This window comes from Rhodamnia argentea, chromosome 10 (assembly GCF_020921035.1).
Source record: "Rhodamnia argentea isolate NSW1041297 chromosome 10, ASM2092103v1, whole genome shotgun sequence".
NCBI classification, from domain to species: Eukaryota; Viridiplantae; Streptophyta; class Magnoliopsida; order Myrtales; family Myrtaceae; genus Rhodamnia; species Rhodamnia argentea.
Window position 1 is genome coordinate 3,717,540 of NC_063159.1, and position 71,062 is coordinate 3,788,601.

General features: G+C 40.4%; 6 protein-coding genes and 2 long non-coding RNA genes across 8 annotated transcripts; 4 read left to right on the forward strand and 4 right to left on the reverse strand.

Annotated features, from left to right (window-relative positions):
* The first annotated feature begins 15,733 nt into the window (after nucleotides 1-15,733).
* LOC115742007 (fructose-1,6-bisphosphatase, chloroplastic-like) lies at nucleotides 15,734-18,852 on the forward strand. The gene is made up of 4 exons (XM_030676070.2): nucleotides 15,734-16,454; nucleotides 17,090-17,320; nucleotides 17,631-18,137; nucleotides 18,371-18,852. The coding sequence occupies exons 1-4, from the start codon at nucleotides 16,011-16,013 to the stop codon at nucleotides 18,440-18,442; spliced, it is 1,254 nt and encodes a 417-aa protein (XP_030531930.1). The 5' UTR covers nucleotides 15,734-16,010; the 3' UTR covers nucleotides 18,443-18,852.
* On the reverse strand, nucleotides 17,448-17,994 carry LOC125312617. The gene is made up of 2 exons (XR_007196672.1): nucleotides 17,862-17,994; nucleotides 17,448-17,772 (listed from the first exon to the last, which is right to left on the reverse strand). It is a non-coding gene; the product is annotated as an uncharacterized LOC125312617 (long non-coding RNA).
* Nucleotides 18,845-21,080, reverse strand: LOC125312615. Its single transcript, XR_007196670.1, has 2 exons — nucleotides 20,498-21,080; nucleotides 18,845-20,022 (listed from the first exon to the last, which is right to left on the reverse strand). It is a non-coding gene; the product is annotated as an uncharacterized LOC125312615 (long non-coding RNA).
* Nucleotides 21,081-21,139: 59 nt separating this feature from the next.
* Nucleotides 21,140-23,933, reverse strand: LOC115742006 (pentatricopeptide repeat-containing protein At5g39680). Its single transcript, XM_030676069.2, has one exon. The coding sequence runs from the start codon at nucleotides 23,334-23,336 to the stop codon at nucleotides 21,159-21,161; it is 2,178 nt and encodes a 725-aa protein (XP_030531929.1). The 5' UTR covers nucleotides 23,337-23,933; the 3' UTR covers nucleotides 21,140-21,158.
* A 10,313-nt stretch (nucleotides 23,934-34,246) lies between these two features.
* LOC115742005 (heme-binding-like protein At3g10130, chloroplastic) lies at nucleotides 34,247-35,153 on the forward strand. The gene is made up of 2 exons (XM_030676068.2): nucleotides 34,247-34,342; nucleotides 34,376-35,153. Exon 2 carries the CDS (start codon nucleotides 34,398-34,400, stop codon nucleotides 34,998-35,000), a length of 603 nt encoding a protein of 200 aa, XP_030531928.2. The 5' UTR covers nucleotides 34,247-34,342; nucleotides 34,376-34,397; the 3' UTR covers nucleotides 35,001-35,153.
* Nucleotides 35,154-44,339: 9,186 nt separating this feature from the next.
* LOC115741989 (disease resistance protein RPV1-like) lies at nucleotides 44,340-49,213 on the forward strand. Its single transcript, XM_048271324.1, has 6 exons — nucleotides 44,340-44,454; nucleotides 45,953-46,421; nucleotides 46,642-46,709; nucleotides 47,352-47,623; nucleotides 47,970-48,458; nucleotides 48,756-49,213. Exons 1-6 carry the CDS (start codon nucleotides 44,340-44,342, stop codon nucleotides 49,200-49,202), a joined length of 1,860 nt encoding a protein of 619 aa, XP_048127281.1. The 3' UTR covers nucleotides 49,203-49,213.
* Nucleotides 49,214-49,392: 179 nt separating this feature from the next.
* On the forward strand, nucleotides 49,393-50,350 carry LOC115741988 (serine/threonine-protein kinase-like protein CCR4). Its single transcript, XM_030676054.1, has 2 exons — nucleotides 49,393-49,743; nucleotides 49,820-50,350. Exons 1-2 carry the CDS (start codon nucleotides 49,393-49,395, stop codon nucleotides 50,348-50,350), a joined length of 882 nt encoding a protein of 293 aa, XP_030531914.1.
* Nucleotides 50,351-56,143: 5,793 nt separating this feature from the next.
* LOC115741978 (O-fucosyltransferase 19) lies at nucleotides 56,144-60,114 on the reverse strand. Its single transcript, XM_030676039.2, has 8 exons — nucleotides 59,229-60,114; nucleotides 58,824-58,896; nucleotides 58,660-58,730; nucleotides 58,479-58,567; nucleotides 58,257-58,389; nucleotides 57,935-58,167; nucleotides 57,084-57,560; nucleotides 56,144-56,892 (listed from the first exon to the last, which is right to left on the reverse strand). Exons 1-8 carry the CDS (start codon nucleotides 59,838-59,840, stop codon nucleotides 56,640-56,642), a joined length of 1,941 nt encoding a protein of 646 aa, XP_030531899.1. The 5' UTR covers nucleotides 59,841-60,114; the 3' UTR covers nucleotides 56,144-56,639.
* Nucleotides 60,115-71,062: the final 10,948 nt, after the last annotated feature.

Genomic DNA, 71,062 nt, shown 5'->3' on the forward strand with positions numbered 1-71,062 from the left:
TATAAGGAGCACAAGGCATTGTAGAGAAAGTGAGATCAAGAGTTTATTAATCCAGATTTCGAGAGAGCTACACATAGGTGTGTGCATGGTTCGAGCCGGTTTGGTCCTGGTATGGAATGAGGACCGAACCGGTAGTCCCGATCCTCAAATTTTTGGGACCGAGGATTGAACCAGGACCGGTGGTCCGGTTCGATCCTAGTGGGACCACTAACACCACGACCAGCGATTCGGTTCGATCCTAGTGGGACCACTAACACCAGCAGTTTATAGAAATCTAACATTTGGATCTAAACTAACAACTTTCAATTTCAACCATCCAACCTAATAATATATACACATGACCATCGTACAACTATCGCATGAGATCGAAGTGACCAAACAAGGATGGAGACGAGGAGAGGAAGCGACGAGTCGACGACACCGATGGCCGCGGTAGGTCTCGCCGGTGGCTGCAAGATGCAAGAAGAACGATGATGCCAACGAGTGAGAGATGGGACTGCGAGAGAAGTGAATGAAGAGACGAAGGCGAGTGGAGCAAGCGCCAAGCGGAAATGCGTTGCGAAGGCAAGACAAAAACGTCGAGCGAAAGGAGATGAGTGAGTGTCGCGTAGAAGATAGAAAAATTAGGTTAACTAGTTCTTCAAAAATTTGTAATTTTTTTTTCTAATTGTGTGTGTGTGTGTATAATGAATTGCTAGTCATACAATATTATTATCATCGGACTTAAACCTAACTTATAATTTTATGTACTTTAGGTTGTCCGGTCCGAGCTGGCCGGTCTAGTCCCATCCACCATAGAACCGGGGACTGGACCGCCCGATCACCAGTCCCATTTATTGGGACCGAGCACCGAGCAGCCCCCTCGGGTTTCGATTTGGTCCGGCCCCGGTTTGTTCACCCATAGTTGCACATATTCTGAATTATCTTCTTTGAGCTTATCATTGAGATCTTTTAAGAGGTGCTGTACAGAGTTCAAATGTGTGTAGATTGAGAAAGCTTTGGGTAGAAGCAACACTCATTTCTATTGAAGTACTTGAGTATTAGCTATCACATTTTTTTTGTAATATCTCATTTGATTAATTAGTAGAATCTAGCCAATAGGCTCGGAGAGTAGACATAGGCTTTAGTAAAAGTTGAACCACTATAAACTGTTGAGCATTGCTCTCTATTATGTTAATCGCATCTACTTATTGTCGAATAGACGCACCGCACTGTTCTTGATATACGCTCCTATCAAACTTGAAGCTTTATTTTCGCATTATTTTATCAAGTTTGATTATAATCATCTATCCATCCCTCTAGGTGATGGTGTTAGCAAACAACAAACATAACCTCTAAAAAATCAATTTATCAAGAAAAAAACGTTGCTTAATCTAGTTTCAAATACCAGTACTCATCATCTCTCATAAATCCTTTCGTAGATTAATTCTCAAGTCATTCACAAACAATAAGCTCAACCTATTTTAAAAGATACTTTGTCATTTTAAATGACCAAAAGGGTAGTAAACGCCAGATCTAGCTTTATGCAACAAATATAATCTAAACAGTACTTTTTTGTTTTAACAAAACATACCATGCAATGCCTTGGATGACCTATAATTTATATAATCCCTATCACTTTCAATAGATGAATTTAGAAATTCATAAAATAAATACACCAATCAACTGGGTTGCAAAACAAAACAACGAAAGCTACTCGAGCCGTTGAACTCCAAATCCTATTAATTAAGCGAGAAACAGATATAAAATACTAGTAGCTACCTTAATTAAGACTTGACTAAACTAAACTTAATCGGCAACCAAACGACTCTTACGCATCAACAAAAACTCGCCTATAAATGAACATTCATTGCTGTCCCTTACGATGGGCAGCTCGCGCACCAAATTTGGTTGCGCCATATTTCTCTCCAGGGGACTTCAATTCAAGCGAGTTTACTGTCAAAATAAAGCTCTTGCAAATATTAAAAGCAGACCAAAAAAAAAATTTAAAAGATCCTAATCTTCACTGACCCAAAGATGGCCGGTGACAAGCGAAAACCATTGCCAAAATCAGAAATTTGTAACCGGTTCCAACAGCAAGCGCAAAAATTCAAAGATTCACTCCAACCATATCATAACTTCAAATTGATTTCTGTAAAATCTCAAGGCTTAATGACACCTAAAAGTTTCTGCACAACATAATTTCACAGCTTACTAAGCGCTAGAATGGAAGGAACCCAGCGAACTAAAAGCTACAATGATCCGAATTTCCAACTCTATTACAAAAATTTCTTCGATTAGATTTTTTTTTTTTTTTTTTGTGGTGCAAATTCTTGCTCAGTGATACAAAACGGAGTCAATCCGCCTGATAGAGCCATTCGAAGCGCACAAGCATATACTGCACACCCCCACTTCTCCCCGCTTCCTCCTCCCGCCGCCCCCACCCCACCCCGGGGGGACTGGTCCCTTTCCTTTTCTTCTTTTGATTCTTCTAGCTGCAGATACACTGAAGATGGGCTTAAAAGAGGTTGGATGGCTTATAAAAAAACATGGGCTTGGGCTCCCTTTTTTAGCCCAAATATTACAAGAACCATCCATTGCTTGTCGACCAAGACAACGTTGCAATCGATCATGTCCAACACAGTTATAGTGGCCATGATGCACCAGCAAAATCGAGCTCTTTGACAGCGAGGGTAACTCTGAAATGGCTAGAGTCCCCGAAAAGGGCATGAATTCCGAAGAAGAAAAATGCTGTTTATGTATTTTCGCTGTATATGTGCACATGATTGGTTTTAGTGTTGGAAAGCAATATGGTGTTGATGTTTAGAATCAAAGAGAAATAACGAAAGTGTTTATGGTGGTTTGACCCAAATTAGGGTTGTATAATATATATTTATATGAGTGACTAATTACAATAACGGTATAAATAAACACAATTACAGAAATACCTCAATATACATATAATTACACATTAATACTCTCATTAATCCGAAGTAGGTGTAACAACTAAGAGATTGGATCTCAATAGCACATGACGCAAACTAGGTAACCCCTTTGTAAATATGCCTGCTACCCGATCCACAGTAGGCACGTAGCAAACACGTAGATCATCAAAAGCAACCCGTTCTCGAACAAAGTGAAAGTCCAACTAAATGTGTTTGGTGCGAGCATGAAATACGGGATTGAGTGCAAGATATGTAGTAGAGATGTTGTCACAATAAACAATAAGAGGAGTAGAAAGTGGCACTTCAAGCTCACGAAGTAAATGTCGAATTTAAATGGTCTCCGCAATACAATGAGTCACAGCACGATACTCGGCCTCTGTGCTAGAACGAGCTATAGTAGGTTGCTTCTTGGCACTCCACGAAATAAGATTAGTGCCTAGAAATACACAAAAATATGATGTAGAACATCGAGTATCGGAGCACCCAGCCCGGTCCGCATCCGCATAAGCTGTCAATGAAGTGAGAGAACACCACTCAATGAGTAATCCATGAGTGGATGTGCCAGCTAAGTATCGGTATATACGCTTGACGGCTTGCGGATGAGCTAATCCGGATTGATGCATGAATTGGCTAATCAAGTTCACAGCAAAACTAATATCAGGTCTAGTCATGGACACATACTGTAAAGCACCAACCATCTATCGATACAACGTTGGAGAAGTGAGAAGCTCGCCATCATCAACAAACAACACAGTCTTTAATGCCAAGGGAGTAGATACGGGCTTTACCTTAACAATTTCAAACTTGCGCAAAAGGCTATCAACATACTTAGCTTGAGATAGAAGCGTACGGTTCAATCGATGATGAGCCTCAATGCCAAGAAAATTGGGAAGTGGTCCAAGATTCTTCATAGCAAATTCTTACGAGAGTCAAGTAATCAAATACTATAATAAATGAGAAGTATCACCAATAACAAGGATATCATCAACATACAACCGAAGATATGGACAACCCGAGAAGAAGCATAGACAAATAACAAGGGACCAGCCTTACTCGTCATGAAACCCAATGATAATAAAAAAAACTGTTGAAGCGAAGAAACCATGAACGTGGAGCTTACTTTAAACCATAAATGTATTTCTGGAGACGGCACACGTGATTCGGATATTCAATATTAGAGAAATTGAGAGGTTAGCGCATATAAACTTCCTCACAAAGGATACCGTTTAAGAAGGCATTCTTAACATCAAGTTGACGTACAACCCATTCTGATGAAATAGCAATATAGAGAACAACCCGAATTGTAGCTGGTTTAACAACTAAGCTAAAAGTCTCGTCATAATCTAATCCCGCCTATTGCTTAAATCCTTGTGCAACTAGACGAACTTTGAAGCATTCGATAGTTCCATCGGATTTTTCCTTAATCTTAAAAACCCATTTACAACCGACTAAGTTCTTAGAAGGGTCGAGTGGCACAAGATCTCACGTGTGATTAGTGACCAAGGCATTAAATTTGTCACGCCTTGATCTCCGGGCCCCAACAACCCTACCAAAATGCCTCGGATCAAAATGACGACGTCTCAAGCACATCATTGACCCATAAATTTTATCTTATTATTAAGCGCATGCGGTACATGCAACTCCTAGACAAATACGGAAATCGATTGGGATAGCAAAGTAGGATATCGCATCGGTCACACCGGACAATTCAGCAAAAGTTTACTATTTTCATTTCTAGATAATTCTTAACCCTAGGGAGACTATAGTATGTACAGGTCTACTCTCTCTAGGGCAGCTCCACATGACCATCAAAAAGATACGGAGTCAACGGGGTTAATGCATATCTATACGAGTCCAACAACTCCAACTAAAGGGCCAACATCACTCTCTCCAAACTCTCACCAAAAGATCTTCAAGAAAAAGTCCACCCTACGGCTCACATCTCGGGAAATAGTCAGGGGTTCCTGGGTTCTCGTCCGGGTCCTACACTTCCCCATCAGGGGTGTCTATATCCATCGGGTCCCACGCCTCAACCCTAGAGGTCGCAGTAGGAGGCCCATCAAACCCTCGGATGGGTATGTATAAGAGATCATTGTAACGGATAAATCAGGCCTTGAAGATATAAGGAACCAAAAGTTTAGTCCCTCCTGGATCGAGATGGTCGTCACATGGTACTCTCATATACGATCTGATCCATGAATCTGATGCTGTATGACATCAAAAAACTGATCTACGGGAACTCCGAACCTCACTGGAAGTGTTGCTGGTATCACGGATTTGAAAATGTTCAACAATAAAATGTTGATATATAAAATCTTAGTGAGTCAACGCCTAAGTCCGAGCGGGACATTGACTCGCTCAAGGCATCCTAAGCATGTAATATAATATTAATGGTAAACTAGTAGCGTGCAATTCTCACAATGCTTTACCTATCACGCAGTCGGATCCAAAATCAACAGTCTACCATCAAACACATGCAAGCTTACCCCGCCTTGGTCCACACATTTGACAATTCAGATATAACAGGCAATCAATTGCATACAACCAAGGCATATAATCAGAACATTCATCATAATTGCATGCACAATGCACCACACATGTTTCAATTATTAACGACCATTCCCGATCTTAGCAAAACTATGCTCTTCTAGCGGGACCAAGCACTGTTCCATTTCTTCGGTAACGGAAACCGACAAGCCATGTGGTTCCAAGTATCTTCGGTATGAACTAACCGTCGGACATTCTTGTAGGGAGCATCAGTCTATCACAAGTTGTAACCGGTATTTGATAAATCGTGTGGTTCCAAGTACCCTCGACACTAACTTACCATGCTCGAACCCTCGTACCCGGGGGTATTGGCTCCGTTCTCATGTACTCGAGGGGATGGTATCCATCATGTGATTACACAAGCACGACTGCCAAACATCCAATTTATATCTTTACATGTATCCATTGCACACGCACAAACAATCATGCTCAAAACTTGGCTCAAGGTTATTTTCATACTTAAAATTTTGTCCATACATAGTGACATAAACACATATATTATCCACAAGACTTTGTATCTATAAATAGGGTGATCGACCACATCAATCTAGGCACTCAACATTCATCGGACGACCACCGGATAATAATAATCCAATAATTAATTAACAAATAATTAATTGTCCTGAAAATAATTAATTGATTTAAATTTCAATTAATAAATCTCAACTAAAAATAATTAAGTTTAACTTAATTAATTAACCCGACTTTAGTTAATTTATCAAACCCATTTAATTAATCCATGCTTCGATTAATTGTCACCTCAATATTCGAAGGACTCGACTTCAAGCAATTAGTTTGACCACAATTTAAATAAATATAAATAAATGTATCCAGTCGGTGATAATTAATTCAATCAGCAATTTATAGCAATTATACTAATCCTTAAATGCGGTTAACACTTAATCAAAGTTTAGGGTCGACTCACGACTCCGGTGTCGAGTCGAGCACGATGTCAACATGAGTTCAAGTTCATGTCCGCGGCGGCCGACGATATTCACGGGACGGATCTCGGGTTGGGACGATGTCATGGGTCCGGGTGTCGGTCCGAGTCGGGTCAAGCTCTCGGGTAGGGTTTGTTCACGGCTGGGCTTCGGATTGACATGGCGGCGGTTCGGGGTAGCGGGTCCAGCTTTGGATTGAGTCAAGGGGCTGGGTTCGGTTCGGGGCTCCGGTGGCTGGCCGGGCGGCGGCCGAGACAATTGGACATGGTGCTGGGTTGGACGGAGGTAGCTGGGGGTTCGGCCGGGGCTGGTCGTGACATGGTTGGAGCTTGGGTGGGTCGCGGGCGGCCGGGGTGGGCGACGGATAGAGGTCTCGGGACCGTCGGGGCTCGGGTGAGGCGGGGCTAGCGGGGCTGCGGGGCTTAGTGGTAGCAGCTTCGGCGGCGGATCGGGGCTAGTAGGGACCAAATGCGGGTCGGGCGGCGTCGGGCACGGCGGCGAGAGCCGCGTTGGCCCTCAGGTTCAGCGGTCTCGCGGGTTCGAGGCGGCGGCGGCGGTCCAGCGAAGTGACGGCGCGATGGAAGGCTGGCCGGAGTGGTGCGACGGCGGACGAAGGCGGAGGCTGGGTGGGGGTGGGGGTGGTGGTGTAGTCGAGCGTCGTAGGTTGCAGAGGCAAAACAAAAAAGGAAGAAGATGATGATGGACGACGAAGACGAAGAAGAAAACGTGGGGGAGGTGCTCGCTCGGTCAACGGGAACAAGGAAAAGAAAAAGAGAGAGAAGGCTGAAACTTGGGGGGGACAAAAAGAGAGAGTAAAAGATCACGGGAGATAGGGATAAAACTGGGGCTGCGAGTGGGAAAAAGTGACGATGTCAACGACGAGATGAAGTTAACAAAATAAAAGTGGAGTGGGGGGAAGTGTTCGGCTGATTTGGGCATAAAATGCGGCCCACAAAATCCTTTTTTTTTTTTCCAAGATCCACTTGCCGCTAATGTGAATTTTGGGGAAAGTTTCGGTTGAACTAAATGAGAAGGGGGGGAAAGAATTTTTCGGCAGATCAAGAGAAATAAAATGGAACCACTTGTCCAACTCAATTTTGATTACTTTTGTCTTTTGTAAATCAAAATCAAGGGTGAAATGGTAATTTAGTAAAATGGATACCGGTAGTCATTTGGCTCAATTGACTAAGGGCAAAAATGATATTTTCGCATTTAGAGTTCGGTCAAGGCTAAATTTACGCGCGGCGATTCTCGACATTACGAATCAAGATTTGACAATTTATACTTGACTTTTTCTGACGGACGTCTCGGAACAACCAATCATCGTCTCTTAAATCCTCAAAGTCCAAATTTTATTTTTCACTCTAAGAATTTTTAATTTTTCTTATAGACATCAAATTTCCATTACGTCACAAAATTCATCCGCCATGGCCGCTTTCCAACGTGGGTCAAGAATGGCCTTAGAATAGTAAGTTGGCGTCTCTTCATGAAAAGAATTAGAGAGATTAACAATTTTTTCTGGGTTTAGAGATTCTAGATTTAGCACGAGTTTGCATAGGATGAGTGGAAAGAGAAGTTACAGAAGTGGAGGAGCTAGCTAGAGATGTAGAGAGGATTTGTGAATCTGATGTAGGAAGAACTTGGATAGAAGTAGAGTTAGGTTGGGACACGGTGAGTGGGTTTGAAAGGAGGGTCGGTGGAGGTGAAAAAGAATTGAAACCAGATTGGGTGGGTCGAGAGGAGGAGAGAGGTATATTAAGAGGTTGGGTTAGAGAAGTCGAGAGAGGCAGAGAAGGAGCTTGATGCTCAAAGGAGGTAGAAGGAAGAACAGATTGATTGGAGGAAACAATAAGTAAAGGAATTAAATTGGAAGAATTATTTACGGAACTAAGAGTTGAAGGATTTTGTGAAAAGGAAAAATTCTCCTCATCAAACCAAACATGACGATCGATAAAAACATGATCACTTGACCGAAAAAGGCAATGATAGCCTTTGTGATTCAATGCATACCCAAGAAATATACATGGCATAGAATAAGGTGCAAGTTTACGGGAGACATGAGACGGAAGAAAAGGATAACAAGCACAGCAAAAAATTTGAAAGAACGAATAATCAAACTAGAACCCAAATAAATAATGAAAGAGGGAAATATCAAATAAGATAGGAGTGGGAAGCCGATTAATAGTGTAAACAGCAAAGAAAATAACATCAACCCAATATGAAGGAGGCATATGAGCATGGATTAATAAGGTTTGAGACATTTCGACTAAATGTCTTATTTTGCGTTCGACGAGACCATTTTGAGATGGGGTGTTTGGACAAGAAAAGCTTTGAATAATATCGTTTTCGCGTAAATATGTTTGGAATGAATTACTGGTTTATTCACCTCCCCTATCAGTTTATAGGAATTTAATTTGGGCATTGCACATATTTTCGATAAAACAATGGAAGCAATGAAAGTGGGGATAAGTGTAGTACAAGTGCCATAACATTTGTACGGCGTTCACTTGAGTGCCATAATTTTCAAAACGTTCACTTGAGTGCCATATTAGAGTAAAATCATTTACTTGAGTGCCATTTTTGTCGGAAAAGTTGTCGTGGACTTTTTGCTATTATTTTATTAATTTCTCAATGCCACGTGGATTTTCTTTACATTTTCTAATATTTTATGAAACTTTTTTTTATTTTTTATTCATTTTGAGGTTTTAATTTTTATTTTAATTATTTAATATTTCAAAAAAAAGGAGAAACCCTTAGGTTTCTTGGTGGTGGCCGACGAAGTCACCGGCGAGGGTTTCGCCGGCCACCACCGGCCAGCCCATGGGCCAAGGTCGACTCGCCCTGGGCCGGCGAGGCGACGAGTGAGGGCGCAAAGCCATCGCTAGATCCGGGTGAGGGCTTCACGCTCCGGCCCGGCCACTCGGCCAATCCAGGGGCCGGGATCGGCTCGCCACGGGCAGGCGAGGCGACGGCGGCCCCGGTCGACGGCCGCCACGGCTCCGACAGTCGCGGCCGCGGCGGCCGTCGCGGCCTCGCCGGCCTAAGGTGAGCCGACCCTGGCCCTTGGGCCGGCCGGTGGTAGCCAACGAGACCCTCGTCGGCCACTATGGAGAAATCAAAGGTTTGGCCTTTTTTTATTATTTTTTAATTTTCAATAATTAAACAAATCAGAAAAATAAAATCTAAAAAAATAAATGAATTAATGAAAATTTTCACGTGTACATTAAATATTTAAAAAAAATAGGTTCGTCGGCGCCATGTCGGCTTTTCCGGCGTCCACGTTAGCGATGGTACTCAAGTGAACGATTTTTGAAAGTTATGGCACTTAAGTGAACGTTTTGAAAGTTGTTGCACTCAAGTGAACACCATACAAAAGTTATGGCACTTGTACCGTACTTATCCCAATGAAAGAGAGTAGGCACTTTAGATTTATTTTTCATCGAAAAAATCTAAGTGAACCGAGAGTAATCATCAACGAATAACACAAAATATTTAAAACTAGAATTGGATAAAATTGGACTCCTCCGTACATCGGAATGAATTACAACTAAAAGAAAAGAAGCACGATGACTAACGGACTCAAAAGGCAATCGATGAGATTTGCCCACAAGACATGACTCACATGATATCGACCTAGAACTAGAATTGCACATACGACTCAAAACTTGTTTATTTCGTTGACCAAGACGAGCATGCCGGTGAGTGCAGCAAGCGAGTGAAGTAGAAGAAGCCACGATAGGATGCAAGTAAGAGACAACACCAAGGAATTGGAAATCGGATAAAGACCATGAGAAGAATCAGCTTGGAGGAAAACTTTCCCGGTTCGTTGGTCCTTCAAAGAAAAGGACGAACCATTAAAATCATTAGTACAATAATTTTTATGGCAAAGTTGAGTGACCGAGAGAAGATCACGAGCAAGATTAGGGACATGATAAATAGGAGATAACAGCAAAGATCGAGAATCGGTATGTAAAAAGGCTTTCTTGACTTGCTTAATAGGCAATAAACGATCATCACCAACTGAAACTTTTGTCCAATCATAAAAGGCTAGTCATGTGTGCCAATGCTTCACTGTCAAGATACCACATTGGATCGGAGGTCTCCCCAACCAAGAGAGCTAAGAAAGAGTCCGATAGATCAATTGTAGTAAAGGCATGATTAAATCTTTGTCGACATTGTAGAGCAGTGTGCTCGGCTCCGTTACAGATCCGACAAGAAAGATGAGGCCTAAATCCAAGAATGCCTCCCTAGGTGAATGGGGGAACATAGGGCTTCGAACCACCATGAGGTCGACTAGAGGAAGAGGAGGACCGATCAGCATAAGGGACAGAGAATGACTATAAATCAAATCGATCATTGGAGGCTTTCTAGACAGGTTGATCGCGCGAGAACCGTCCACCTTGTGCTCGACTAGATCTTCGACCCCTAAATTACGTCCACCATGATTCCCTTGAAACGATGGATTGGGTGAAGTGGCATGACCAATCAAAAGCATGATGGGTATCAAATGAAAATGAGATATTTGATTTTTGAAGAAATCGCTCTTCTTGTGTGAGGAGGCGTGACCGGAGATCACTAAAGGGAAGAATAGTAGGGCCATTGGTGATTATTGTGACAAAAGGACATATTCTGATGGGAGCCCATTGAGGGCTTGAATCACCAAGTGCTTATCGGAGACGGAGCAATTGATTGCGATGAGAGAATCCGCAATTGACTTGAGATGCTGAAGATAATCGGACATTAATTGACCAGGTTTCTTAACGGCATTCTGAAAATCAAGCTTTGATCCAATTTCATTGGCTACGCGTTGATTAGTAAAGCGTCACCCTAGAGCGAGTCAAATCTCTCGAGATGTCCAAAGATCATGAACTTCACGGAAAATCTTAATCGTGAGGGTTGAGTTAATCAAACTACGAACGCATCGATCCGTCTTGACCCAAATGGAATAAGAGGATTAGCCACCAAAGTACCATTCTGATCATTGATAAGCCTCTGCGGACATAGAAAAGATCCATTCACATATCCCAATAGATCGTTACAAATCAAATTTGGTTCAAACCGAGATTTCCACAAAAGATAATTGTCCGCATCAACTTTGATGGAGACGAGATTAGTGATATTGGGAAGAACAAGAGATGGCGAGGCTGATTGCACAGCTATAATTTGAGTAGTAGCAAAGATCGGAGCAAGAGAGAAAAGAGAAGAAGAGGTGAAAGTGGGCAGTATATTATTGAGAGGTGACAGGAAATTGGGATTAACAAAAAGAGAAGATGATGGCCAAAGAGATGGTAGAGAAGAAGAAAAATTTGTAAATGTATTTAACATTGTTGAGGTAGTAATCGAAGCAAAGGAAGTGTTGATTTTGGGCAAAGATGTTGAAGAACGTGATGCGTTTTCCTGCTCCGATACCGTGTTGATGTTTAGAGTCGGAGAAAAATAACGACAGAGTTTTTATAGTAGTTCGACCCAAACTAGGGTTGTATAATATATATTTATATGAGTGACTAATTATAATAAGAGTATAAATAAACACAATTATAGAAATACCCAATATACATATAATTACACATTAATATATGGGAATCCAGTGAAAGCACTAGAACACAAATAGGCAAGCATTTTGTTAAATATGTCTTGAATTTTATGTACTCGGTCCGGTTTATCACTCGACCCGACATATTTTTGTGCGGCCCAAAAAGTGGAGGAAAAATTGAGATTTAGTTCGTGACGCGGAGAGTTGGGCCAATAGGTTTTTGGGCTCTATTTTTTATACTGCGGCTAGAGTTTCTTTTCGTTTGGTATTGAGGATTTTCCTTATGTGAGAGATGAGTGAGCCGTGTGCTTTTGTCGGTCGAAAATCGACTTACGTAATCGGTACTCTCTTTGATCATAGTGGAATTTCGTTTTGCCTCACCTGTGGACGTAGATCGCCTTGATCGAACCACGTAAATCCTTGTGTTACGTGTTCGCTTTCGCATTTGTTTTCAACACATTTTGTGGTTCGAGATTTTATCATGGCCATTCTCAATGAAGCTCGAGCGGCCATGGCTGCAGCGAGCTTTGACAAACCGATGTACAATTGTGAGATGTTTATAAGCTCCACTTAATGAACAATGTCATAGTTAGTGTTGATTCATATCGTCCAGCAAAATTTCCCTATTTGATGTGTCTCCAATCAATTCCTTCTCATTTCACCATTTCAAAAGTCTGTTGGGAACTATACCTTGTCCACAAGCCTTTTCACCCCCAATGGCCAATTATCACTCCCCGCTCTTGTCGAAAAGGGTAAGGGTTATACACGGCCGGTTCCGATTCAGGAACCGGCCGTTGGAAATTCCGGTTCCGGTTCCGGTTTGGAACCGGCGGTTCATTCCGGTTCCTTTTTTAATATTAATTTTTAAAATAATAAATAATAAAATAAGCATAATAAATTATAAATTATAAAATACAATTAAATTGTACATAGTAATAAAATATGGGGAAAAAAAAAGAGAGGAGGAATGGGCTTGAACTTAATGAATTATCATTAAGCGCCTACATATCTTCTTGGTGATAGAAGAATCAAAACCCATGTAGTTCTTTTACCTTTGAGAACCCCAACTTACCTCATCGTCAATCGTCGCTACCCGTTGTGGTACCCGTGACGGTGGTATATCCAATATCATCGCTAAAAAATTCATGTTCACAATCTAGCTCTTGGTGTCGATATTTCGCCATCGACCAATCGTCGACACAAGCTTGAGCTTTCACAGAGTCCGAGCTTAATCTTGAACGGCGAAAGTCCAAAATTAATCCTCCAGCACTAAATGTTTGTTCAAGCGCAACCGTTGAAAAAGGAGTTGCTAATATCTGACGAGCGATGAGGGCGAGAACTGGATAATCGATTTGGTGACTCTTCCACCACTTCAGGATTTCGAAACCTGTACTATGTTACGCATCACGAAACGCAAATTGAGTGATTAAATATTTTTCTAATTCAGAAATACTACATGTTACCCATTTTTTTTTTTTTTTCCTACTCTTAAGCACATTATACCCTCTACTAAGTGAACTACCATCTTCGCTACGTGAGGCGGTAGATTGTAAAGATCCAGAATCACTTAAACCATATCTACTACAAAATTCTCCATATAATGCTACTATAGATTCTTTAACATGTCTTAGTATATTTGAAATATCTATTGAATCTTCCAAATGTAAACAATCATGATAATACATGTTAAACTAATCTAGTAAACCGTCTAATTTAATACGTGGATCAAAAACAATACCAACTAAATAGACAAGAGGAATTTGCAAATAATAATGCAACCATTTTTCTCGCATTACTAAAATAGTTCGAGCTAATTCGGTATCATTTTCATATTCACTAAAAACACTACCAATATTAACACACTCTATTAAAAATAAATGCGTAGTAGGATAATAAATACCAGATAAAGTCTTGGTAGCATCATTAAAAATTTTCAAAAAATCTAAATTTTTTTTGCAAATGTCTCAATATTGAGGAAGTAAAGTAATTTCGGGAATATTTTGTGAAATAAACATACATAATAAATCTTTATAATCAAAAGTTTGCCGAAGCAACTCGTACGTAGAATTCCAACGAGTCGGAATATCTTTTGGAAATCTTCTTACCCTTTTCCCATTTTGTTTACAAAATTTTCCCCATGATTTCATAAAATGGGGACGACTCCATAAAAATTTAATTGCACCCTTTATTGGGGTGAGAGAAGTGTCAAGAGTTCGTAAACCATCTTGTACACATAAATTTAAAACATGACAAGCACATCTAAGTGAAAAAATTATCCGCCAAAAGTGGGTTTGCAAATATTTTCTAATTCGGGAATAGAAGCGGTATTTGCGGCGGTATTATCAAAACCAATTGAAAATACTTTATTTATCAAATTATATTCTTCTAAAACTTGCCTAATTATTCTATAAATATTATAAGCGGAATGTCTTTCATCAAAAACTCGAAATGTAATAAGTCTTTTTTACATCGTCCAATCGTCACCTATCCAATGACACGTGACACCCATATAAGAATGAATTTGTCAAAGATCACTCCAAATATCGCTACCTATATGCACACGTCCATTGAATTCCGCAAAAAATTTTGCTAAAATTTTTTTTCCTTTTTTATAAAGATGAAAAAGTTCGCGTTTAAGAGTATTTTTTGGAATAGTTGGCGCTTACGGAACCAACGCAGTATTTATCAAATATTTCATATTAAAATTTTCATCGGTATTAAACGGAGCATGATCAAGGGCAACATATTCAGCTAATGTTTATTTATAAAATGCATCGGTGTAACGAAATATAGGATGATGATTAGAAGTGGCGTACCCGAAAATTTGTTGTTGCATATTGTCGATCCCCGCTTGTGTTGGATGTTTTTTCGTCAAATGCCGACGGAATGTTCCGTACCCATCTCCTTTCGTAAATTTATATGTTTGCGAACAATATTTACATTTTATATTATACTTACCTTCACCTTCATCACGTACCTTGTCGAAGTATAGCCACAAGTCGGATGTGTTATCTCGGCCCTTCCGTTCCGGCTCATTTCTTGTTGATGTTTCTTCGACACCAATGGGAGGATGAAGACTTTCTTGTGTTGGGATGTGCTCGACGTTCGGAATCGGAACATAGTTGATATTATCGTCGTCGTCTTCTCAACATGCATACTCACGAGGATCATATTCGGGAATGGGATGCTCGGAATCTCCCATAGTCATCTTCCCCTTGTCGGCATTTCTGCGTCCACTTGCCATTTTTTAGAGAATTGAACGGAAATCCGATTGAGAGAATTGAGTCGGGATTGAGAGAATTGGGAGAATTTGAGCGATTTGAGAGAATTTGTGACAAAAATGAAATGGGGAGTATATGTATTTATAGGCAAAAATTATTTTTAATTCTTTTTTTTTTCCCAACGGCCAATTTGGCCGTTGCACGTTGGCAATGGCTCTTTGGGCCAACGGCCCAAAGAGCCGTTGGTTTTGGGGGGCCGGGGGGGAGAAGGGGGGGTGGGCCCGGGGCCGGGGCAGACCTGCAGAGAGCCGCCGCGGGCCTATTTTTTTTTTTTTCCCAGGTTCGGGTTGGAACCGTGGGCCCGGTCAACGGGCCGGTTCCGGGCCCACGGGCCCAAATGGCATTGTCTAGTAAGGGTGTTCCATCTACAAAGCACACATCTACTGGATAAGGTTATGCTTTAATATCATCGGTAATGGTTCGACCGTTTTATTTGGGTTACTTCTTTTGGGCTACTTGACCCGTCCCTCGCGCATCAAATCCTAGAATTCCTTCTAGAGTACAAATATAAATTGATCTCCAAGTCCCTTTTTTAGAGAAGTTACCTATTCCAATAATTGTTGCGGTGATGTACGACAAATTTGCCCCTGCCCAAACTTAACCAAGGATCTCTTAGAAACCGCCACTTGACCGTTGCCGTCCTCTTAGTCAGACAAAAGCATTTTGCAAGAATCAAAGAACGAATCACACCGACGAATCACAGTCACACAAGTGCCAGCCTCGGATAAGTCAGAAAGGGCAAAACCTCCAGAGAGAGAGAGAGCGAGAGAGAGAGAGAGAGAGAATGGCTCATGCAGTTTCGACCTCCTCCTTGCACGTCCTCATCTCTCCGCACTTGATCCGCAATTCGATTCTGGGGCTGCGCCACCGGAAGTTGCCAACTGCTCCTCCCATGACCGCCGCGGCCTCACACCCACGATGCGAGGCCACACAACAGTCCATGGCGGCACCGCAGCTCAGGACTTCAACAACCACCCCAGTGGCGAAGACGAAGTTGAAGAACACGAGCAGTTACGAGATCGAGAACTTGACAACGTGGCTTTTGAAGCAGGAGCAGGCAGGCCGCATCGACGCGGAGCTGACCATAGTGCTCTCAAGCATCTCCTTCGCTTGCAAGCAGATTGCATCGCTGCTTCAGCGGTCGAGCATCATCAACCTCACCGGAGCTCAGGGCACCATCAACATCCAAGGGGAAGATCAGAAGAAGCTCGACGTCGTGTCCAATGAGGTTCGTATTACATGTAGATCAAAGTTTGCTTCGCATTCCATCTGTTAGAAAGTCCAACTCAAAAGCTTAACTTTTTAGAATAGTTAGTAGAGGTCTTACAAAAATCTAACATGATATTAGATCAGGAGGTCCTGAGTTTGAATCTTCCATGCTCCATTTTGCCTCCCCAATTAAATATATCCACGCTTAGTACTAGGCAAAAAGACTAGACTAAGCGTGAAGGGAAGTGATAAAGTAATTAAATATTAAACCACACCTTCATCTAACAGTTTAAACTTTTAGAATAGTTGGCAGTGGTCCCACAAAAATCTAACACCATCGATGATTCAAACACGAGGTAAGAGTTATAATGTCTCGCGAATTCACTGGAGATTAAATGCCAGATATGTTGGAACACCTTTCCAGAATCTGTTGACCAAGTGATCTGCCGAAAGTTTACTACCCTAGCATTATTCAGTGAGACATTGAACTTTGTATATGTAGGTTGAACCTTATATATTAGCCTAGGCACTTTTTAAACAGAACTTCACTGAAATTCAATAGAATTTAAGGATTCTTTTAAAAGTAAGAACATGACAGATCAATTTTTCTGGTGCCTTCCTGCGGGAATTCGACTAATGCTGGCAACATTATAGGTGTTCTGCAATTGCTTAAGGTCGAGTGGAAGGACGGGAATCATAGCATCGGAGGAGGAGGATGTACCTGTCGCCGTAGAAGAGACCTACTCAGGAAACTACGTCGTCGTCTTTGACCCTATTGACGGATCTGCCAATATTGACACTGCATTGACCACGGGGTCCATCTTCGGCATTTACGGCCCCGACAAGCAATGCCTCTTTGCTGATGAAGACAGCTCGATGCCCACGGTAACTATATTCCCCTGCCATATTAAATTTGATCTGTTACCAAAAGTCATACGTCTTTGCATATCTAGTTTCCCTGTCCTAGTTAATAAAGAGAACAAACTATTTTTTTTTCTTTTACATAACACTACAAGTATGCTTTTGATTCCTAAAGCAAAATCAAATAAGCTTATCTGCACCCTGTCAGCGAGTCCCCAACATCTTGGAAGCTATTCAGATTTTAGTCTGCTTTAGAGTACAGCAGATACCTGTCATACTGCAATTTGACCTCTTGATCCCACCTGCTGAATTACTGAACACTGCTATGGCACAGCTCGACCAAGCCAAAGAGAGGTGCATCATCAGCGTCTGCCAACCGGGCAGCAACTTGCTTGCGGCTGGATATTGCCTCTACTCTAGCTCGGTAGTCTTCACGCTCTCAATAGGGAGCGGGGTGTACTCTTTCACCTTAGATCCTGCATACGGTGAATTCGTGCTGACGCATGAGGACATCAAGATACCGGAAACAGGTAAAATCTACTCATTCAATGAGGGGAACTATGACCTGTGGGATGAGAAATTGAAGGGCTACCTCGACCACCTCAGGCAGCCAGGCTCCACTGGCAAGCCCTACTCTGGCCGTTATGTCGGATGCCTTGTCGGAGAGATCCATCGGATGCTGCTAGTGGGTGGAATATATGGGAACCCCAAGAACAATAATGCTAAGAATGGGAATCTGAGGCTTTTGTATGAGTGTGCACCAATGAGCTATCTGGTCGAACAAGCCGGAGGAAAAGCAACTGATGGAGTCCAGAGAATACTCGACATCAAACCAGAAAAGGTAAGAATGTGCCATGACAAATTCTTGCTACTGTAGACATTTGCTATAGAAATTTCTTAGTCAGACTCACTAAATTACTTTTAACCCAACAAGCTTCGTCATAAAGATGTAGGTAGGAGGTCTGTTCTTTGAGACCAGCAGAGCAAATACTTTGTTTCATCAGGAATCAATCAGCATAAAGCAATCTTATAGAAAGCTCATAATCACTTCATTTGATTTCTTCCCATCTACAGATCCACCAGCGTACACCGATATTCATCGGAAGCCCAGATGAAGTCGACAAACTACAGAAATACTTGGCTTGAGTCAGGTGCCTCCCTTGTGGAATATCATTATACAGACTCTATGTAGTTGGTGTGGTTGGCATAAGATGCATGACAAAGCAAGAAAGTCCAGAGATAAGCTAGCAACGCCAAAGGCTTGGAGCGGTCTCAACGGGGATGAATTCAGTCAAAGGTGGCAAGTCTTAGAATTGTAAAAGCGATAATTTGCCACCTCAACTATGTTTCTCATTCAAGCTAGTTGGAAATGGCATACGCGTAACACATCATTCCGCTGCTGATGTACATGTAGATGTAGATACTTGCAACCACACAATCTTCGACCTCAGCATTTCAAGACGAAAATGTTTTACTTGTGTGAGAATAATCCTGTAGCCTGTCAAAATCAGACCTGAAATGTCACGCTGACAATGAAAACTGTTCTCAAGATGTCAATCTTCACCAAGTTAACAGGTGGGTCAGAAATTTTACAGCATGAATTTCACAATTGACAGATTACGCCAGTCACCATAGGAATATTGTGCTGAACTAAACCAATGCAGGAACTTTCAGCAACTTAGTGCAAGATAAATATGTCTTGACATCCCAATGTATATGCTCATTTTGGAAAGAGCATGTTACCTTGGTATGATGAAAGACTGATGCTGCCATGATCAACTTGAAACTGTAGTGATCAGCAAAGACATGAGAGATAGCTGAAAACAATAGTCAGTGCTCTGCGGATAGCATCCAAAGTTCAGTTCATCAGATGAGACTCTGATGGAATGCTGCAGAATAATCACTCAGAAGTTCAGTTCATCAGCAATGAAGAAAATGACCATGCTTATGTTAGATCAAATAAGCATTAGAAAAAAAAGGGGGACTGTAGCTTGTCGTCCAATTAGATTTAGATCATGTCGCAGTTAGTACTGTGATTGCACCATATCTGCTTATAATAAAGTTCTCCTTGAAGAAGTTGGTACTCGGCAGCACAATTCTCCAGGTCCATCTAAGTCTTAACTCTTAAGAAGTTCAAAATTTAATATATACTCTCGAATTGAATATCGAAAGGCAGTGTGTTAAACATGAGAAATAAAATTAATTCTTTTTTCGTCAAATATTTTAATGTTGCAATGTTTGTTTAGACCCAAAACAAATTTGCCCATGAGTCTTTTCCTGTATGTATTCTCATGTCATTTCAGGAGAATGGCTGCTACATTTGCTGGAGATTCTGAAGTTGATGAGCCCCCAAGTTATTACCCTTTGAATCATAACAAGACTTTGGCTTGGCAAATTCATTGTTCAAAGTTTTCGAACGGTAAAGTTGATTACAGGTTTCCCTACGAATTTCTGATCATAGAAGAAAGCTCAGGAGGTCCCAGAGTGGAAAACTCAGTTGAACTATTGCATTCTTTGCATTCTGTATCGGTAGTTTGTCACCATCTAACTTCATCCAAACAGCTGAATACGAGGTTGTGATAGATCAGTCCCTTCATTAAGTCCTACAGAATGTGAGGCAACTAACAGAAGTTATTGACCAGGTACAGCTTCAGCACAATGCTATAATTTCAAGCACAAAAATACTCGCATTGATAAGATTAACCACATAAGTTGACAAGCAGCTCCTGGATGACCAAACATACTATTAGGGGGACTTTATACGGAAATTCACATGAATGAAAAAAAATATACATAAAAGCTAGTGAAATACGAAGGCCACTACAACAATCACAATTATGAACATTCAGTATCATCCTTTGCTAGTGACTTGTGAGTTATGTGCAGATCCAATAAATGAAATCCAAGATGAATAAAAGTAGAACTATGGCAACACTCCATCAAACGTCTATGAAGCATTTTAGCCCAAATCCAAATTAATCAAAGTCTAGTCAAATAAAGTGACCCATTGAGTAGCCATTAGTCAATTCAAGAAAAACCAAAACCATTTTATCCAAGGAATGGCCAAACCCTGCACCTCTAAAGAGAGAACTCACCTTGCAAACAGTTATTATATGCTCTTTGGTCTAAGATGCTAATGCAGGGTTACATTGGAGAGAGCATGATGCTGGAGAAAATTTATTCAACTGGATAATCTATCACCTCAGTGTGGAAACTAGTTGGTATCAGACGGCTATTAATTCTTCTAAGATTACTTGCCATTTCTTAATCAGTGTGTCAGCAGCAAGCCACCTCATTATCAGCAACAGCCCCTCAAGCCACTATCCAGCCGTCCTCAGATATTATCTGGTTCAAAAACCCAGTTGTGACCTCCTCTTGCCTCTTATATCCACAGGGATTCTATGCTAGACTAACGAATATCCTCATCTGTGACTCATTCCTCCATCTCATGCATTTCCCATCTCTCTATTTAACTTGTTCTTTTCTAATCAAAGCAAGAACTATTCAAGCAGATATAAGTGATACAGACAAGTAACCCAATCATAGTAGAGTGACCTCAAATGACAGTTACAAGCGTGGCACAGATACCTTCAGAGGTCCTACTGACCCGCATCAATGATGCAGAAGATAATCAGTCATGTTTTCTTTCCACTACCAGGACTACCAATTGGTGTACCCCAACTCAGTAACTCTTCGATATGTAGTGAAACTGGAAAATCCAGGGAACACCCCCAATATAGATGTCTCAGGTTTCATTTCCCAATGGTCTCTCCTTAGTTTGTCAATGTTCCAACGTGCTGGCAGCATCTAGAGAGAGAAAACTCTAAGATCAAAGAGTTGGGTGATATAGTTCCCACAAGAGTCACCAGTGATCTCCACAGGAACAAAACCCCTCCCTGAATTGGTGAAAACGATTTACATCTCTGACAATTATAACCCTCTTTGTGACCTTTGCAATAAGTTTCACAGCAGAGTGGCAATCATCACATATCCTTAGATTCTTGATGACACGCAAGGGTGCTGCTGATGGTGTTTTCAAGAGACCGTATGCTATGGCCAATTTTTCACTGTGATAACTGAGATATTCTTCTTTTTGTTCATCTTCCACATCATGCAAAACACCGGCAATAGCCGGTACATAACCCACCTCTTTGATCTTGGCCAACAGTTCCCCAACTTTCTCATATATCTTTAAATACTCAGGGTGGGAATGGTCATCCGAAACAAATACATGTGTTGTGTCTTTAATTTCTATCCAGCAGACCCCCGGCTCTTTCTTGATACTCCTCTCTCTCATCAGCTTCCGTATGTTCACCACCCCATCCCACCTCTTTGCCTTGGCATACATATTAGAAGCAAGTATGTATGTCCCAACATCAGTAGCATCCATTCTAATGACAATATCTGCAATACGCTGGCCTAACCCATATTGCCGATGGACATGGCAAGCATTGAGCAATGTGCGCCAGGCCACAGTATCCCACTGTACAGGTGTAGACTTCATAAAATTTTCAGCTTTGTCAAGTGAACCAACCTTGGTCAGAAGCCTAATGATGCAGGTATAGTGCTCTACTCCAGGTTCTATCCCATAATGTCTCATCAGATGGTTCAAATAAAAAAGTGCTTCCTGCTCAAGACCCAAGTGAGCGCAAGCAGATAAAACTCCCACAAAAGTAACGTAGCTAGGAAGCTCCCTTGCAGCCATCATTTCTCCAAAAACTGATAAAGCTTCCCTTCCAAGCCCATGTTGGGAGTATCCACATATCATTGAATTCCAAGTAGCAAAGTCTCGATGCACCATATTTGAGAAAACTTCATATGAGGCTTCTATGTTGCCGCTCTTGGAATACATATTAATTAAAGCATTCCCAACGTTAGTGTGGTTTTTAAAACCTGACTTCTGCACTAACGCATGCAAAAGATACCCATGCCTTAGTGCAGATAAAGCTGCGCAGCAGTTTAATAAAACAACAAAGGTGTAATCATTTGGTAGAACACATTCATTCTCCATTTCCGGCAAGTGATTAAGTGCTTCCTCAAAGAATCCATTTTGAAAGTGAGCAGTCATCACTGCAGTCCATGTCACAACATTACGAATCTGCAAAATACTAAAGACCTTGCTTGCGCTCATAACCTTGCCACATTTACCGTACATGTCAATCAGTGTACTGCAAAAGAAGTCATCACAATCAACTCGACTCTTCAACATCCGGCAGTGAAGCGACAAACCCAGTTTCAAATCTTTGAGAGAAGCACAGAGCCCAAGAGCAGTAGAGTAGGTAGCTCCATCCCAGGCTGCACGACCGGCCACCATTCTAGCCAAAACACCCAAAGCGTCCATTAAATTCCCATTTTCCATAAGTCCATTCAAAACCAAGTTATATGTGAAAATATCATATCCAGGCAATGTGTCCAAAACCACAATTCCCGCCTTCACATCCCAGCACCTCAAGTACATGTTAAGAAGTGCATTCTTCACGTACTGATGAAACTCTAACCCAGACTTGACCACATACCCATGACATTGCTTGCCTTCATCGACTCTTCTGTAATCTGAACAAGAAGAAAAAACTGTAGCAAGGATATACTCGTTTGGGGGCACACGGTCCAAGGACAGCATAGACTTGAACAATTGTATAACTTCGGAAGGGAACCCACTGCGTAAGTATCCCGCCATCAGAGCCCCCCAAGAGACTTCATTTCTCTCGCACATGTCGTCAAACAGCTTCCGTGCACTCAATATTTGACCACACTTTGAGTACAGATTGATCAGAGAGTTAGCCTCCACGATACCATCTCGGGAATTTTCGTTGGATGCGATCAGCTGCGCGTGAATCATTTTGCCAATCCTTAAGTTCTCCGAATCAGCGGATAACTTCAAGAGCTTCGTGGGGTATGCGATGATCGAGTCCCTGTGATGTCCTTGGAACAGAAACGGAGCGTACTTGGTAGGCGTGTGAAGGTTCTTCGAGGCTCTGGAAGTCATGGACACGGCTTCGAACCTCAGAGTTAGTAGACGGACTAGATTACCCCTGAACATTTTGATGAAACGAAGACCGGACAACAGCCCGAGCAGTTGCAACAGCGAAACTGCGCCATGGCACTTTTCAGCTAGCCATGCGCGAACCCAAGTGCACGAAGAACTGAAGGAAGCGTCAGATGCAACAGTATCGATCCAGCCAATAGCCTGAAGCAAATTTCGCTAGTCTCCATACATTCTTTGTCGTGTGCAATGGACGCATCTCTTTTTTGGGCAAGTGGAAACCTTTTCGCTTCGGGAACTCCGATGGATCAGCTTCGAATGATTCGAAGTCGTGGGTACACCTCGTTCCCTGTCTGGTCAACGTGGGAGTACGGCAGAGACGCACACTTTCTTGTCCTAGGACTACAGAGCCATCGCTCGCATGAAGGTGGGAGAATTCATCAGCTCTCCGGAAAGCTATGGGTTGATGCACGGAGCGAGGTCGCTGATCAAGAACTCTTCTTTGGCTCCGCTGCACACGAAAGACTTGTTGGCGAACGCCGTTGAGGCGTGCAAGAACCTCCGGAGAAAACCCGTGTCGCTCAAGCTGTCCGGCTACGAATTGAATCAGCATTCCGTGTTTCAAGGATTGTACTTGTCGGATGTCTAGAAACGGTTTGCTCTCGCTTTCCGTTTATCTAGATAAGTACACTAGAAGTATCATAACTTTTATACGGCTTCACTTAAATGTCATAACTTTCAAAACGTTCACTTGAATGTCATATCGTAGTAAAAGTGTGTAGTTGAGTGCTAATTCCAGCCAATCATCCTATGTGTAAATTTGAATTAGTTTTTAATTCATGAGTGTAATTTTTGGAAAAAGCTTGATTTGCCAACGTGAAAAATGTTATCCACGTCGACGGGGAGAGACGACGTCGTTTCTTTGTCTAATAGAAATGACATCGTTTTACTCCTTCTGCAGCGATAGATTTAGGGCAAAATCGAGAGATTGGGGAGAGAATTAGGACAAATCTCTGTTCATCATTCTCTGAACACATCCGTTGGTCTCTCGTGTGAATTAAGGCTTCCATTCTCACATTGAAAGCAAAGGTCTATCAATCGCTCCGAATCGTGTGTTTGAATCGACTTCGGTGTTTAAAGCTCTCAAGCAAATGGGGCTTCTCATGCGAACGAATCTTCGTTAATCGAAGGTAAAGGTTAGTCATTTGTTGTTTTTTGTCCATTGACAACAAAATAATTGAAATCTTACTCAATGTTGTGTTGTTGACAGAGTGTAAAAGCGGGGAAAACAACATCGTTTCTCCATCCGTTGAGAGCCAAAGTTAGGGGGTAAAGGTTAGTAAATTTTTTTCTGTTCAATGGAGAAATGAGTGAAATTTTATTCAATATAGTGTTGGTGACAAAGTGCAAAAGCGGCGAAAACGACATTGACTAGAATAGGGGTTCTTGCTAGTGTGTAAAGGTGAGTGTTCAAGTTGTCTTGTATCGCATAATATATTGAATGTGTAAAGGTGAGTGTTCAAGTTCCGTAAAAGAAAGTGAATATGGGGTTCTAGAAGTGGATCCTATATCTCGTAAGTTAGGGTTTCTTGCATCAGAAAGTACTCCAAAATCCAGATGATATTTGTCTCATAGATACGACATTTGTTATCATTAGCATAGTCTGAAGGGCTTAAATTTGATTTTATGATAATTCAGTGTCATACTCTGTAGGTACCAAAGCCACCTCCAAAGCAAGCACCAAAAAAGGCCCCACCCCCAACATCATTTCATCTCGATCAAATGATCCTCTAGCGAATAAGACAGTTGAAGAAGAAACACCATCTAATGATGATGTGCCTAGAGTTTCGATCCGAAAGAGTGCAAAGCTCATGAATCATTTCAAGACAGTTCGATGTGAACACGTTATTGATCTTGAGTAGTGGGGATGATTTTGGAGGGTTGGCGGTTTATGTTGTGTATGTTTTTGGTGGGAGGGGGTTGGGTTTTTTGTTTTTGATTGGAGCTAACTAGCGGGTTTGTTTTTTTTTTTTTTTTTATGGCAAGGGCCTTTCTATTTTGTTGGTACATTATGGATCACAACTCATGTATAAAGGGGATGTTGCAACAACATGGTTTGATGCAAATGTAAGCTGCAGCAACATGGTTGTATTCTGAAAATTTTGCCTGCTATATTGTAAGCTACAACAATATGGTTTCAATTTAAGAAAGCTAGATTTTATGATTCATTTTGTGCAATTGGTGAGTTTGATGCAAATGTAAGTCATTTGATGTGATGTTGGGATCATATTAATGATATTGCATATCAATTTCTCAATCTATCGCCAGGATGTGTTTGAGAAAGTGATACCAACATGGCCAATTATTAACAAGTTAACACATCTATCTGTTCACTTTTACAAAGTCTAGGCACTTACATGTTCACTTAAGAAAAAAATTAGGACTCATATGACCATTCGTAAAGTTATTTGCAACTTGTACCGCAATTGAACAACCATAGCAACCAACGAAAATCCAGCAATAGTTGCTGAACAGAAATGGAAAGAGAGCATCTCTTGCTGCTACAAACATTGTTCCACACATGCATGCCTTCCATTTCTCAATCATTGAAGCAAATATAATGCATACGTTGGACCATAAACTAATTGCTTAGTCAGTAAAATCATAAAGACTGTCATTTCCACTAAAGAAATGCAAAATCTTTCAATACAAAATGCAAAGAACATCTGTTCTTGCTATAGCAACTATTGCAGACATGATGCAAGTCATTTATATTTCTATATAATCCAAAAGTTATGCACATATTGCATCATCAATATCCAAACCAGCTCCATTGCTCATTCAATGATATCGTAAAGCCACAAGATTAAGCACAACGCCATCTACCGAAATAACACTCCAAAATAGGCCACTGTCATTGGCCGGTTTGGGAACAACATCCAAAAACTAACGATCGTTGCTCCGAATACTAAAACTCATTTCATTGTTCTTATACTATGGAAGACTAAGTTGGTTCTTCTGAGAACCGATCTTGCTTACAAACACAAACCAAACCATAGCTGTTACCAACAATACAAGCAATGCTCGATAAGTATCCCTTTGAATTTTCATTATTGAAACTTGTTTTTGTAAATGCTTGACCAAAGATTTCGGATCCTTGATTTTTGCTTGCATTGAGTCGGCATTGTCCACCTCATCCGGCGACACCGGTCGAGCTTCGCCACGTCCTTCCAGTAGCTGCAAGATGACCTTCGTTGTTTGGTTTGGAAATTTTCTGTCGACCCACCTGAAATATCTACAATTGAAGCCTTCTCTATAACTACCGCATCCAACAAACCTTCGCCCGGGATTGTCTCGCGTCCACGTTGTTCTTGTTGGACTCCGCAGCCCATAATAGCAACAGCTTGGACATTCACCTTCGCTTTGCTCGTAAAATCTTGACCCGCTTCTCCTACTTCGGCTTGCCATTGCAAATATAATGAGGTGAAAAGCTCCCAATTGGAAGAATTTCAAACCAGAGGTGTAATTAGGGTTAGAGTTCTTCACTTATTTCTTTGCGATTTGGCCCCAATTGTTAAATAAGTTAACTTCTTCCGCAATACGCTATCGTTTTCTATCTCTAGTGCTGACTTCATTTTTTTGGCAAGCCACATACGCTGGTTTAATGTTAAAACAAGTCCATGTCGGATTTTTGGCGTGCCAAATTAGCAAGTGGTACTTGAGTGAACATTTTTTTCAAAGTTATGGCACTCAAGTGAACGTTTTAAAAGTTATGGCACTCAAGTGAACGCAATACAAAAGTTATGGCACTTCTAGTGTACTTATCCCCCGTTTATCTTAAAGTTGAATTCTTCATTTATTTTCCACTACAAAAAAAAATAAGGTTTTGGCCACGGAAAATTGGCGAAGAAAACAAATTCGTCACTACTTTTCAACAAAAATAGTGATGAAGACGACTTCGTTGCTAATTTGCGACGAAAATAGCAATGAAAGAAATTCGTCGCTAATTTGAGATGAAAATAGCGAGGAAAATAAATTCGTCGCTACTTTGCGACGAAAATAGCGATGAAAATAAATTCGTCACTAATTTATGATGAAAATAGCAATGAAAAAATATTTGCCACAAAATGCATCGCTAATTATCAATAAAAAAAATTCGTCGCAAAATTAGAGACGAGCAACTATGTCGTCACAAATTGGCGACGAAAAGTTTCATAGCAAAAATATTCGTCACTAATTAGCAACAAAATATCATTCATCACAAAATTGAATTTCATCCGGGGAATTGTGAAATAAAAAGTTCATCACTAATTTTGTCGCAAAATAGTTCGTCACTAAATTCGACGCTAATTAGCGACAAAATGATGTTCGTCGCAAAATATATTTTCATCTGCGCAATTGTGAAATTAAATTTTCGTCGCTAATTTCATCACAAAACTATTCATCGCGAAATTCGTCGCTAATTAGCGAAAAAATATCGTTCATCGTAAAATATATTTTCATTCGCGGAATTACGAAATTAAGCTTTCATCGCTAATTTCATTGCAAAAATATTCGACGCTAAATTTGTCGCTAATTAGTGACAAAAAACCGTTTGTCACAAAATTCAATTAAATTTTCGTTGCTAAATTCGTCGCTAATTAGCGACAAAAAATCGTTCGTTGCTAAATTGAATTACCAATTTTTGTTGCTAATTAGCAACAAAAAATCGTTCGTCGTAAAATTGAATTTCATTGTCAAAACTAATTTTCCTCGCTAATTTCATTGCAAAATTATTCGTCGCTAATTAGTAACCAAAAATCATTCATCCCAAAATTGATTTTCGGTGAAATTAAATTTTCTCGCTAATTAGCGACAGAAAATCGTTCGTTGCAAAATTGAATTTGATCCGCAGAATTTTGAAATTAAATTGTCATCGCTAAATTCATCGCTAATTAGCGACAAAAAATCGTTCGTCGCAAAATTGAATTTGATCCGCAGAATTTTGAAATTAAATTTTCATCACTAAAATCGTCGCTAATTAGCAACAAAAAAACGCTTGTCTCAAAATTGATCTTCAATGAAATTAAATTTTCGTCGCTAATTAGTGACAAAAAAACATTCATTGGAAAATTAATTTTTAGTGAAATAAAATTTTCGTCGCTAATTGCGTCGCAAATTAGCGATAAAATATCGTTCGTCACAAAATTGAATTTCATCCACGGAATTGTGAAATTAAATTTTCATAGCTAATTGACAAAATATTGTTTGTCGCAAAATTGAATTTTAAATTTTCATCGCTAATTAGCGACAAACAAATTTCGTCGCTAAAGTCCACCGACAATTTTTTGTCCCTAATTTCCTACAACACCTTTTCGTTGCTAATTTCGTGGCTAAGTAAAATTTCGCTCTTTAAAATCCCTTTACCTTCTGTCTCCACACTCTTCTCTTTACCCCCTCTCTTCTCTCTTTTTTCTTTTGTCTTCTCTCTTCTCTATTCTTATTTATGACTTATGGTAATCATAGAATAAATTGTTGTTTATTTCACCATTTTCTTATATCAATTCCCATAAGATTCATGAATCTTAAGTAATTTTTATTTTTCTTAGGTATGTGTCCATTTGAAGGTTTCGCAATCCAAGTGAAGGTTGCAATTCTCGTCAAATTGACCACTCTTTACTTGGGAAAGTCTTCTTGACATGGTAATTTTTTCATTTTTTTTCAATTTCAAAGTTATTGTTTCGTCACATTCAGAATTGTAATATTTAGAATTCTATTCATTGCTAAATGCGTCGCTAATTAGCGACAAAAATGGCGTTTTCGTCGCTAATTAGTGACAAAAGCGCGTTTTCACGGCTAATTGGCGACGGATAGCGTTCGTCGCAAACGTATTCTTCGCTAAATTCGTCACAAAAGTTCTTTTCACATAAGCTAACAATTCATCGCTAAATTCGTTGCCCATTAGCAACAAAAAAGGCGTTTTCGTCGCTAATTAGCGACAAAAGAGTGTTTTCGTCACTAATTGGCGACGGACAGATTTCGTTGCAAATACATTCGTCGCTAAAGTCGCCACAAAATTAATTTTCATATAGGCTAGTTGTTCGTCGCTAATTAGCGACGAAAAATTCGTTTCGTCACTAAATAGCGACAAAAGAAGTTCATCACAAATTTAACGACGAAAGGGTGGGTTGTCGCTAATTAGCGTCGGAACGAATTCGTCGCCAAATTTGTCGCTAAATTCGTCGCTAATTAGCGACAACTTTTTTTCGTCGCTAATTACGCAAAATTTGACTAATTGGCGACAAAATATCGTTCGTCACAAAATTATTCGTCGCTAATTTCGTCACAAAATTGGCGACAAACTATATTCATCGCTAAATTTTGTTGCTAATATCGCTGATTTCAAACGTTTCTATTCTTAAGTAATTTTTTTTAGGTACGTATCCATTTGAATGTCTTGCAATTTAAGTGAATGTTGCAATTCTCATCAAATTGACCACTTTCTACTACAAAGATTTTAGTCAAATACTTAGGTAAGTCTTCTTGACATGATAATTTTTTCATTTTCCCCAATTTCAAAGTAATTGTTTTGTCACAAACAGAATTTTGATTGTTAGGATTTCATGATTTTGATTAAGAATATTAAATAGTAGATATGATAATTTTAATATTTTATGAGATTTTTTAATTTTTATACAGACACAATGCAAAGAAATAGGGCTTGGATGTATAATAAGAACTTACCTGGATGTTAAGGATTGACCGATGAGTTTCGTATTGGGTTGGAATAGTTTTTGGACTTTGCTAGTAGTAAATTTGAGTTCATGGATGGAAATAAGTTAACGTGTCAGTATAAAAAGTGTAGTAATGGTAAATTTCATGTGTGTGATAAAGTTAGAGACCATCTTTGTAGATTTAGGTTTACTCCGAACTACTATAATTGGACTTGCCATGGTAAACCATTTATATCCGACGAAGAATATCGAAGAAGTGACCAATTTTCAGTTATGGAAGAATGTAGCTATTATAACCAATTGAACCCATACCAGAGGATGGTGATTGATGCAGGTGATTAAAATTTCGTTTCAGAATCGAACCATACAAGGACTAGTTTTGCTCCTACACTTGAACAAGTCGGTACTAGCTATGCACCACAATTGGAAGAGGCGGGAGTAACGGGTTTTGATGAAAATGTGTATAGTGAAACATTTCTATCTAATCGGTTACGGGAAGTGTTGAAAGCAGCAGATGAACCTTTATGGACAGGTTGTGATAGCCACACTAAGTTATCGGTGACATCAAAACCGTTAAATATCAAGGCAGAGTATAATGTGTTTGAGAATTGCTTCAACTATTTTGTTGACGTAATGCGGGAAGCAATGCCTGGTGATAACATCATGCCAAGTGATTTTTACAACATGAAGAAGCTAGTGCATAACTTAGGTCTTCCAGTTATAAGGATTGATGTATGTAGTAGGGGTTGTATGTTATATTGGGGGATGATGAAAATGCAAAATCTTGCAAATTATGTAGCCAACCTAGGTACAAGATTAACGGGAGGAGGTGGTCGTAATCGAAGCATAGACCATGCAAGCAAATGTTTTATATGCCCTTAATCCCTAGATTACAAAGACTTTATGCGTATCAAGCCATTCTTGAACACATGACTTGGCATGCAAATCATGAAACAGATGATGGTCTGATGTGTCATCCTTTAGATGTAGAGGCATGTAAACATTTTGATAGAACATACCCTAAGTTTGCGATGGAGCCTCGAAACATCGGGTTAGGCAATTGTGCTGATGGATTTGCTCAATTTGGGAAATCGGGAAAAAGTTATTTTTGTTGGTCAATTATCTAAACTCCATATAATCTTCCACCTGGTAAGCGGAATTTTCGTCGCAATTTAACAACAAAAGATACAATTTTTCGTGGCTAAATTTTGTCACCCCGATTTAGCGACAAAAAACCTTTCGTGGCTATTTTCATCGCAACTTGATTTAGCGACGAAAATTTTTCGTGGCAAATGTCATAGCTAAACTTCCATATTCGTGGCTAATTAGTGACGAATTCATTTCCATCGCTAAATTTCTCGGCAAATTAGCGACGAATTTATTTTCGTCGCAACATTTTGTGAGCCGAGTATACAACAATTTGTCACAACATTCGCAAATGTCGTTGCTAAACCTTCGTCGCTAATTAGCAACGAATTTTGCCATGAATATGTTGGTGCCAAATTAGCGACGAATCTATTTTCGTCACTACACCTTGGTCGCAAATTAGCGACGAATTTTGTCACAAAAATGTTTCGTCGCAATTTAGGGACGAAAGTTGAAATTTTTCGTCTCTAAATTTCGTCGTTAATTAGCAACGAATTTTGTCACGAATAAGTTCGTGGCAAATTAACGACGAATTAATTTTCATCGCCAAATTTCGTGGCAAATTAGCAACGAATTTGTTTTCATCGCTAAATTTTGTGAGCCAAGTATGTGACGATTCATCGTAACATTCGTGGCAAATGTCATTACTAAACCTTCATCGCTAATTAGTAATGAATTTTGCCACGAATATGTTCGTGGCAAATTAGCAACGAATTTGTTTTCGTCGCTAAACTTCATCGCTAATTAGCAACAAATTTTGTCACCAATAAGTTCGTGGCAAATTAGCAACAAATTTTGCCACGATTTTTTTCGTCACAAATTAGCGACGAATTTTGTTGCAAAAATGTTTCGTCGCAAGTTAGCGACGAAAGTTGAAATTTTTCGTGGCAAAATTCGTTGCTAAAACCTTGTTCTTTTGTAGTGTTCGTTCAAGACGGAAATAATCCCACGAGATAAATGTACAAAGGTTAAAACTTTGGAGCGCGATGAACTTCCGACAAAAATATATCGAGTTTTAAAATAACTAATCGAATGCTTTAGTTAGCTCCATCTAATTTGAGTTGACACGAGAAAATTCAAAACCGCCTTTGCTAGCATTTTTCGAGAACATGTGACGCTAATGCGGTGCCGAGTTGCTCTAATCTAACCCAAAGGGCTACCATGCCTTCACGCGATGCCGAACACCTCACCAAAGAAATATCGTTACTTCTTCTTCATTTATACCCTCGAAAATATCATGAAATATCATTCAAATTAAGCACGATTGATTATAAAATACATGTTGGTACCTTGTGGTCAAAATTCTAGAATCGATTGCAGTGATTCAAAAGTTTTGAAAACTCGAGGACAGCACTTTTGCTGTAAGTATTACAATTTTGGATACCCTTTTTCTATCCTCAATGGATAAGCATACTATGGACTTAAAAATATACCCATATTTGCCCCCATAAAATATTTGACCATAGTAAGATATAATTTTTTATTTTGTTTTCTCAACTTTTAAGGCTCACACTATTTTCACCATTCAAATAGCTTTAAAAACTAGAAAATTCAAATTGTCCAAAATAGCCCTCATTAAAACCTCATTAACGGGAATACATTTTATGTGGATCTATCAATCTTGAAATTTTATCCACCTTTCCCTAACTATTTGTATGTTCTTCTTTTGGGTTTAAAAATCCTCTAAAATTTGAATATTTTAGTCACAATTAATGACTGGAATTATATTTTAAAAGAATATCAATAATGTTTAGAGAATTTATGTACAATCTCTCTATCTCTTAAGTTCGATATCTAATAACTCCCTATGAGACACAATTTTTTTGTTCATTTTTTTTTTTTGTGTGTGTAGAATTCTTTGGTTAAAGTTGTAAACCCTTTATGATTGTAATTGAGATTTGAGACATGTTACTTACTAAAGATTGCCAATTACACTCATTGCAATAAATCCTTCGCAGAGTTTAGCTTAAGTACATTGATAAGTATATGAGAGGAATGAAATTTGTATAAAAACGAATGAAAAACATATAAGGTAGTGGAATAAATCATTCTTTTATTGGAGATTGAACTTTAAAGAGACTGTAAATAAATAATCTAGAAACAATAACTTTTTTAGCATTCTTTTAAAATGTAACTTCAGTCATTAAGTTGATTAGAATACTTGAATTTTAGAGGATTCTCGTAAACGAAAAATGAATCCGTAAATGTCTCTTATATAAAACACAAAAGATGAAGAAACAACAGTTAAAGAAAGGTGAATAAAGATCCCGAAAATGATTGATGCCCAACTAAATATCAATCTTACCATTGAGAGAACTATTTTCGACTACTTAAATTTTAGGTTATGTTTATAATTATTTGAGGGGAAATTTTCAAATAAGGATTTGGAATGATCTCATTTTATCAAATAAGAACGTAAAGTGAATATTGTTTCAAATAAGAGCGTGAAGTGGTGATGTCAATCTCAAATAAGGGCTTGACCTTTAAGCTGGTGAAGGGATTTTTTTGTCTTTTACTATTTTAAATTTTTTTTCTTTTCTTTCTTTTTTTCCTCTTTTTTCTTTTCTTTTCGCTGATGGCGAACCACCAGCGATACCCTAAAGGGCTAGGCTAGGGTCATCCTCACCCGATCCGGTGAGGGCCACCTTCGCCGGCCACACCCTTGCCCCGAGCAAGGCCGCCCTCGAAAGCCACAAGTGAGGGCCGCGACCCACGCCAGCGGTTGGTGAGGGCTTGTAGGCCCCTCGGCCCTCGTCGATCGTGATAAAGAAAAAAAAAACAAGGAAATGAGAAAAAAAGAAAGAAAAAAAATTAGAATTAAAATTATTTTGGAACGAAAATGCCATTACCCCACGGGCCTCAAACCCTTATTGAAGCTATCATTGCCTTATTTGAAATGAATATGGCTACTTTATAATTTTATTTGAGAAAATAAAGACACTTCAAATTCTTATTAAGTGCTATCATGCGGAATTTTTTTCTTATTTGCGTGATGAAATAGCACAATTCATTTTTATCTGGAAAAAAAAAATGAAATTCCCCTGCAAAATCCTCTTCAAGTGTCGCGAGTGGGCTGTCGTGGAAGAACATAGCCCACAATCCCCACGACCAACCCACCACCGCTCGTCTCGTTCCACATACAAAACCTCAAACCCCCTTCCGCAAGCAGAACACTCCCGAAATCTTACATTATCTCCTTCATCTTCTTCTCGATTCCCTGCATCGAATCGACTCAGCTCTCGCTAAAGATTCCCCAAAAATGGGCATGATTCTCGGCAAAATCTCCGTCGAGACCCCGAAATACCAGGTCCTCCGCTCCTGCGCCGACTACGAGATCCGCCACTACGCCCCCTCCGTCGTCGCCGAGGTCACCTACACGCCCTCCCAGTTCAACGGCAGGCGCGACGGCGGCTTCTCCGTCCTCGCCGGCTACATCGGCGCCCTCGGCGACCCCCAGAACGCCAAGCCCGAGAAGATCGCCATGACCGCCCCGGTGATCACCAAGAGCGAGAGGATTGCCATGACGGCCCCGGTGATCACCCAAGGGCCGCCTGGCGGCGGGGGGGAGGAGGCGGTGACGATGCGGTTCGTGCTTCCGGCGAAGTACGGGAGGGCGGAGGAGGCGCCGACGCCGCTGGACGAGAGGGTGGTGGTGAGGGAGGAGGAGGGGGGGAAGTACGGGGTGGTGAGGTTCAGCGGGGTGGCGACGGAGAGGGTGGCGAGGGAGAAGGCGGAGAGGCTGAGGGAGTGGCTGGAGAGGGACGGGCATAAGGTGGCGGGGGAGTGGGTGCTGGCGAGGTACAATCCGCCGTGGACGGTGCCGCCGTTGAGGACCAACGAGGTCATGATTCCGATCGAGTGAGGTGACGGAGTGGACCGGGGCAAGCCGAAGCAGATTAGGCAGTTGGGAATTTGGCTTTCTGGTGTTTTTGTATTTTCTGTAATTTTCTTTGTTTTCGTTAAATTTCATGTTCTTTTTTCTTATTTCAATATAGAATGTCGAAGAACACATCTCGGACTTGAATTGCCACATCATACATACATACATACATATACATGCATGCATATACGTATGTATATATACACTTCTCCGTGTATGTCGCCGAATTATATTTATATTTTTACATTGATCCTGGCTCTATTTATTATGCAAAAAACATATAATTTAAAAAATATTTGTGTAAACATGATCACTTGTTTCTCTTATGAAAATAGATAAACGAAAAATACTATCATTGCTAAAATAAAATATTTGCACATAAATTATTGATTATTTTAAGCGATATGACCAACGATTTTTTGAAAAATATTTTTTAAATTATTTATTTTTTACTAAACAAGCAAAACGTTAAAATTTGGCAGGCCATATGAGCTCTACATCATCAAGTATTTTCCTCGATATCGAGAAATCCTTTTTTGTCCGGGCTAAGAGGTTTACTATGGCCCTATTTGGTTCAGCATTAGAAATGAATATTGAGGCTCTAAAGTCCATTGACCAAATACAAATGGTGCTTGATTCATTTTTTTGGCTCATTTTGGGGAGATGCAATTGCATCTCAAATGCTCTCCAAAGTTCTTTAACCCAAAATACTACTTTGGATTAAAGGATTTTTGCGAAATGCAACTAATTTTTTTTCTTTTAAATTTGTCACACTAGCTTGCCGTCACCCGTCGCCGCCGCTAGCCACCCACCACCACCCACATGTCGCCTCTTGCCATCCGCCGCCGCCCATCGCAGATGATTGCCTAAGACTGCCGACCGTCAATGCCGACCACCGCTAACCGAGCACGCCCATCGAGCATCATCACTGCCCGGCCTTCGCCCGCCGCCGCCGCCGCCACCACTACCGCCGCCCGCCGCCACCACCCACCCCAAATCACCGCCGCCCGCTGCCCACCACCAATCGTCGTCGACCGTCACCCATCGCCATCGCTGCCACCACCACCGATCGCCGTCGCCTCCCACCACCGCCGTTACCCAAATGCGTCTTGGCCCACCTAATAAAGCCATCCCAAGGTCTAAGTCTCCACCCTATCAAACAATTAGAGGCCCAAGTCGCGGCTAGTTGACCAGTGATGGAACACCCAAAAAATAGGTGATCGACCGAGTCCGGGGTAGCACGGCGGAATGCGCATAGACCTTCATCAATCCGTCGGTATTGCAAGAGTAGTACTTGAGTCGGGAGACGGTTGTGGGAGGCTAGCCACATAATGAATGAGTCCCTCGGAGCGAAAGCTTTGTCCCAAATAAAGGTATGCCAATGGACGACCTAGCGTCTAGGCCTAATATAGGCCCAAGCGGAAGCAACCGAGAAGGTACCATCCGAGTGTCCAACCCAATTGAAGATGTCTTCTCTATGTTCTAGAAAGGTAGGTGGCGGATCCAGCCATGGCCGAATGGCTGATAGGACGGAAGATGGATGGAAGCCCGAGAGAAAGAAATCTTGAACGGAGATCATGCGCGGAATCCCAGCCCTATAGATGTCCCCGGGCGTGAAAAACCTGTGAAGAGGACCTTTGTCATGCCGGTGATCGAACCAAAAAGATGTTGCATGGCCATTTCCCAGCTTCCATTTAAGCTGCAAGGCAAACCGATGGCGAAGCAATAGGATTTTCTTCCAAGACCACGAGCATATTGTAGGTGTAGTGACTATCCAAAAGTTGCATTTGCGTAAAAAGTTGGAGTGTATCCATCTACACCAGAGCGATTCCTTATCGGTGAAAAGAAGCCATATGTGTTTTAAAGTCAAAGCTCTGTTACAATCTATAAGCCTGCGTATCCCTAGACCACCTTCTTTTTTAGGGAGACAAATATTGGCCCAAGAGACCTTAGCCCCGCCAACTCCAAGATTAGGGCCCTTCCACAAAAATTGCCGAAAAATGACTTCAATTTTGTTCAAAACAGATTTGGGAAGTGTAAATACACCAGCCCAGTAAGTATGAATAGAGTGCAAGACAGATTTCAAAAGTTGCAAACGGCCAGCATAAGATAGGTAACGTTGTGCCCAAGATCGTGCCCTAGCGAGAATCGCATTGACTAAGCTATTGCGGTCGGTCTTGGATAGCCTAGAGGAGATGATGGGAACTCCCAAATACCGGAACGGAAGGTGTCCTTGTTGAAAGTTCAGTAAATCACCAATTTGTGTATGAAGGATGGGAGAACCACACGAGATGTAAAACTCGCTCTTGTTGGGATTCGGGTTGAGGCCCGACCAACTAGAGAATAAGTGAAGTCCATCCTTTATGAGTTCAATCGATGGTAGGTGTCCTTCGGCGAATAACAAAACATCGTCCGCGAAGAAGAGGTGGGATAGTCGAAGGTGCTTACATCTCCAAAAAGGCTTGAAGGCGGGGAGAGACGACTTGCTATGAAGAATCCCAGATAGTACTTCCATTACCAAGGTGAAGAGATAGGGCGAGAGCGGGTCGCCTTGCCTAATACCTCTTCCGCTAGAGAAGAACCCATTGAGCTCCCCATTGATGGCGATAGAGAATTTGGGTGTCGTAACACACTCCATAAGTAGGCCAATGAAAAACTCCGGGAATCCGAAAGCTCGGAGGACAAGCTCAAGGAAGTCCCAACTAACCGTATCATAAGCCTTACGTAAGTCCACCTTGATAGCGCATCCGGAGCTATAGTGTGGATGGTGAAAATCGGCAAAGAGTTCCTGAGCAATGAGGATATTGTCGGTGATTCTTCTTCCTTTAACGAAGGCCGTCCGAGAAGGAGAAATCAGCGAAGGTAAGAGGCCAGCCACCCTATTAGCCAATAGTTTGGAAATACATTTGTATATTGTATTGCAGCGGGCAATGGGGCGAAAGTCATTCATCGCCAGAGCATTAGGAGACTTTGGCACTAAGGAAAGAATGGTTGCATTTGTTTCCTTAAGCAACCGGCCGATCTTGAAGAAATCCATGATAGCATGGGTAATTGAAGGGCCGATGACATCCCAGGATGAAGTATAGAATTCCACGTTGAAACCGTCCGGGCCGGGGGCTTTTCCTTTAGGTAAAGAAAATAATGTGTTTCGGATTTCTTCCTCGGTGACATGCCTTGACAAGAGCTCCATTTTTCAGTGACATACAAAGTTCATTTTTCATCAAACAGCATTTACGTCAAAATTGTTTTCCAATATGTTTTTAAAATGCACTTTACCAAACACTACTTATATTTTGAAAAAGGCTTTAGCCCAAAGGTATTTGCATTTTCTCAAAGTCTCTTGGTAAAATATTGAGCCAAACGCAACGTGTTGGATAGAGGGCATAAGCACAACAAGCAAATCCATCCGCATTAAAGTAGGGGGTTTTTTCGATAAAAAATGTAAAATCGGGGGATTTTTTTTCGTGATTTTTAGCTTTTTAGTGATGTCTATTGGATGTTTTAAGAATCCAAGTGTAGATTTTCTCCTTCTAATTTGCTATTTGTGAAAAGAAAAGAAAAAATTATCTTAACTCGCGCTTAGTGTGGTCATATCCCAAAAAAGTCTTTCGATTGTTAACTCTTCCCAAACAATGTAAAAGATAATGCTTTCCCCGTAGAAAATTGAAGGGAAAGGAAAAAAAAAGGAAGAGCCAAAGAATAAAAAAGAGACCAAGAACTCCCTTGGGCACGAATTTAGGAAGTGGCAAGTCCAATTTCGGTTGTCGGATTTTCCTTTCCGAAAATTTGTGGAGAACTAACTTTGATATGATTAAAAAAACGCTATATTTCAATTGTTCTTTGGTGTTTTATGTAATTCATTTACTCTTTAATTTGTTTAAAATTGACAAAAACAATTGACTCTCTCTCTCTCTCTCTCTCTCTCTCTCTCTCTCTCTCTCTCTCTCGCGCGCGCCAAATGGAGCCGACCACTACCGAAATCCCGCTAGCATTGCTGGACCCCATCGGTCGTCACCACCCAATCATCATCATCATCACCTGCCACAACCACCATGGTCGAGCTCCTCATCCCTTCACGTCGATTCCCATCGATTTCCTAGACCCTATCAACCTCCTTTGTCTCTCTTTTGTCAATCAACCCTCGGATTAGAGTAATTAAGGCTTGCCGACACTCGCTAATCACAAATCTAATAGTTTGAGATCGACCCCAGCCTCGATTAGCATGGTCAACCCCAAATCGGACATCCACGGCGACGGTTGACCGGGATTGCGACTAGATAGCATGTACTAGAAAGAGACACAAGCGGGAGGAGCTTCCATGGCAATGATCGGGTGTTGATTGGGCAAGGAATAATGACGTCAACAACGAGGCCATGACAAGGAGCGGCGATTGAAGCAATGGTGGGTGGTGGCGCCCTGAACGACATTCTTCGGCGATGTACGGATGCAACAATTGAGCGACGAAGTTGACGACAGAAGAAGAAAGAAAAAATGAGAGCAGGAGCATCTCCATTCTTCAAAATATAAAAAGATAGAAATTGTAGTTTGTGATAATAGTGGTAAAACTAGAATTGACCAAAAAAACTAAAGAAGATTTGTTCTTGCCTTGGGGGGAAAAGTACACTAGAAGTATTATAACTTGTGTACGGCGTTCACTTGAGTACCATAACTTTCAAAACGTTCACTTAAGTGCCATAACTTTTAAAAATCGTTTACTTGAGTGCTACGTCAAAGCAAAATCGTTCACTTGAGTGCTACAAGAACTTTTCCGGCATCTACAGTAACTTTTCCGGCTGCCACGTCAACATGGCACTCAAGTGAACGATTTTTAAAAGTTATGGCACTTAAATGAACGTTTTGAAAGTTATGGCACTCAAGTGAACGCCGTACAAAAGTTCTAGCACTTCTAGTGTACTTTTCCCTGCCTTGGGAGAAAGGTCCTCGCAAATGGGAAAAGCCCGGTGGAAATGTCAAAAAATTTGTATAACATTTACTTTTATTGTCAACCTTTTTTTTATCACTTAAGTGACAACTCTATTTTTTTTTTGGATCACTTAAGTGACAACTCTAATTTTGGTCATTAATCCAACGTGACCATATTCTATAAATTTCTCAAAGCGATGTGGCTTGCCGGTGTGCCCCATATAACTCCTAAACGACATTGTCTATAAGGTTTTATCCAAATATAAATCCTAAATAACTAATTGAAAGAAATTCTCAAATTTGAAATCGCTAATGACCATTCTACCAAAAATTGAAATCCAAATTTGGTTCACCCCAAAAATTAACAGCTCAATCTTACAAGTGGAGAGCGGGAGTTTTACAAGCAGCTCATATTCGTTTCAACGAAGCAAAGAAGCTAAGTATTATTATTATATTGGGCTACTGAATCCAAGAAGAATGTCTTGGACTCGGTTGAATCCCGAAGAAAATTCCATGGATGCGCCGGTATAGAGAATGTTTAGAGTGCAAATATTTCAAGTAGGTCGATCTGAAATTTCCAGGTTGAGCGAAAGAGGTGACCTTGGAGCTACTTGAAGGATGACATCAACATCCACCTACGTTAAAAGTATGAGTTGGATGATGTTGGCTCAAAGCAAGCAGAAATGAAGGCTTTAACATCTCTGGTTAACCATTTGAAGAAGGAAGTTTTAAAGATGAAAAGTGAAAGAAACTGTTATTGAGTGTTGATTGTGTAGTTGTTTTGTTTGGCCTACTTCATGCTCAGCTGTAAAAATAAGTTATGATAATAAGTTTCTCAGTCTACCACAATTGAAGATCACTGGAATATGTAATTGTATCAGGCTAATTTGGATTTTAGTTGTGTTGCTGGTTTGCTATAATTTTTTGTGGAAATGTTGGTTTGTTGCAAACATAGATGCTTTGAAGGAAATGGGATTGGAACTTAGTTAGGCTGGGCATGTTTACCATGTAATCTCATGAGCTTTATTGCTGTAATTTTCGGTCTTTTGGTGGAAATGGGATTGGAATTCAGCCCCTGCGAAAATAACAAGTTCTTTGCCTTACTTGTGCATTCTCTATCTTGTGTTGGATTGGAATTCAGTCTTGTGCGAAAATAACAAGTTCTTAGTGGGAAAAGTACCAAAAGTCCTAAATATATTACATTGACACCAATTTAGCTATAGACTTTTCATTTAGACCAATTTAGTCATAAATCTTTTGTATTGACACCAATTCAATCCATCCAACCAATTTAGAACAGAAATAGCTAACATGGATACCAGCCGTCCTATGTGAACGTAGACAATTTTTAATAATTTTTTTTTAAAAATTATTTTCCTAATTATTTTCTCTTTTTTATTCTTATTTTCTTTGACTTTGGTCGGCAAGGGTCGCCACTAGGTGAGGGATGCGGTAGCCTCGCCGGCCTTAGCATGGGCCGCAAGGCGTGCGAGGTGCTCCTCACCATGGCCATCAAGGGCCGGTTGACCCTCTTCCAGTGGCCAATGAGGGTTACCAGACAAAGTGAAAGAAAGAAAAAAAGAATGAAATGCAAAGATTTTTTTAAAAAATATTAAAAAATTTCTACGTCGGCACTAGTCGCACCATATAAGATGGCCTAATCGATTGGATGGACCGAATTGGTACTAATACAAAAAGATGTATGACTAAATTTATCCAATTGGAAGGCTTATAACTGAATTGATATTAATGCAATAGGTTTATGATTTTTTTGGTACTTTTTCTAGTACTCGGTCTAATCCAGTTTGCAACTTCATCTCCTTGTCTTTGCAACCTAGTCATGATTATAACTATCTATCTTTAAGCATGTTGATGATTGGTTTGCACCTAGCCTCGATGGTTCTTCCATTGAAAACTTCATTAAGGTTATTGTCAATGATATCGCACTTGAATTCTTCACCGAAGAAGGCTCCAACGCTCCGGCTCAAAACCTTCCTTTGACAACTCAAATGACCCATTTTGTGTATTATAAAATTTGTCATGTTGGTGCTCCTTGTTATTCGGCAAAATTATTTTCACAGTCTATCCTCTTTATAGTTCTCTGCTTAGTTTACGCGCGCGCGCGCACGCACACACACATATATATATTCAACATATGGCATCAACTTAGCTAATGCAAGAACAAGTCCCTACAAAATTCAAACCAACAAATACTTTAAGCTAAAATATGTGATTAATATTAGAAAGCCAATTGTAAACACTGGCATTACCTTTTGTTGGTCGTTCATGATGCCCAACCATTAGTTATCTCAAGGTCAACCATTACATATTTTAAGAACCACGACCAAGCATCCTTGATGCGGGACCATTGGGCTCAATCCGTGAGTTCTCAAGCTTAACTCATATTTCGTCGACTGAACCAATCCATGTGTTATTAATGAAATAAAAAACCAAATTATGCTGCAATTTAATTATGTGCGTTCAAGGTGAAGCTTGTTGATTACGTGACATAATTGCTGATTTTCAAGTTTGTTGTCGATTTTAAAACTTCCCATCTACAAACTAATAACTAGAGGTTGTTCTGGTCGATTCCTATCATTATTTGATGACATTCTATGTTGACTGTTCGGCTTCCCAATCCATGCTTGTTTTTCTAAATATATGTTGGTTCTTTTACATTGATTCCTAGACACATTAAACCAAGCATGCTCTTTCACTATTTGTTTCAACCGAGGACTCTTAATCTCAAGCATGACTTTGATAGTGTTGAAGAAGTGTTTCGACAACCATACAATAGTTGCCTTTTTATTGTCAAATAAAATGGAACAAATATGTTCCTCCTGCAAGAACCTAATCTAGAATGAGTTGCTCTTCACGCTTAGTGCACTATATAGCTTCCATGAACAATTCGGTCGTGAAGACTTTGCTCTCACAAATTGCTTGGTATTTAATGAATTCAATATTCCTCTATTCAGCAATTGATTATTTGACAATAGGTATTTTGAACTCTTTAGCATCATCAAATTTCATATCAACAGACAAAACAAGACATGCAATAGTCGTATCATGAGGAAAATATTTACTTTTCCTTATACGCATAGCTACTTCATTGTCTTCATTCTCACTCTCTAAGCTATCGCCCTCATCATCGCCGCCATTGTCTTCATATTTAGTTTCATTACCAACAGCCACTGAAGCTCATTCACCCTTATTTACTAGTTGAGATTCACGCTATTCTCCAATTGCTACAATTTTATTTTTCTAAAGTTCCCTATGTTGTTGTTGTAACTATGTAAGTTCCTCATCATCATCACTTGGGTAATTTACATTTGGTAAAACTTCATCATCTCATTCACTAAATAGAGCAACTTCCCAATTCAATCGAGTCAACTCCTCATCACCTATGTCTTCACCATAGACTCTAAGACATGTTTGTTGAGCTCTCTCTAACCACACGAGTTGTATGCCCTCTCTCTCTCTCTCTCTCTCTCTCTCTCTCTCTCTCTCTCTCTCTCTCTCTCTCTCTCTCTCTCTCTCTCTCTCTCTCATGTCTCTCCTATTTAGCTTTGTCGCAATTTAAATTTGGGCTAATAAAATATCAGGTTAATTATTTAACTAACCTAACTCGGACTCTCTCAAATCCTACCAAATCACAACTTTGGGTTTGTACCTCTATGCAATATACACCTAACTTTAGAATCACCAAACTAATTAGTTTACGGTAGGTCGATTAGACATTGAAATAAAATAATGAAAGAACTAAATTACTTCTATGAATCGGAGATTATGAGATCGGGGACTTGGTTACACTAAATTTTTTAACGCCCTTTCAATAATAGTTCATTTTATGAAAATTATTTGATCAAGTAGTTTGATTAAGTTTTAACTTAAGTCATTAATATAGATTATCGTGCGAGTGTGCAATCAATCAAATTAAACACCTAGAAATCAAAATAATTGCAGAGAGCATGCAGCACAGAATTATTCTCTCTTTTTATTTTCTCTTTTTTAGAGGAAAAAGGCTAACATATATGTAATGCATGAATTCAATTCTAAAATGCAATTACATGAATGAATGCAAACTAACCTAAGTGTGCAGTAAATTGAACTAAACTACGTCACTATCCTAATGACATGCAATTTAATTCAAATTAACCCTAACATGCAATCTCCATGATGAATTAATTTTAACCTAAACATGCGATTTCAAATGACATGGCAAGAATGACATGTAATGCATGATGACATGGCAAGGTAACATATTTTTTTATGATTTTCGGCTCGTTCCGGCTTGAGGGGGTCGTCGGCGCTGAGGCTGGAGCGCCGCTGGGATTGAGGCCTCCACTGGAAGTCACCAGCTCTGTGGCGTTTGCTCGACAGCTGGTTAGGGTACCAGGGATGTCGGATCTGACAGAGATGCATCGAGAAGCCCAGAAGAATAACTGGGATGATTATGGTAGTGCGTTGAGGGGAGCCGGGATGCCGCTTGAAATTGCTGGGATCCGCCTTCTTCGTTCTTGCCTTTCCTATGTCGCCATTCTCTCTTTTTCCTCTCTGTAGAGTACGTGAAGTTCAAGGAGAGGGAGTTCCCACATTCATCAAGTGCAGAACGTGAATTCTCCTTCTCCGATCTCTCTCTCTCTCTCTTTCTCTCTCTGTGGCCGTGCATCCTCTCTAATGGCCGTGCATTATCAATGTGTTGCCTTCCTCCCCTCCATGAATGAAGCATAAACGTGCTTATATCGGGCAAACCAGGTCTAAGTACAGAGTTGACTTATGCTGAGAAGATTGTATCCTAATCTTTGAACTAGTGAAACATCTTTAATAATCAGATTTCTCGACCTGATGTTTCATATTCCAATGATTTTTTCTTTTCCTTTCCCTCCGAAAGTGACATTTCTACCGTCCACCTATTTGACACTTAAGAACATATTGCTTTCACTTGTCACGTGACGTGAACATCCGTTGTCTAGGTGTCATTTGTTTTTCTTTAGTATAGCATGCAATCAAGATGAATCAAGATGAATTTTAAGTTTCTTTGGTACCTACACAAATTTGGATCTTTTTGTGTTAGTCTTTGATCTAGTATCATATCTCCAGTAATAACCGCACAATGCGCTAAATTTTCCGAACATGGTGCTAGGAGTAGTATTACTATCAAAGTTTGACCACCTAATGACCTCTTAATATTTAATGGCAACAGGAAAAATTCAACGATGATCAATCAACCACACATGATTGCCATTGAAAGAAGAATTAGAAGCAGTAGACATTCATTAATCGCATTGTCCATAGGCATCGGGTGAGGTTACCGGCTCGTGAAATATGGCGAGCGCGGCGTCCAAGGTCATATTTGAGTGGGCTTAATTCCTAAAAAAGAATCCTAACTCTAGTTTCAATCCTAAATTTGCCACGACCATTTTTTTTTTCTCGGAAAAAACCTCCAATTTAGAATTAGTCTCAAAATCTACACTGAATTTTGTTATACAAAAAAAAAAGATAACCAAATTTCAATATATTTTCAAATTTATCTCTATGATCTAGCCCTAACTTGATGTGGCATTTCCACGTCGATCACAAATTTATCTCAATAAAAATTGTTGACATTCTTTAAAATGAAATCGAGGGACAACTAACGGCGATTTTCGACGGAGGGTTAACGAAGGAAAATTTGATATTAGAGTAAAAGTTAGCGGTTTTTCTTTTAGACAAAAGAAAAGCTTACGGTAGATTTAGAGACCTAAAGTTTTGATTTTTTTTTTAGATATAAAAAAATTCAGAGTAAATTTGTGATTGAAACTAAAGTTATGGATTTTTTAGGGAATTATGCGTATTTGAGTGGGGAGACGTTTGATTTGAACGCGGGATTCAGCAATCGGGTTTTTTTACCGTGAAATTTCTCCAACGGTCTTTGTTGACTTTGCGCGTTTCGCATGAAAGATGGCCAGTTGGCCACGACCGCTCTCTCCAACGTTCTTCCACATCATCTTCTTCTTCATCGTCGCGTGCAGCCATCCCTCGATGGGACTACGACGTCGTCCTCAGCTTCCGAGGTGAGGACACTCGCTCCAGCTTCGTCAGCCACCTCCACAGTGCGCTCTGCTGTAGCGGAGTCCGCCCCTTCGTCGACGGCGAGCTCCAGCGGGGAGAGAGGATCTCCCCCTCACTCGAGCGGGCGATCGAGGGCTCCAGGATAGCGATCGTCGTCTTCTCCCCCAACTTCGCCGCCTCCACCTGGTGCTTGCAGGAGCCAACGAAGATTCTCGAGATGAAAGACACGAGAGAGCAACTAGTCCGGCCAGCGTTCCTCCGCATTGACCCGAGCGATATGCGGAAGCAGGCCTGTGTCATTGGGGAGATCATGGCGAGGCATGAGGAGGTTTTTGGTGGTGGCAACGGGGATGGTTCGGAGAGAGTGAAGAAGTGGAGAGACGCGCTTCGCGAAGCGGCTAATTTGTCCGGATGGCATCTAGGCAACAGGTAATTTACTCTCCGCTAATTGACCGGATTCTCTTGATTGCTGTTTGTTTTGGGGAGAATTTCTGTCAGGTTAGATCAGATTAGAACTCGCTAGATTTGGTAAAGGCGAAACTTGTTGCATAAAATTTAGCAGGATTGCTTGAGAAATGGAGTTTCAACTGAGTCCGCATAGAAGGAGGGGGCACAACTTTGTGTTTGGTACTGGAATTCTCATTATCAGAGTGGATGCATCAAGAGGCATTGCTTCACCTTATGCTCCTGAAATTGCTTCACCTTATGCATCAAGATGTATAATCCCCACAGCTTGGTCTCGGTTTGCTGGCCTCTCTGTGGCTTTTGTTTAGTTAGACATTTTCTACCCGAGCTGCCCTTACGCTTTTAGCGACACTACGGTGGTGTGCAGCGGAGGTTTGTTTTGTAATGTGCGCTTTACTCAATATATATCTTACCTTACCAAAAAAAAAAAAAAAAAAAGATTAAGGTGTAGAATTATATGTCCCGTTTCGATTTCTTGATGGGCAAGAATTGTTAGTCTCTTCTTTGCCCAATTAGCTTTGAATCGTGTATACCTTACCTTAGTGTTCATTGTGTGTATCTCTGTGCATCACATTTTAAGCTTAATCAAATCAAGGGCTGGAGTCAAACCAGTTCTCACGGCTTAATAGATTCATGTGCTCTCGGATCAGGAGGAAGGTGTTATTTCTGGTAATCCTCCTCATAGGCTTATTTAGTTTAGTTGAGCAGAGGATGTGCACACCTGTACTAGATATAAGAAGATAGATTTGACAGTTTAATCATCATAGAACCTAATGACTGTTTTAGGATACATCATTTGAATATCTGGTACTTCTTGAAGAGGTCTAACAAGTAAACATCAAGTCCTTTTATTTGGTTCTTGTGGCTTTGTAGCGGGCTGTGTCTTATTTTTAGCGAGTGCAATTGTCAGTCTTGAATCTGAACTTATCCAGAAAATCGTCGAAGAAGAGTCCAGCAAGCTGCATCGCCCGTACTTGGATGTTGCGAAGCATCCAGCTGCTCTCGACAAACATATTCAGGCTGTTAGAATATTATTGAATACAGAGGATGATGGCATTCGCGTGGTGGGTATCTGTGGGATTGGCAGAATAGGCAAGACAACTATTGCTAAAGCTGTGTACAATATGACTGCCGATCAATTCGAAGGGAGTAGCTTTCTGGCAAATGTCAGAGAAAATCTCTAGGCAGTATGGCCTATATAAACCGCAAGAAGCTCTTCTTGGTGACATTTTGGGGGATAAAACCATTACGGTTGGCTACATTCAGACAGGTGTGCGATTGATAAGGCAAGAGCTTTCCAATAAAAGGATTTGGCTAGTTCTTGATGATGTGGATAGCAAAGGACCAACTAAGAGACATAGTGGGTGAAAGAAGTTGGTTCGGTCAGGGGAGCAGAACAATTTTAATAACAAGAGATGAAGAAATGCTACTCACTCACAGTGCAGAAATCTATAAGGTCGATGAACTGAATTATGATGATAGTCTTCAACTTTTCGGCTGAATGCCTTCCAGAAACTATCCCCCACAAGAGATTACCAGTTTATCTCCTTCTGCTTTACTAACTATGCAAAAGGGATCCCTTTGGCTCTTATTGTATTGGGATCTTTCTTGAGTGGTAAGAGCATTCATGAATGGAACTGTACATTGGAAAGATTGAGAGCCATTCCTGATGGCCAGATTGATGAGATTCTGAAAACAAGTTTTGATGGATTGGGAACTCATGAACAAGCTATCTTTCTCAACATCGCTTGTTTCTTCAAGGGAGAAGATAAAGATTATGTAACAAAGCTGCTGGACCGTTGTAACTTTTATCCAGATAGTGGGCTTCAAATTCTCTCTAAAAAATCACTCATACATATTGACTCGAACATAATATGGATGCATGACTTGCTTCAAGAACTGGGTCGAGAAATCGTGCGTCAAGAATCTCCTGAAAATCCTGGAAGGCGCAGCAGACTCTGGTATCATGAGGATATTCTGAAAGTGTTACGGGAAAATTCGGTGAGTTTCCATTTCAATAAGGTCTTTCTTTTCTTGTTCTCAGAAACTATCCTAATTGAAAAATTACTGGAGGTATGGATGGCATTACAATTGCTCGATGTGTGGCACTTTGTCATTGACTAGAAAATTTAGTATCATATACATAGTTTCTTGCATGAAGACGCTATAAATGTCAATGAATCTATTTTTGATATGTCTGACTTGTTTTCATGCACATAAGGGTGCACACACAGAAACAGTATTTTGTCTTACTGAGTGTGATTAACTCCTGATCTGATGTTCGCTTTGGATTTTAAGGGAACAAACTCTGTTGAAGGTATTAAATTAGACATGCTTGAGCCTGAAGAGGTGTTTATGGGTGCAAAAGCCATCAAGCAGATGAAAAGGCTTAGACTGATTATGGTTCGGAACATACATATATCTGGATGCCCCGAGTATCTTTCAAACGAGATGAGGTGGCTCGATGTGCATGGAAACAACTTGCCAGCAACTGTAGAGAGCAACTGTCCGGCGCAGCCTGGTGTTCCTGATTCCAGACCCACCAAACCTGCTAAGAATGAGCAACATCATGGTCTGATCAGAACGAGCTTGTTTAGATTTAGATGCAAAGATGCAGCATCAAGAAGCCGCAAAATTAATTGCAGAGATGCTCCGTCGGACTTTAGAAGTATTATGGCTACCCCACATAAGCTTGCCCAGTTTTTATGTTTTAAACGACTTGTGGGTTATAGTCAGCAACATTGAGAAGCAGATTTTGATAGTGATATGCTGTTCGAGGAATATTCGATATAACCTTGTCATTTCGATGCCTTTGTTTCTTATCACTTCAATTTACTGGGATGCTTGTTGATAGATTTTACCGTCTCAGGTATTCAAAAAATTTACAAAGGCAGAGCTGGTTCGTGCAATTAATAATTTCTCCACTGATACTAAGATGGGAGCAGGCAGCGCCGGTTCGGTGTATCGCGGGTTTTTGGATGATGGACGGGAAGTGGCCATCGAGTGGACAAATGTAACCAAAAAGGGCTTTCAAGACCGCATGTTCATCAACGAGATCAAAACTCTCCGTCATTTCCATCATAATAATCTTGTTGGGATGTTGGGATTCTATGCAAAATGCAGTGAGTGTGCCCTAGTCTATGAGTACATGAAAAATGGCTCGCTGTTCTACCTTCTTCACACTATCCGAACCTCGACTTTGATGTCATGGAATACACGGCTCAAGGCGGCACTAGATGTCGCCAGGGGAATCCAGTACTTGCATGAATTTGCAGGTCCGCAGATGGTACATTTAGACATGAAGTCAGCAAACATATTGCTAGATGAAAACTGGACTGCTAAAGTTTCAGATTTTGGATTAGCCAAACTTCTTCCTGAGGATGAAGTTTCAGACTTCTCGCATGATGTTCTCGGCACCTTTGGTTAATTATGTGGCTCCAGAATACTACTTGAGAAATAGTCTAACCACTAAGAGCGATGTGTATGGCTATGGCATTGTGCTGCTTGAATTGTTATCTGGATACAAAGCATTACATTGGGATGAAGATGGCTCGAGACACTATATCGTGGACGTAGTAGTTCCACGCATTGTTCGGGGCGAGATTGATCAGCCTATGGACCCAAATATGCCAATCCCCACCCCGTTGGAGATGAGGGCAGTCACAGATATGGCGTGCCTCGCCGTGCAGTGTGTTCAGATAGAAGCTGGAAGCCGGCCCTCGATGACTGATATAGTGGACCGCCTAAGGAGTGCTTTAGCCCAATGTTTATCCATGCTGTGTGATAACATGAAAGCCAACGGATCTTACAATTCAAGTCTAGCGCTTGAAGAAGAAATTGCAAGAAAAATCACTGAAGAACAGTCAAGACACCCGAGATTTACGTGGTTATAATCTCTGTAAATTAATATTTAGCGGTAGATGTAAGAATATTATGACCCACATGATATTATTATTGATGATTTAATAATAAATTAAATGCTAAATCAATTGATCATGAAAATGTGCAATTAACGTGCTTTGATGAAAGGCACTTGTTGAAGAGGCACCTTTTGGATAACGCTTCAAGTTTAAAAAGAAGTCTGGTCCTCTCTCCACCCTATCGAATGAACAGACGTTAATTATGTAACAGTTGTTTTCTCTCCATCAGAAACAACGTAAAATACAGAGGTTAAGGAAGAGAAACTAAGTCTTCATCGTCTCTGGTTTTCTGATGAAACAATCAACACTTGAAGAATCGCTATGAACAAAGGTACGTTCTTCATATTTATTGATCGTGAAAATCATGAAGATCAACAATTTTGTATATGATGAATTTCTGCATAAAGTTTACGTAATCGCTTACAGTAGAAACACTAATCTGTTTCCACTTCTCTTTCTATAGCTTTGAGTTTCAACATTATCTTCTCTATGCTCGAAATAAAGAGACAAGTTCATGTTCGATACTACGGGATCAAACAAAAGATGGATGCAAGAGAAGTGATCCTCAATAATGTGTTTAGCTAGGAATGTACTAGACAGAATATAACCAAAACTCTCTAGCATCTCTTGTCGGTGACGGCGTGTTCTGCTATTCAAATTTCCAATAGCTCGGAATAAATGTCCTAAATTAGCGTGATTTTGGTCGGGAACCATACGGATTAACCGAAAGTCATCATATGGCGGCCTGTATGATGGTTAATAGCAAATCGAAACGATTTACCGTCGTCACATAACCTTTTGATGGCATCCGATTACAGCATTTGTCTAATCTACCATAAAATGCTAAGAAGTAGATGGTAATGCTTCCTAGTTCATACTCCCTCTATTTTCTACCGAGGATATGTAGCCTAGACTTCGGAGAAACACTTGCCAATTACGGCATTTTCCAATCATAATCCTTTTCGGGGATCGGTTGTGATGAGTTTCCTTATTCGTTGCAAATCAATCTTTGATTGTCAAATTGTGTGTACTAGTTTTGGGGCAACGTGTGTGATCCTAGATAGGTCGTATAAGAAAATCAAATTACTTTTTGGAAGAAATCGGGCGGGTATTTGATTAAGTGAGTGTCATAGATAGTTATGAAATATGTGTGAACTAGGTGGTTATAGTATTTGAGAAAAAGAGAGCATCGGCATATTGATGGGGAAAATGATTTAGAAAGTCGTGAAACTTATTATGCGGCAGCCAATTCAATCCTAAACTTTTCATTTCGGTCAATTTTTGTCAGAAATTGCTGACTTGCAATTCTTTTTATATTTTTTTTGTTTTTTTGTTCTTTTTCTATTTCTTTTTTCTATTTTTCCTATTACCATCCACCGATCATTGGTAGCCTCAGTGATGGGGTCGAGGACACTGCGGCCTCGCCCAAATCTGAATTGGTCGGATGGACTATATTGAGAAATCGTCAAAATGTTTATAACTAAATTGACTAAATTATAATGTCTATAATCGATTGGCCACCGGCTTAAGATTGTTTAGACAATTATCTCTATATATTGATGCAAAGATTATAATAGAACATGCGAAAAGTAAGACAAGCCATACCTTTGATTGATGCCAAGGAAATAATGGAACATTCAAAAGGAAAAAAGAAGAAGAAGAAGATTCAAACTCACTTTTGACTTGATAACATGCACTAGTTTCAACAACGTGGATTCACAGCTATAGTCCATTCCTTGCATAATGTCATAGTGAGTTGGTAACAAAATTAGTAACTTCAATTGGACAAAGAATAAAATATTCAACTGTAATTGGACAAAGAATAAAATATTTGACATTATTTTCATTTTTTACCATACAAATTCTTTTCCAGAACCAAACACGTAATAAACATTTTTGTTATGGTTTCAATAATGAAAGCAAATATTTACCTAAATTTGGGGTGTATGTCAAAACTTTTTATCTTGACTTATGCTTAGTGTGATCATATCTTGAGGTCTTTTTACATTTAACTCCCCCAAAATATGTAAAGAAATAATGCATTCGCTGTATAATGAACAAAAAAAAAAAAAAAGCGAAAGAAAGAGAAAGGGTGAAAGAAGAAATAAGGGACCAACAACACACTTTGGCACGAATATATGAAGTGGCAACTCCAATTTCATGTAACTAGAATTCCACTTCAGAAAGTCATTTCACTATCATTTAGGCTTCATTTATTTCACGAAAAATGAGTAATTTGAAAAATATTCTCTTAAAAATGATCTCTTGTGCTTCTTACAAAAACGGATAAATAAAATATTCATATCGTCCACAAAAAAATTTTGACGAATATTGTTGTCGATAATGAAAATAGTTTTCAGTAACCAATTATTTCAAGCGAAACAAACCATCATTTTTTAGAAAACATTTTTCAAATCATTCATTTTTTGCGAAACAAATAGAGTCTTAGTATAAATGTATGGTTTGGTAAATGCACCGGAATAGGTAATGGGCTATCCTTAGGCTTCCACTCTAAACTTAATACTTCGACTCTAAATAGCAAGAGGTGGGAAAATTGTCAAAATAATCTTAAACCTTTAACACTTTTGTCAATTCAGTCCTAAACCTTTTAAATTTACCGATTTAGTCCTAAATATTTTCACCTTTTTCCAATTCAATCCTATTATCCAGAAATTGCGGACGTGAATATCAGTTTTTCTACGTGGCACCGTCGGCGTTGACGTGGATAGTTTTTAATATTTTTTTCAAAAATTCTTATTTTTTTTTCCTTTCTTTTCATTTTTTTCCTTTACGGGTTCAAGGGCTGGCAGCCCTGCGGGCCACTGGCTAAGGTAGGGGTCGTCGGCCTCTAGGCGAGAGCCACAAATCCCTCGCCGATTGCGGGGTCGTGGCCCTCGCCTACCCTCGCCAGTCCCTAACCCACTAGAAAGGAAAAAAAATAAAAAATAAAAAAGGAAAGAAAAAAAGTTAGTAAGAATTCTCCACATCAACGTCAGCAATTCCACATAGCACGAACGACACCCACACGGCGATTTCCGACAAAGATTTAGGACTGAACCAACAAACTTAAAAGGTTTAAAACTGAATTGGAAAAAGTACGAATAGCTTTGGACTTTTTTTATAATTTTCTCCGAAAGAGGTTGATCATTGTCCTTGCAAGGAAGTAAAATTTCTTGCAACCTCCACTTTTTGTTTTTTGTCTTGCACTTAGGACATGGCCTCATTTAATATGATAAGTTTAGTTCAACAAAAAAAAAAAATAATGAGACTTTATGATTTTTAAAATTGCAAATTATCAATCATGAGGAATCCTAACTTTTCCCATAACTCTTCCTTCTATGTATTTCTTTGAGAGATTTTATTATCTTCTCTCCAATCATTTCTACACAAAAGTAACATGAACTATCTTGCCATTAAGATATTATAAAATTCAACATAATGCTTCTCATTGAGAAGATAATATTATGGGAGAAACATATTTTTAAACAAATACAGGAATATCCACCCGTGGTCTTCCAACTATCATCTTGTGAAGATTGTACCATCAAATTGCAATTCTCGGTTAATTCTTATCGTTGACTTTTTTAACTTTTGTAATGAATCTTTGAGAGGGAAAAGATATATATTCTGTAATAATTTATTTGCGTATTACATTCCTCTATATATCTTAAAATGATGAAAAACAAATGAATCTGCTCTAGAGAAAAGTATCAAAACAAGTTGTAAACTTATTGCATTTGCACCAATTCAATCCTAAACATTTTTGTATCAGTATCAATTGAGTATATCAAGCCAATTTTGACTGAAAAACGCTGATGTGGATGCCGGTCATTCCACAAGGTAAAGCCTCCATTGACGTGACATTTTTTAATGATACTTTAATAATTTTTAGAATACTCTATAATTTATTTGGCTTTTTTCTTTTTTATTTTGTTTTCTATTCTTTACTTATTTATTTATTGCCTACGGCTGACAAGGGCCTCCAGCCAACCCCTTGCCTACCACTAGGTGAGGGCTTGCGGTCCCTCACTGTGGGTAGCATGGGCATGGCGACCCTCATCCGATGCCCTTGTTGTGACTGGTGAAAGCATGACATGGGCCACCATGCTCTTGCCGGTCAAGGCGAGGACATATGGCACATCACCCTCGCCAGGTCAGGCGCCAAGTGAAAAAAAAAAAAAGAACAGAAAAAAGAAAAAAAATCAAAAATTATAAGAGATTATTAAAAGTGTCAATGTTAGTGTCGGGCTGTCTTACGCCGGTCATTCCACGTAGGATAGCCAGCATCCATATCAGCGATTTCCGGTCAAACTTTGCCGGATGGATTTAATTGGTACTAATGCAATAAGTTTATGACTAAATTAGTCCAATTAAAATATTTTGGAATGATTAGGTTTAGGACTTTTCGGTACTTTTCTCATTTGTTCTTCTAATGTCTAGTTGTATAGTAGAAGAAGGAAATAATTGCTTTGGCTCGATTTGGCCGCATGGAAAGAGTCATGAACTTGGATTGGCTCTCTTAGGATCTCGAGATTGCTCAGATTCCGCAATTGGCTCCCTATTTAATAAAATTACACCGGATACCCAACAAATCAATTGGGTTACTATGAGAATTTCATGTGTGATCTGGCCATCTGTCCCCAAAACACACGGTTGTCTTGGCACTTCTCATGTCTTCTCCACCAGCAAAATCTCCTTTGTGGTTGAAATGCTTGAGGAGTTTCCGACGAGAGACAGAGAGGGAAAGAAAAATGTATATGATGTGACTTGCCTTTCTAACCACATTGTCTTTGCCGAATCTCTCTTTCCAATGCTGCATCTTTACTGTGATCTAACTCTCCAAGAATTAGAGCAGCTTTTGTATGGTTGGCTAAGGTCACGCATGATGACTTGAAACCGCGACGACCGGATTATTTTAATGAGTAAATTACGCTTTGTTGGAAGTGGCAACAGCAAAAAATGCGCTAAACTTTTCGAGCATGGTGCCATGAGTAGGGATATTACCAAAGTTTGAGCACCTAATGTCCCCGTGATAGTGAACGGTGATCGGTCATTGTCACATAGGTCGACATTCAAGAAAGAACTAAAAGTAGTGATCTTATCCAAGTTTGAGCACCTAATGACCCGCCAAAATCCGACAATGATCAATCGTTGACATATAGATTGCCCCTGCCAAAAGAACTAAAAGTGGTGAAGTTAACAAAGTATAAGCACCTACCCCCACCCTGCAAAGTCCGACCATGATCGATCATTTGCTCGTAAATCTTGATACAGAAAGAATCCATATCAACGGTGCTTGGGGGAGATGCTTTTTAGAACGACAGAGAAAAGGCTCTTATCACACATTCCATGTCCTGTGATTTTTCGGTTGTAAAGGAACTTTGAACCAGCTTTACAGATCACTTTTCTGTTGCTGGGCATTCAAAGTGACTTGGTATTTATTGCAGAAGAGAGAAGAAGCACTTGCACTACCGCTTGACTGTTCAACAACCAAAAGCAAATTCTTTATGTTGAAGGGTTGGATAGAGCTGCGAATGTTTCACTTTCTACGCCGAAAATGGGCACTGATTACTCTGCATTGTCCCAAGAACCTGTATGTAGTTACACCAAAATGCCTGAGGTGGAGCAATGCAAGTCGGTACGTTAATTGATTGACCGCAGCAGCTCATCTTGGCCCTATAACGTAAGAGATCATCCCACCACGAGTATTCTGTTCACGTGATCATTGAATATCCGTTTGCTTGACTTTTGGTCAAATTGAAAATGTTTGACTAATAAACAGAAGAAAAATGGCACTGAAAAATAGCAAGAAACATGCAAAGGTATTCGCTATTATACACCTTGTGGAAGTTACAATTTGTGGATGCAGCCAAATTCGGCTATTCCGTTGAATTTACCATCAAATAGGCAAAAAATTATCAAACAAATCAACGAATTGGTGTGGTTTCTACTCTTCAGTGACAGGGGGTTCCCTCTGTATCAATATATACCTGTAACTTGTGGTCTAAGCTAAACTGATCTATCCTCTACAGGTGACCAAGAATCAGAATTCATATTTTCTTCGATTCACTCGGCAGACTTGAAAGCTTCGGTTATTTTTTTCAAAGCACACGAGGAACAGTCTAGGAGTTCACCCTCTTGCTTGCGCATGATTCCTCTTGACTAGGCCAGAAAACTGAGCATTGCAGAGTCATATCGACCTCAGCAAAGAGGTCCACAGATTCTTGCAGCGAGCCACCGACACAAATGAGAGCTTTGTAACCTACCTCTGCAACTTGACCTTATTCTGTCTCTCATAGTATTTCAGGCTATTAATCTGCTCCTGCAGCTTGTTACACATACACCCAGGAAGAGGATTTGCATAAAAGTTCTCCTCGAACCTCGGTGACTCCCCCGCTTGTCTGAGATAAGGCGCCCCGAGCCTGTCTGAATGCAACTTCTTAACATCCACAGAGAAATCATCCCACGATAAGTTTCCCTGTTCCAACTGATCCACCAGTTTAACATAATTTTGTCTGCAAAATAAGACAGGAAAGTGAGTTATATTTCCAAACAGAGTTCTTGGAGTGATCCTGTGACGACAAACCGGCACAAGCCAGCTGAGTAAGCAGACATTACACAAATTTCAGGATTAAACAGCCGCTTCCACAGATAACAAACTGTATCTAGGTGATGATTTTAGAATAAGCATGGATTCAATTCAAACCTGTCAGGGTTAATTGTCTTCCGAAAACCTTCAAACCTCCTATGTCCTTGCACCGCCTTTGCCATGTTCCCATCGTAAGTGTAAACAAAAACATCACTTTCAAGGGCAACAATATAGTCCAATGCAGCGAGGCGGTTCTGATATAACTTGAAAGGCTCAAGCTCTTCCTCAGTTGCCAATGTGGAGTGAGAAAAGACATTTGGGTACTCTGACCGGAAGGCATCCATGCTGTTGCTTCCATAGATCTCGCCCGCAACAATATAGATGGTTGTAGTGGAAGGATATCCCATAGCCTTAACAAACAGTGCGGCCTCACGGGGAGACATTGGGCACCCTCCTTGCAGACGGCGCGCCACACCGTCTATCTCCTTCTCCTTCCAATGCTTGACATTATACCTCATAATTTGAAGATCCTCTGCCTCTGATGCTGTAAGGTTATGGCTGCAGCCAGTGAAAGCCAGCATGTCTTTCTCATATCTGCAAACGACAGAATCAAGAATGACTTTAGTCCTACTTGTATTAGGTCCCATTTGCCAAAAAAGGGGCCTTTCATTTAAATTGCTTAATTTCTCAATAATGACTTTCCCATATCTGCAACCAAAACCAAGAATGACCCTGGTAGTTTAATCATGTTCCAGATAGAAAACAATGTCTCACTTGTATTAGGTCCATTTGCGAAAAGGAACAAAACAAAAAGGATTCCACAAGGTTTGCCGAAACATCTGAAACTAAACTTTGCAAGATTAACCGGTCACTCATAAAATAATCATGTGCACGTGTAAATGTGGAATTGTGCAGTTCCCCTAGCAGTTTAAATCATTTAACTTCTAACACCCTCGATGTGACAGTACCTCAAATGCAGAGCAATGTATGGCTCGCTATTGTTCCTCAACCTCTCAACTAGTGTCTTCCCAAGCTCCTCAATCTCCTTTGCATATCTAAGAGCTTCATAATTGGCTCGACATCTGAGTCTCTGAATGGAAGCAGCGAGGCCGTTATTAGCAAGGCGTGAATCAGTATGGGTGAACTTTACCACCTTGTGCCGCTTTAATAGTGAAAGTATCTCTCCTCTATAATAACTGGCCTGTGAATAAACGCATAGAGTTCATGAGATACAATTCCGAGACACATAAAGCATGAGAAGTTCGGAATGGGGGAAGAGGATCCGCATACCTTTGACCATGAGATAGGGGCCCTCACTAGGGGATCCTTTGCAGCATATTTGGGCGGTAGGGACTCAATAATCTCAATGTCGTCTTTCAGAACCTCTATGAAATGCTTCCAATCGAATATATCTTTGAAGTCACTGCAAAACCGAGATTGCTTTAATGAATTCCACAACTAGCATAAAAGGGAGATTGAGGCCAACCATCCAAGATAGAGAAAAGATGATACCTTGGATCAGTCCAAAACGATTCGTGATCGAGGGAGGGAAGAACCAGAGTGGCATTCATAATCTTTGCGACCGCAACCATATCACATATCTGGGTAGATAAAGATCAAAGATACATTATCAATCAAAAGAACCGATCAGATGTTGCAAAATCTGTCCAATGTGGCAATGTCAGAAACTTACTCCTGTCCTCATCTGATTCAAACCCCCATTAGCATGAACTAACAGATAACCATTGGTTTTCGCACCCGTTCCTGGAGAAAAACAGAGGATCAGTTTCGATGCCGGCAAAGAAATTTTCATCGCAGGAAAAGCAATGCTGGGAAATTGTGGGAGGGCAAACTTACTTATTCGATTCTTCGGCCGAGTGACGCACTTGTAGTAGTTGTCACTGTTTGGCTTCATCCAAATTTCTGGAGTCTGTAAAATGCCAGGAGACCCACCATCCATGTTAGATCAGATCATCACAATACAGCAAGAAAGCTATAAAAAGCGACATTCAATTCAGCATTACATTAGAATTAATTGACATATGAATCAGACAAGGAACATTCAACAAAGCCTGAAGAATCCCAGAAAGCTACTATTGAATCGCAGCAAATCCGGTTACGATCAAACAAATTGGGCAAAAAAGAAATAGCTTTATCTTTCAAAGACGCGCCAAGGTTGTCCAAGGGGAAAAGATCCATTTTTCTCAAACTTCTCCTTGAAAAGGTATGAAAAATTCAACCAACGGAACAACTTTCACTTACTGATAATTTCTCCAAAACGCGCTTCGGCATAGATTCACCGTCACCCCCACCGCCAACGCCACCGCCACCATTCTCGGCGGCGACGGCGCGCTGGGCGTATGACCAGTCGTCCTTGAACGTCTGCAACCGCAACAGCCCGTTATCGGGCCTCCCCCCTCCTGCTCCTCCTCCGATGTCGGCGACGTAGCCGCTGAAGAGCGACGCCTTGAGGAAGACCGAGAGCACGACGAGCAGGATCAGAGCCGCGAACACCTTGCGGCCGACGTGCCGCCGCGACCGCACCCCGTGCGCCGCCCACGCGGCGGCGTCCTCAATCCTGAGGGCCCAGGCGTCGGGGAGGACCTTGCGACGGAGGAGGAGGTACCGGACGGCCGGGTGGTGGTGGTGGTAGCCGTGGTGGTGGTAGACGAAGTTGCCGTTGTGGAGGAGGTGGGGCCCGCCCATCAGAGAGACGTTGGGGTTATTGCCGCTGTCGTCCTCCTCGTCGGAGGAGAAGGAGGCGTCCATGAAGGAGTCGGCCCCGCGCCGCCTCTGCGCGGCGGTGGTGGGCCCCGCGTGCCTGGGGCTGGCGTTGCATGAGTTCGTGGCGCCACTCGACGCCGTCGACACCATGACCCCGTCAAAATGAAGTACCCTAAAAAAAAAAAAAAGGACGCCAACTTCCCTTCGCCTTTCTCGTTCTTGACCCTGTAAATTTTCCTCCTCTATCCGGGAAAGAGGAAAGAATGGAGAGGAAAGTCAAGGAAAATAGAGAGAGAGAGAGAGAGAGAGAGAGAGAGAGAGAGAGAGAGAGATGCTATTGGGGGGTTAGAGAGGAAGGAGGAGAAGGAGGAGGAGGAGGAGGAGGGTCTGTCTCTCTCTGTGATGAATGGCGAGTGGACGCGTCGTCGTCGTCAATGGTGTCCTCTGAATTTTCCTTCGCTCGCAGTTTATATATATAGACTCTCTCTCTCTTCCCCCCTTCTCTCTCTCTCTTCGACAGGCAGCATTCTTGTTTCGTAGCGCTGATGACGGGGTTGATGGTAAATGGACGGATTTACCCTTCGGGGATTCAAGGCGCCATTGAAAGATACGATTGAAACTTTTGGTGGTGAATTCGAAGGAATGTGTCGGATGGACAAAACAGAAAAGAAAGTGAAAATTGGGTGAATGAGGGCGATCGATTGGGTGCTGAGATTCTGTCGAATTTCGGGAAGGTGGAATGTTTTTTTTTTCCTTTTTGGTGACGATCGGATCTGATTAAGGGTGGATCAGATCAGAATATTCACTTAATCAGATTCATTGTATTAATTAATCAAGCGCATTGTATTAGTAAACATCGAATGGTTTTCGGGTTCATGTCTTGTCCGAAAGCGCCTAAAAAAAAGGGTAAAAAGCTTTGATAACAGTAAGTTTGTCCTGGTTAAGTGCACGGACCACAAAAAAAAAAAAAAAAGATACACATTTTGAAGTTTTTTACGATTTTAGGTTTGATTAAGTCTGTCGGGTTGAATAAGACGAGGAGTCTGACAAAAAGGAATCGTAAATCGGTGGATGGACTTTCAAATTCATGTGGAGGGCGACCATTGCCGGGCCGGTGGTGTCGCCGGACGAACGGACCCCTTGGATTTGATTAGTACCTTCGAAAATCATCACAACTTTGCAAGTTATATGCATGGAATTAAATTGTTTTCGCTTTTGACTCACGGATCTGTGGTTTTTTTTCATTTGTCGTAATGTGAAATTACTCTCGATGAATAGTACTGCACCGTAAATGACAATCATCCTCTTTTCGGGCTCTATTTTTGGCCAAAAATATTTTTTTTTATTTCTATTCCATGGACAAGTTTCTAAGTACGGATACGCGTTTAATAACAACACAAAACTTCTGTTTCCGAAAAATAAATTTGTTTGATAACAATATAAAATTTTTATTGTTGTCGGTCGTTGGGCCTCGGCCGACGACTGGCGGATGGTAAACGGGAGTCGAGGATCGAATAACGGCGTTCGGCAAACCGGAGATCTGCTGCCGCCGGCCAATGACCGACAAACAGAGATCGGCGGATGGCAAATGGAGAACGAAAGGAAGGCACCAAACACCAATAGCGGGCCACCGACGAACGGCAACCAGCGACAAGGACGCGAGAGAGGCGATCGGCAGATAGTGAAAGGGAACGAAAGCTAGGGGAAGACTGGCAGCAGGTGACTGGAGGCCGGCGGCAAGCACGCGAGAGAGACGAATGGCGAAAGGTGAATAGAAGCCAAGGATCGGAGACTAGTGATGGGCAAGTAGCGAACGGCGTGCGGTAGGAAGGATGCGAGAGAGGCAAGCGGCAAACGGCGACGGGGACGCAAGAGAGAGAGACCGCACATGAGAAAGAGGGAATGAAAAATGAAAAGAATTCTTATTTCTATTTCTATTCCGGAAATATAAAAATAGAAACTTTATACTGTTTAGTTTTGTTTCAAACCCATTTTTGAGCCAAAAAAATAAAAAATGAAATTGCATTAACATACGGATTTCTGTACCAAACTTGTTCCTTGGAAAAGAAAAATAGAAAAAAAATAGAATAGAATTGTTGTCATGCGCGCCCCCCTAATACGCCTCTTTCTTCACAATTTCAGCACGCATATCACCTGCATAATATCATCCAATAATAAATAAAGCGAGTCACTTAGCTAGTATGTAATGTAGAGCGACAACAAATAAGGCACCAAATAAGCATTAATAGGTCCTAAGCTGCTGCTTAGACATTAGACGGCTTTTCTTAGGAAAAAATATTTAAAAGGTTGTAAATTTATTACAATTATGTTAACTCAACCATAAACATTTTTTATCAATTGATTCATAAATATTTTGCATTTATGTCATTTCAATACATTCAGCTAACTTTGAAAAAAAGAAGAAGAAAAAGGAACATAATAAAAAATTTTAAAAAATATTTAAATTATTTAAATTACCGCGTCATCATAGACAGAGCCTGCCGGCAAAAATTGGCTGGATTGACTAAATTGTCACAAATACAAAAATATTTAGATCTGAATTGGTGCAATTGCAATAGATTTATGACTTTTTTTTTATAACTTTTCTCATTTTTTAAGTAATTTTTTTAGATAAATTGGGGTTTTGGGGATTTAAATTAAAACCAAAACGGCAATACCAGTTGGTCAAAGCTTGCAAAGTTAAAGGGGAGAAAAGCAAGTGCTTAACTAGATTGCTGAAAACAGAAATGAAAAGTTATGTGGTGGTAACTGAAAAGGAATAGGTAAAATTTATCAACGTCTTGCCAAAGATAGAACAATGACAATTATTTCTTGATTGATTTTAGCGATATAAATGACAATATTTTTGTTGTCGTCGGTAAATTTTTCTATTGAATACATTAGGCAATCCCCTCCCTTACATGTTGCATTATCGAGATGATTGATGGACTTTACCTTATTGGACAAGGACAAAATCGTAATTTAAGAGATCAAAAGTAATCGTCGTGTTGTCTCGTAAAGATTTCTCAGGCATCCTAAATTTCATCGCCATGCTGCAATTAGTTAAATTTGCTTTTGAACATGATTCGAAAATTTTCTTTTAAACATGTTCTTTCCTATATTCGGTTCGATTTTTCTAGCTTCGTTGCTATTTATATAATTGAAAGGTCATTTTCGAGAGGACATGTAATGGGAGTCAAACTTGGATGCCACGTATATAAATAATACTTTGACTTTCAAAGCGAAATTGCTCTTTTCCGTCTAAAACTCTCTTTCCCCATTCTAAAGTTGTGGAGCAGCCCCTTTACTTATCAACCGGTCTTTCTTCAACGCATTCACAGTTCACGCATTCGAGTTCATACCAGATGCATTCATGCACAAAGCCAAAAATTAGGTACACGTCTAGCTCCTGAAACACCCGACTTAACTCATGAATCGGGTAAAAATCTCGGAGGGCGGTGTCGAATCAGGATCTCATTGCATGTAGAGAAGTGAGAAATCGAGCAAAATCGTATCGTGCGCCCGATCACGAGTATATGAAGCCGATACCATATATATATATGAGAACGCATATTTGAACTTTTGAAGCCAAGCGGTGCAATATCAATTCACATAATTGGTATAAAAACGCGTGACTCATTTTCAATTCACGATTCAACTGTGGTGAGGATACTTGCCGAGGTGATACAAATGATCATGAAATTGGCGAAAAAAATCTGGTGTTTTCAGACGGAGAGGTCTTGAGCTATAGTTAGCAGTGAAAAAGAGGCGCACTTGGAAGCAACTCAAGCTCTTCGAGTGAAAATCACCAAAAAAATCGTAAATTTACTGTAATTGTGCCAATTCAGTTCTGATTTTTTTTTTCTCGATTGATTCCTAAACATTTTGCATTTATGCTAATTTAATCTATTTGGCAAATTTTAGTCGAAACCGCTAACATAAACGCTGGAGTGTTCTACGTGGCATAGCCGATCTCGACGTGTGCAATTTCTAATAATATTCTAATTTGTTTAGAATTTATTTATTTATTCTTCTTTTCCTTTTCTTTTTTTTCTTTTTCTTTCCTTTTTTTTCTTTTTCTTTCCTTTTTTGCCCCTTCCTTGTTCTTCCAACGGGTCACCGATGATGTCCACGTCGGCGCCGGCCACGCCACATAGAAGCCTAGTGTTCATGTCGGTGATTTTCGATCATAATTGGTCGAATGGACTAATTGACATAAATGTAAGAGATTTAAGATGCAATTGGCAAAAAAAGAATTATAACTAAATTAACACAATTGCAATAAATTTAGGATTTTTTTGGTAATTATACTCAAGATCAACTTGCCTAATTCAAGTTCTAGCGACTCAAGGATTACGTCTAATCGAGCCCGAGCTCACAATTACCAAAATACTTGGCTCAGCAGGCTCATGAACCTAATAGGATTCTATTATTTCTTTAGAAATAGTCAATAATTATGAAAACAAGCCTGTGCACAACTTCTTAAAATTGAACAATTCATGTGTAAAAATGGAGGAAATATATTTGAACTCATCAATCTCGAGCTCAAGCTCGATGGTGATTTTCATAACTTGATTGTAATTTAGTCGAGTTGATTCGAGGTTAAGTATCTTGATTTTCCGATGAGTCAAGCTCAAGCGGGAACACTTATCTTCGCTCAAGCTCGACTCGATGTCCGAGTATTTGGTATGTAAATTGAATTGAGCTTTAGCTCAAACTCGACACTGTAGGGCTCAGCACAAATGAGCCCTTAGCCACGACCTCGGAGAGCATTTAATATCTCGCAACGGAATCTCAAACTTATTCTTTTCGATGTTTCGATTGCGCTGATAATATAAAAATTAAAATTTACCTTCGCAATATATTCGACAAGTAAGAAATTTTAGACTGTTTAATTAACTAATTATCAATCTTTAGACTAGTTAATTAACTAATCCTTTGACAAAAAAAAAAATAACTAATCCTCCAAAAAATTCGCAGAAAATTAAATTGAAGAGAAGATTGTTAGTAGCTAAGGCTGTGTATGGTAACATTTCTGTTCTCGGGAACATATTTGGAATAGAAACAGTTTTTTGTATTTTTGTTCCCAGCTATGATTTTCGAGATCAGAAACGCGTTTGGCTAGTAAAAAAAAATACTTTTTTCACCCAAAGGAAGGATCTACAATTGGTGGCGGGCGGCTGGGGTGGGGGGGACGGTGGCGGATGATTGGAAGCGGGGGACCGGCGCCGGCGACCGACGGCAGCATCCGCTTCAACTCCTCGCCGACAATGGCGGGCGGTGATGGCTTGCACAAGCTCGTCCTCGAATTGTTCTTAAAGAGTGTTTCAAAATTTAAAAATAAATTTTTTTTTATTTCTCATTTTTGCTTTAAAAATGTTTTTGTTTCTTAAAAGTATTTCGAGAACATTTTTGGAACAAGTTTTTATCATATGTATTTCTATTTTCAAAGTATTTGAAATAAAAATACTTTTTCTAGAATGTTAGCATATAGACTCTGAACTAATCATCTCGACGACAAGAATGTCAAAAGTGCGTATGAAATCTACGGGAGTACAATTCGAACGTTCCTCGATCCTCCCGTTGGTTGTTCGAAACTGACAACCTGTCCGTTGTCAATTGTCATCTTTGACCCTGAAATGGCAAAAATAGAAAAAAAAATAATTGAATTATGACCTGCCGGTGCGCATCTTATGACATTCCGGTTTTCCCTCACAAATCAAATCAATTTTTAACACGTGTGGCCTTCTCAGAGCGCTGGCGTCGCCTACTGTCATTCCTCGGCTTTCGCATTAATTCACCTCTTTTTTTAAACATGAAAAAGCAAATCCTCTCCAGTAACCCGCCGCCACAGCTCTGGACCGTCGGATCGGATCTCCCCGTGACCCTGCCTTGCCACGTGGCGAAGGCCCTCTCGATTCGTCATTCCAAATCGACGTGCAACCGCCGCACCCGATTGGCCCCCACACGGTCCGCGATCGGATGCTGGCCAATCGTACGGGGGGCGGGGCCCCGGTTGGTGGGGGAGTAGTCGTGGCTTCCAACGCGGAGAATCGACCGGGGATTATTAGGCACAGCTGGCAGAATCGTTACGCCGGCGAGGTGAAGCTCAAACTGAAAATGAAAATCAAATATCAAAACGATAATCAATTTTAAGCATTTTCGACACACAGGAAATTAATTTTAAATATTTTAAATAAATTAAATATCAAAATATAAATTCATCTGTAATATATATACTTAAGTCATATATCCAACCATCCCAAAATTAATATACATTATTAATAAATAAATAAAAAATAATCGTGAATTTCTAACGGAAGAAGAATAAAAAAACTTATCGCTGATATTTTTATATGTGTAATAATTTACATATTATATATAACGTGTTTTAATGTGTCAAAATTCTTTATTTTTTAAGCAATGACGTGTCGGCGTGATGTGTCGTATCGTATCGCGTCGTGTGTCGGTATCGATGCTACTTAGATAGCAACTCTCTCGGGGGCATGATCTCACCACGTCAACCACTTCAACTTTTCTCTCTCTTACATTTTCTCCACAAAAACCGACATTCAACATCGGAGGGTCCACTTGAGGAAACCTACGATGATCCCACTCTCTCTTTCTCTCTCTCTAGTATGTAGATCGACGACCGCCCCATTTACTCTGCCGGCGCGGCGCGAGGGATCATCGTCCCTCGTCATGCTCCATGGCCATCTCATCTTTGTTCCCACATGGCACTCTGCTACTTAGGTTTGAATGCCTTGTTAGTTTCTCATGATCTAACAGCTGAAATAACTACGGTATATGTTCACACACGCATGAGCTGCTCTTGGGCTTTTATGAACATGCCCGCCGACAATTTCACTTACGGTATTACCATGAGCCAACACCTTAAAAAATGCAAAACATAATAAGCAAGCAAGTTTGGAACTTAGCCCAAGAAAAACGAAAATAGCTATACTTTATTCGGTGCAAATCAAAAGCAACTCCCATTTGATGTTGAATTCAATTGCAGAAGTATTGTGGGAAAGTGCCAAAAAGGCCGTAAATCTATTGCATTGGTCAATTTAATTCTAAATATTTTTGCATTAGTACTAATTAAGTCCTTCTAATCAATTTTGACCGAAAAACGCCGATGTAAATGCTGACTGTTCTACTGACATGGACATTATTTAATAAAATTTTTAAAACATATTGTGAAATTTTATAATTTTTTTTTTGTTCTTTTTCTTGCTCTTATGTGCTTTACTTCTTCTTCTTTTTTACCTATGGCCCTGGCCGGCCCTCACCCAACCCTAACAAGGGCCGCGATGCCCTCACCGGATTTAGGCCATTCGAGGGCGTCGCAGCCCATGTCGGCCCCAAGCAATGCCTTGAGGCCATATTGAGCATGGGATTTGTGGCCGGGAGTGGCATCTTGGCTGGTGACAAAATAAAATAGAGAAGGTGAAAGAAAAGAAAAAGACATTAAAATTCAAAAAATACCAAAAAATTATAAAGAAATGTTCGTGACACTACCGGACATTCCACGTCGGAGGGCGGATGTCCACGTCGGTAATTTCCGGTCAAATTTGACTGAGTAGATTCAGTTGGACTAATGCAAAAAGGTTTAATATTAAATTAATTTAATTAAAATATTTAGGGCTGGACTGAAACTAAAGCACGAAGTTTGGGACTTCTTTTTTTATACTTTTCCCGAAGTATCATATCGAGAAGGTGCGAAGCAAAAGCGAATCCCATTCACAACGTGGGCCAAGCTAGAATTGCTGCCAAATGCTACCCCCGTACTCACCTCACTCGTGCTCGTCACATCTCCCGGTTCCTGTGCGAACCCTAGGACTGGCTGGAAGCAAAAACTCGATTACATGGTCCTCCACCATCCAATGTCAACCTTTCAGCGCGTCAAAAGTATACGAATGCTGTCTTGTCAAGAGCATCATATCACTCTTCCTTAACAGAAAAGGAAAAAAAAAAAAAAACCGACAATGATTGGAGCGCAAGATCAACGTGTGAACACAGGAGTTCGAAGTTTAGGCTCTTCTGGGGTCGGTGGTGCTGATCAGTACAATTGTATTCGAAAGGCACCCTGTTTGATTTGATTCAATCGGCATATCCCGACACACTGTGCAACGATGCACGACACTATCATTGGAGAAAATATTTGGTGATTGCAAAGCGTCATGTTAATCGCTGACATGACGTGATAAGTATTTTTAATTCATCCCCGTTAACTGGTTGACATGTAGCTGCTGAAGTGAAATAAAAAAAAAATACAAAAATATGACGTTTCTCTTCTTCCTCCTTCATCACAGTGCAGCATCCTGTCCGGCCACCATATGATTGGCCCAAGCTACACGTCCGTCAACGCTCGTGGTCGGCTCCATTGTTGCTTGTCTAGTTCTGGCCTCGCCCGTGGCCGCAAGCTCTGCTTGTCCATCCACCGATGGCAAAGACACTGCAATGAGCCATGACTGGAGTTTGTCTATCCACCGGCAGCAACGACTATGAGCAACAAGATCAAGATCCGGTTGCTATGACTATAGATCCGCCGTCAACGGCGAGCAATGAAGGCGAGCGAGGAAGTCCAGATCTAGCCTTCACAATAATGATTGAAAGCAACAAACTTCCAGATCTAGCCCGAGCGAACTTTCAGATCTAGAGCCATGGCCGCGAGTGATGGCAGCTCGTCAGGCGCTAGTGGCCATGAATGACCAAATCCGAAGAGGCGGCCATAAAGAAACGTGAACATGGCATGGCGACCTTGGACAAGAACCAAATCCGGAGATAAAAAGTAATCGATTTATTTTTTTATTTTTTTTAATTCTTCTTATGTCAATTTATTATTGGATATGAGTGAAAAATGCACACCATGCCAGCGATTGGCATGGCGCTTTGCAATCACTGAATATTATCTCCGTTAGATATAATGATTGATTCATGACATCGATCAATAATTTATAATTGAACTAGCACGAGAATACCATATGACCTTGACTTACTGAACAAACCTGACTCACATGATGTTTGTTGCTATCTGAAGACAAGGTGTGAATACGCACCGGACTTTGGACAGCATTGCACTGCACTGTGCTAACACTTTTGTGTTTGCATCCTTTTTTTTTCCTTTTTTTTTAATTCTCTGTTTTTGGTTATGGGTTAACGCCAAATCCTTTACAAGTTCCGTTGGGCCACAGTCATCAACTTTCTTAAGTACCCACCAATCTCAAGTTCTCATTGAGAATACCTTTTAATTACCATGTAATCTGATCATTGTCTTGAGAGATTCCACAGATATTATTATTTGATGTATCAACTTCCGAGTGATGATTGTAACATAATCTCAAGGTAGCTAATCTTGTTGATTCGGGCGAGGTCGAGATGAAAAATCGAAGAGAGAATGAGAGATCTTGTGCTTGACTGGTGCATAACCCTAGTTCGGTGAATGTCGCACGAGCTTTTTAGGTTGGCATGCGAGCAGTCTCTCGCATGAACCTAGTGCACCCATTTCTTGGCTAATTAGTCCGTCTAATCTTTCCTATTGGTGTTGTTTTTATGGTGAGTATGCTTAACCGGAGAAACATTAATTTAAAGGGTAAAAGCAGCTTGTTCAGGCATATAGGCTCGGTGATCAGTTGATGACCGCTAAATAGGTAAATCCATGGGTAAAATCTTTTCGTATGATTAAATCTTTCGATTGCTGGAGACCATTAAAGGCGGCAACAAGAGAGTCATAATTAGACTCATCAAACGGGTGAAAGGGGTCGGCTCATAAATGATATGATCCAAATAAATTCATTTAACTCATTTATTGTAATGCAAATATAGTGACCCATACCAAATCCAACTTATACCCAATTCGTACCTAACGCATTCAATATTCCTAGAACACTTGTTATATCTAATATAATTTAGGAAAATTCATACCCAAACTAAGGTAAGACGTTGGAATGCATAGTGAGTGAGCAAGAGAGAGAATGAAGAGACAATCATAGAGCTGTATTGGGTCTAAGTAAGCAGGAAATTCATTTATGATTCATTATGTTTAAACCCATTTATTGAATATAAACAAATCTATATAACAACTCAGCCCATCTTATATGGATTAAGAATGGTTTTGACCCATTTTAACATGTTTAGTCGTGATTGAAGGGAGTTTACACGAGATTATGACCGTAAAGGACCTCCGCCATTAGCTCCCTAACATGATAATTTCATTCTCTCCTCTGTAAATATCAGACACATGCTGGTAATCTTCGCTCCAACATGCCAACACCCCAGTGGAAGTTCCTACTTTTGTGTTCGCACCCACATGTTCTATGTGCTTAAGCATAACACAGCAACAGCTCCAACTCCAATGTAGACTTTTGAAGCAAGAAACTCAATACTTCTCTTCAAAAGAAAAATGGCATTGCACAATAGATGAAACACATTGACATCAAGCCTAGGACCCTCTCTCTCTCTCTCTCTCTTATGCAGATCGCCGACCGCCCCTTCACTCCATAGGCACGAGCTGCACGAGTGATCCTCATCTCTGCCTTCACATGGCGTTCTACTACTTAGATTTGGATGACTCGTTAGTTTCACATGATCTAACAACTGAAATAAGCACGGTAAATGTTCACACATGAGCCGTTCATGGGTTTTTACAGTATTACCATGGGCCAACATCTAAAGAATGCAAATAACAAGCAAGCAAGTTTGGAACTTAGCCCCGGAAAAATGAACGTAGCTGTACTAAAAATCAAACGGTAGCTCCCATTTGACGTTCAATTTCAACGGCAGAAGCATATGGAAATTCCATTCACAAAGTGGGCCACTGAGCAGTTTTTACTGGATGCTACGTCCGCACTCACTCGTGCTCGTCACATCTCCCAGTTCCTGTGCGAACCCTGGAAGGCTTCGAAGCAAAGACTCGATACATGGTCCTCCACTAATCCCAGGTCAACCTTTTGAACGTGTCAGAAGCATGTCAGTGTTCTTCTTATTTCTCTTGTCATTCTTACTTGACAAAACAGAAAAGCCCCATGATTGGAGAGCAGGTTCAGTGCGCGAACATCAGAAGTACGAGGTTTTAGGTTCTTCTGGGGTCGGTGTTGCTGATCAGTACGGTGCAAATTATAGTCAAAAGCCATCGTCTTCGATCTGATTCATTCGTGATCTCCGGACAGATTGTGCAATGATGCACGGCACTGTCTGAGAGATAACTACTCCCAAAGCTCCTCCCTTTCTGTTCCTTTGACGACTCGTTCTTATGCGATTCTGGTTCTTCCATAATTTAAAGAAATTATGGATCCTACATCATATTTTAAGACTTGTTTGCAAAAAAATGACGGATTCTTTCGTTATTATCGATATGTGATCAATGAGAG

Excerpts from the sequence above, each read along its gene's own strand:
- LOC115742007 (XM_030676070.2), top strand. The coding sequence starts at position 16,011 with ATGGCTCATGCAGTTTCGACCTCCTCCTTGCACGTCCTCATCTCTCCG. Across the intron at positions 16,455-17,089 it reads TCGACGTCGTGTCCAATGAG|GTGTTCTGCAATTGCTTAAG; the intron begins GTTCGTATTACA and ends GCAACATTATAG. Across the intron at positions 18,138-18,370 it reads TCGACATCAAACCAGAAAAG|ATCCACCAGCGTACACCGAT; the intron begins GTAAGAATGTGC and ends TCCCATCTACAG.
- LOC115742006 (XM_030676069.2), bottom strand. The coding sequence starts at position 23,336 with ATGTTCAGGGGTAATCTAGTCCGTCTACTAACTCTGAGGTTCGAAGCC.
- LOC115742005 (XM_030676068.2), top strand. The coding sequence starts at position 34,398 with ATGGGCATGATTCTCGGCAAAATCTCCGTCGAGACCCCGAAATACCAG.
- LOC115741989 (XM_048271324.1), top strand. The coding sequence starts at position 44,340 with ATGTCGGATCTGACAGAGATGCATCGAGAAGCCCAGAAGAATAACTGG. Across the intron at positions 44,455-45,952 it reads TGCTGGGATCCGCCTTCTTC|CCATCCCTCGATGGGACTAC; the intron begins GTTCTTGCCTTT and ends CGTCGCGTGCAG. Across the intron at positions 47,624-47,969 it reads GGAGTAGCTTTCTGGCAAAT|AAACTATCCCCCACAAGAGA; the intron begins GTCAGAGAAAAT and ends AATGCCTTCCAG.
- LOC115741988 (XM_030676054.1), top strand. The coding sequence starts at position 49,393 with ATGGGAGCAGGCAGCGCCGGTTCGGTGTATCGCGGGTTTTTGGATGAT. Across the intron at positions 49,744-49,819 it reads AATTTGCAGGTCCGCAGATG|CCAAACTTCTTCCTGAGGAT; the intron begins GTACATTTAGAC and ends ATTTTGGATTAG.
- LOC115741978 (XM_030676039.2), bottom strand. The coding sequence starts at position 59,840 with ATGGTGTCGACGGCGTCGAGTGGCGCCACGAACTCATGCAACGCCAGC. Across the intron at positions 58,731-58,823 it reads TCGGCCGAAGAATCGAATAA|GAACGGGTGCGAAAACCAAT; the intron begins GTAAGTTTGCCC and ends GTTTTTCTCCAG. Across the intron at positions 57,561-57,934 it reads TACATTGCTCTGCATTTGAG|ATATGAGAAAGACATGCTGG; the intron begins GTACTGTCACAT and ends TGTCGTTTGCAG.